At 36.2% G+C, this 72,089-nt stretch overlaps 4 protein-coding genes across 4 annotated transcripts in view; 3 read left to right on the top strand and 1 right to left on the bottom strand.

Moving 5' to 3' along the window:
- glmp (glycosylated lysosomal membrane protein) overlaps positions 1-156 on the bottom strand; it is a 14,567-nt gene extending 14,411 nt beyond the window's left edge. The window contains exon 1 of the mRNA XM_073822204.1: positions 1-156. This exon is cut by the window's left edge and continues 11 nt beyond it. Within this exon, the coding sequence (XP_073678305.1) occupies positions 1-88 (88 nt within the window). The 5' untranslated portion in view covers positions 89-156.
- Positions 157-26,651: 26,495 nt separating this feature from the next.
- LOC141289161 (uncharacterized) lies at positions 26,652-29,048 on the top strand. The gene is made up of 4 exons (XM_073821264.1): positions 26,652-26,737; positions 26,829-27,149; positions 27,500-27,568; positions 28,245-29,048. The coding sequence occupies exons 1-4, from the start codon at positions 26,677-26,679 to the stop codon at positions 28,409-28,411; spliced, it is 618 nt and encodes a 205-aa protein (XP_073677365.1). The 5' UTR covers positions 26,652-26,676; the 3' UTR covers positions 28,412-29,048.
- A 6,834-nt stretch (positions 29,049-35,882) lies between these two features.
- On the top strand, positions 35,883-52,837 carry LOC141290363 (uncharacterized). Its single transcript, XM_073822532.1, has 4 exons — positions 35,883-35,982; positions 46,434-46,474; positions 46,783-47,070; positions 47,171-52,837. Coding segments are annotated over exons 1-4 (621 nt in total). The 5' UTR covers positions 35,883-35,980; the 3' UTR covers positions 47,461-52,837.
- A 3,314-nt stretch (positions 52,838-56,151) lies between these two features.
- LOC141290324 (uncharacterized) lies at positions 56,152-60,466 on the top strand. The gene is made up of 4 exons (XM_073822500.1): positions 56,152-56,403; positions 58,988-59,028; positions 59,341-59,628; positions 59,729-60,466. Coding segments are annotated over exons 1-4 (621 nt in total). The 5' UTR covers positions 56,152-56,401; the 3' UTR covers positions 60,019-60,466.
- The last annotated feature ends 11,623 nt before the right edge of the window (positions 60,467-72,089 follow it).

The raw sequence follows: 72,089 nt of genomic DNA, 5'->3' as shown, positions 1-72,089 counted from the left end.
ATTTATCTCCATTTCCCAGGAATCCAAGCGCAGCACCAAACACAACAAACAGCACAGAAAATATAAAATTCACTTTAGACGTCGACATGTTTTAAACTATAAACATAAATGCGAAATGAAGAACTGACATTTCTATTGCTGTTGTTGTAGTTTCAGTTCAATCATGTGACCTGCGCTGAGATCAGTTCCGCGTCACGTGACGACAGAAAGTACCAGTTCATTCATTTTCATAGTCCGCTAGTAAATGTAAAATCACGTTTTATTTCGTGGTTGTACAAAATAGGTAATATTTAGGTTACAAAAGACGGTATGTGGATTTAATGCTCTTTTAGGAGTGAACAGCCATTTATTACAAGAAGAAGGGAAGGGAAGGCCGCTATCATGCCGTCACGTTTTGGTTTTAACCGGTAAGTAATTAAAAAAAAAAAAAAAAAAAAGCTCAAAAGCATGTTGTATGCTCCTTATTTTGGCAGTATGTATATTTCTTGTTAGGCATGTCAAAACACAAATATAATAAGTTAACTAACATAACTTACAGTTTAGGGATCTCATGATATGAACGACGCAATTGCGCAATGCATTCTGGGTAGTGCAGTTTTTCTAGCGTTAGTGCAAGAGCTCAAAGTTAAAAATGATTGACCTGGTTCAGTACTGAAAATGTGTTCGCCATACAACCGAAACGCATTATAAAAACAAGACATAGAAGTAAATAAAAAAATAAATAAAATAAGTAAATACATTAAAAAGCAAGTTTAAGTTGCTATATTAAATGACAGAAATTCAAGACATGCTTCCTTTTCATTTATTTGGGATACACATAGAAGCACACAGCAACAACAAACACGAATCCTGTTTTTTTTTTCTTTTTTTTCACAAATTCAAAATCCTGAGTTCACTCACACGTCCTGAGACCATGAGAGAGAAGATATTATATTAATTAGACTGACCACAGACAAACTTTTGAGTTGCAGAGATCTCAGATTCATTTCAGAGTAAGCTGTTGTGAAAAATATCAGCAATGTAAACTTATCTAGCTGACTAACATACATGAAGAATACACAAATCAGAAATGTTTTGGTCCATATGCTAATATGTCTTAAGCAGCACGGATGTATTTGTAGCAATAGCCCAAAAATAATCGATTTTGCTTATATGCCAAAAATCAATAGGATATTAAGTATTGAGGACGAAAAATGACTTAAGTATAAATAAATAAATGCGGAAATACATAAATAAATAAATTAATGAATAAATAAATGTAGAAATACAGAAATAAATATGAAAATAAATAAATGTAGAAATACAGAAATAAATGTAGTATGTAGTATTACAGTGTTGACAAAATTATTTATTTATGCATATCTGCATTTATTTATTTATTTCAGCATTTATTTATTTATTCATTCATGTATTTATTAATTAATTTATTTATGCATTTATGTATTTATTCACAGCAACAATGCATTTATTTATTTATGCATTTATGTATTTACACACAGCGACAACAAACACAAATCCTGTTTTTTCACAAATTCAAAATCCTAAATTTACTCACAGAATCGATTATATTTACATTGATGCATTTTGGGGTGAAAACACTGAAATATTTAGATATTTAAGTCTTTTAAGGTGAGACGGCAGAGCTGAATCGGGTAAATATATAATGTATAATGTAATATAGCAATTAACAATCAATTGACCGGGTAGTAGTTACGCAGGCTAAAAATGAAGCAACTCCAGTATTATTGAAACAATCAATAAAAAGTCTATTGTAAACCAGTTTTTGCATTCTTTCTCCTTGTGAAGACTGAACTGAGTTATGTTTGGAGTTCTGGATGTGTAACTCTGGAAAATTATTAACTTATTAATTAAATGATCATGTAGTGCATGCAGATCTACATAATCAGCCCTTTTTCTGTTCTCCTCAGGACCAAACCACTGATTTTCCTGTCATCCGTCATTGTCTGTGCAAGTGAGTATTTCATGTCTGCAGTGCTTTTGATGTCAGCTGTTTTGTGTTTTATAGAAAAAAAAATCTATTGTTTATATCCTCAGGTTGTACTCCTCTACAGGAGACGTCCAGCAATTGCAGGTGTTCTCTGTCTTGCGATGGAGCACCGGACCTAAAGAAACACAGGAGTGTAATAGTTTATATGACGCCTCCTTTACAAGAAGATCATGACAAAATATACAATGTGTCCAGTTTGTACGATGGAGGACACTGTGCAGTGCCAGGCTGTTTCCACATGGACACACCGTATGTGCTGAAAATGTACCCCAATAATGATGATCAAGTGCCTGAATTACTTGTTGACAAATCCAATTTAAAACCTGGTAAGGACACAAACCATCTAACCCATGCTTAAAGAACTAGTTCACTCACAACTGAATATTTTGTCAGTGTTTACCCATCCTCATTATGTTCTAATGTTTTATTTGTTCTGAGAAACAAGAAGGTGAATGAATCGTTTTAGTGAACTGTTCTTTAGGTTATTTTATAAATGTGATTCTATATAAGAGTTATTGATTGAGCCACTCTCTTACACTTTCCACAGTTTGTGCTTCAGAAGACGCAGCAGACAGGAAAAGTAAGTAAACCACCACTAAACACCTCATCATTTTGCATTAATTAAAGTTCAAAGAACCTGCAAACAAATCAAAGTACACAGTAATGCATCTACTGAAATGATAGCATTAAAGGGATCGTTCACCCAAAAATTAAAATCTGATGTTTATGTGCTTACCCCCAGGGCATCCAAGATGTAGGTCACTTTGTTTCTTCAGCAGAACGCAAAGATTTTGTACTAAAACCGGTGCAGTCCATCAGTCATAAAATGGACGTGGATGGGCACCAGACCTTTAAAAGTAAAAAAAAAAAAAAATGCACAGACAAATCTAAATTACACCCTGCGACTCGTAACGATACATTGATGTCCTAAGACACGAAACAATGTTTTTTTTTGTGAGAAACTGAACAGTATTTATAGATTTTTTTTCCCTTTGATACACAGCCACGTCCTTCTATCCTGAGCACGAGCTCATCATCCAGATCATCGCGGTCTCTGGTGTAGTATAGGGGAAATCGGTGAAAAGTCAACAGTCTTGGATGAGTTTGCGCAAGCAATCGTAATCTTTTAACTTTAAATCGGTTTGAACAATCAGGAAAAGCGCAAGTTATTACCATTTTGAATAGCCGCTACACCAGTGTTGTTTTCGTCAACAAATCATTTCGTTGACGCAACTTTTTTTCATGACGATAACGAGACGACGATGAGATAAAAATGGCTCGTTGATGACTAAAACATGACGAGACGTGTGTGAGGTTTCGTTGACGAGACGAGAATAGACGAAAATGTTAGTGGGTGGTCCGTCAGACGTTTAAAATGCACAACATTTCTGCTTATTGTGCATGCCAATTACAACCTAAAAAGTATCTGCCGCTATGGCAAGCCGTATTAGCATTAAATATTTGCCATACTAGTATGGCAAGCCGTTTTAGCATTCTATCCTTGTTTGGTTACCCTCAACACGTCACATTGTTGTCCCTCAGACAGACAGACGATTAACCATGATGGCGGCAGTTTGCACATTATTTCAAATATATGTCTTTTATGTCTAAAACCATTCCTTCTTTATTGTAATTATTGGTGAAAATAGTCGATCCGGAAGCTCACAATGTGTTGAACTATAGATCTGCTATTTTCAGAACTTATAAGTGACACTACCCAACAGCAAAATACTTACTGACCTACATTAATTTGTTAAAAGACTACTTTTCCCCCTTTTTTTTTGACTAAAACCTTTTTGACTTCGTCGACTAAAATTTGACTAAAACTAATAAGCATTTTAGTCCAAAAGACTAAGACTAAGACGAAATCTAAGATGGTTGTCAAAAACAACACTGCGCTACACCCACAATCTCTGTGCACTGTGGAAACAATGAGTGTCATTTACACACGACAGATGGCTTCCGGCGTTTGCGTATACTACGCCAGAGCGCGTTCACGTGTAACGAACCGGATGCTAAACTCGTGCTCAGGACAGATAGACGTGGCTGTGTATCAAAGGGAAAAAAATATATAAATACTGTTCAGTTTCTCACAAAAACAAATCGTTTCGTGTCTTAGGACATCAATGTATCGTCACGAGCCGCAGGGTGTAATTTGGATTTGTCTGTGCATGTTTTTTTTTTACTTTTAAAGGTCTGGTGCCCATCCACTGCCATTATATGACTGACAGACTGTTTTTAGTACAAAATCTTTGTTTGTGTTCTGCTGAAGAAACAAAGTCACCTACATCTTGGATGCCCTGGGGTTAAACAGATAAACAACAAATTTTTATTTTTGGGTGAACTATCCCTTTAATAGTGCACATAAATCCTAGCCAATGATAGAATTTAACTTGGTGCAGGAATTCATGCAAATTCTGGTTCTTTTCCAGGTCAAAGCGGTGCTGATAAACACACTGACAAGATCCTGATCTTGCTGGCCTTTTGCTTTTTGGCTCATCATCTTCCACCTTGAGGGACCAAGATAATGGCACATATAGACACGGCAGCTACTAGTGCCAAAGAAATACTCCTCTTTACCATCCATGAATTATCTCCATGCACACACAGCATTAACCCCTCAAACTACAATTCAGAACAATGGACTTTCTCAGACCAGCAGGCCTTTATGATCACAAATGCATTAAAGGGACCATTGTTCTTGATAGGAGAGTCTGCTGTAAAATGCATGTTTTTATGAATTCCGATTTTTATATCATTAATTAACCATTTGCAAGTTTATATGCTTCTCTCCTTTTTATGTCTTAAGATAATAAAGCTATAAAGGACGTTTTATACTTTATATATCGCTTTTGCATTTTAAAAAAATTATTCCACATTTGATCTGTGTTTTTATAAATATTTATAATAAATATTTATATATTTTAATATTGTCTTCACAGATTATTTTGTTCACTTGTTTTCTTAACAAAAAGAAAATGCAGAAGAAGCTGTACATTATACAGCAATAATGCAACACTTTTACCGGAAAATTATTAGAATTATAAATTAGTTTACAGTTCACTGTTATACAGATATTAACTGTATAATTTTTAATTATTGTTAAAAGGGTAATTATTATTATTTAATGGAAAATACATACATTTAGATTATATTTGTTCTGCCTGTTTTCAATTAAATAGTGTACAAACAGTCAGTATAAGATATGATCATTTTTCGGAAGTAACCAGTCATTGACAGGTGTGGCAAATATTAGTTTCAAAGCGTATGCACACATAAAGTTACCTTAAAGCACATGTAGAACACATCCAATTATACATACAAAAAATTATATTTTTAAATATAGCATTGCAAAGTGTAGCTTAATAAACCACAGCTGTAAGAAGCAAGGTAAGCTTTATTTAACAAAGGAAATGGAAACATTTTGTGGTTTAAGTGTCAGCGCTTTGCATTGAAACCTGTAGTTTGATGACAAACACCTTTACGAATGACAGACACAATGGAGAAGGTCATGTTCTTCTGTGTGTTTTCATGCAGGATGATTCAGATCACTTCCAGCGGTAAATTTATTCTACTTTATGATTAAACATTATTGACCTTTTTAACTTTATACATGCTTTTATCTAAACCATTTGCAATGATCAGTTTATGATTTTATTCCAGATGTTTCAGAACATGATGGGAGTATTTTACGAGTCCAGCTGAACGAAAACATCCGTCTGAACTGCAGCATGACCAACAAATATGAAATCTCCTGGTATCACCAGAATCTGGACAACTAAAGCTACTGATGTCTGCCACAGCCAGCAGTGTAGCGGGAAGAAAACTTCTAGTTACATACAATCAGAATAGGAGTCGACTCAAAGTTAATGCAGATGTGGGGATCAGCACAGTGACGCTAGCTATTTCTGGACTAACGGAGTCAGATTCAGGTCTTTATTTCTGTGGAACAAAATCTTCAGAAATGCACTTCGACAAACCCGTCAGACTACAGATCGCGGGTTAGTACTGCTGACCTTTCAATTTCTTTTAAATCTTCATAATGATGTCAATGTGAGGATTCTTTAGTAAAATATTTAACTCTTGCTCAATTTACTTTAATTATCACTAATATTACACTCATAAAAATGAAGGTCCCAAAATGTGTTTTCACTGTAATGCCATAAGAACCATTTTTGTTTCCCCAAAGAACCTTCTAGTGACCAGCTCTTAAAAGAACCATTGTTTTTTTAGTGTTAAAGGGGTCGGATGCAAAACTAACTTTTTCATGTTGTTTGAACATTAATGTGTGTTGGCAGTTTGTGTACACAACCACTCTACAATGATAAAATCCACCCAGTGGTATTTTTTTAAGCTTTAAAAGTAATATCCTCTTTTTAAAATCAGGTCATTCTCAGCTTCTTGTGGGTGTTAACGAAACACAGACAGAGGCCCCTCCCACGATAGTTGATTGACATGAGCGCTTTACCTTAGCCCCGCCCTCACCGAGCTGAAACAGTCCGACTCTGATTGCCATTGTGGAAAACAAGAATGTCTCCGATTGAGCGATTGAGGTCTGTTGTTGGATGTAATAATGAACATAGCAGTCATCATGTACTGAAGATGCAGAGGAAAACGTTACTTTTGTTTTTGAAAGGAAAGCGCCGATCAGATCTACAAATGCGTCTATGTTTGTGCGAATCGTTGCTGATGCAGCTTCACCCACAGCAGTAGTGAGTATATTTTTATTTTATGAAAATTTGTGAATGGCCTTTCTTAATAATGTGCATGTTGGCACGTTTCGAGGCTAAACGCCTCTTTAAAGGGGTCATCAGATGCCCATTTTCCACAAGTTCATATGATTCTTTAGGGTCTTAATGAAAAGTCTATAATACACTTTGATTAAAATTTCTCAGTAGTAGTGTTAAAAAACACCCTTTTACCTTTTCAAAATCAGCTCTGCAATATATCAACTCATTTTATTGCATGGGCCCTTTAAATGCAAATGAGCTCTGCTCGCCCCGCCTCTCGCCGCCTAGGATGATGAGCCGTAATGTTTACTTTAGCCGCATTTATCTACGTTTAGTGGCAAAGTTACCAACTAAAAACTTGGGTGAAACTGCATCAAGAATGATTAGCACGGACATAGACACATATGTAGATTAGGATCGGCGCTTTACTTTAAAAACTAAAGTAACGTTAATCCTCTGTGTCTTCAGCGGCTCAGATGTCGGTAGTAAATGACGACTGCTATGTTCATTATTACATCCAACAACAGAACACCTCAATCACTCAATTAGAGTCTTCCTCTGCACCTGAGTCACACAATGGCGATCAGAGTCGTACTGTTTCAGCTCAGTGAGGGCGGGGCTAAGGTAAAGCGCTCATGTCAATCAACTATTGTGGGAGGGGCCTCTGTCTGTGTGTCGTCACACCCACAAGAAGCTGAGAATGACCTGATTTTAAAAAGGAGATATTACTTTTAAAGATTAAAAAAAAAAAAACACTGAGTGGATTATTATCATTGTAGGGTGGTTGTGTGCACAAACTGCCAACACACATTAATGTTCAAACAACATATAAAAGTTAGTTTTGCATCCAATGACCCCTTTAAGAACAATTAAATCATCTATAAAAAATTTCCACTATCAAAAACCTTTTGTGGATTGGATTCTGTGGAATCAAAAGACAGTGTATTTGCATGAGATATGAATGATTCCTGAAAGCATGTGTGTTGTTGAGGAGAGGATTACTGTTATAATAATACTGAAATGTGTCTTTATGTCTGAACAAGTGATCATATACACTATTTAAAATATTTTCAGACACACTGACAGACAGAGAGGACAAAGTTCACTCCGTCACAGAGCCGCCAGAGGATGCTGAGATCACAGGTACTGTAAAAGCAGAAATCATTCTTGCTCCTACAGCTCTAATGCTGAAATTAGTGTATTAGCATTAGTGTATACATTCATTGGTCTGACTTTTTTGGTTTCCCAGTGAACAGTTTTTAATGGTGCTTTTACTAAAGCATAAAAGACACATAATGCATTTGCAGATATTTAAAGTTCACATAGCTTATTACTTTTTTCTCCATAAAGCAATGCTACAGCCAGTTTATCGTTGAAATATGTCTTTCTTGTCAGAATGTCTGTTTTTGTTTAGGTTTGTGTGACTCCACCCACTTACAGTTAATAATAATAATACTATTTCGACACACTAGGTTGCCAGTTCTGCAAGATTCTAAGTAACTAGAGACAAATGTATTTTATACTCAGTAACACACAATGCATATATTCTACTCTATTCTAAATGTACCATTCAGTGATTATTGTGTTTTTCAAGGTACTTTGTGACTTTCCTTACTTCATACATAAAAAAGCAAAACTTTTACAAAATGTGAGTTTTTAATGATTTTTTAATAGTGATTTTCAGTGTTGGGGGTAATGCATTGCAAGTAACGCAAGAAAAAAAAAGACTTTTTTCAACTAACACTGTAAAAAGTTTTCACCAGTTTCAACTTAAAACTTAAGTTTATGAGCTGCCTTATAATTTTAAGTTACATCAACTTAAGTCATTTAAACTCACAAATTATATCAACTCATTTTTATTGTAATAAGTTAAAATAACTTGTAGTTTTAAGCTGATTTAACTTAAAAATTTAAGGCAGCTGCTAAACTTTTTTGAGTGTGGTAAAGTAACGCATTACTTTTTAATTGACACTTGAGTTGAGTTGAGTTACTTTTTCAAATATACAGATATTCTTTATGCATTTAATCCTATTTTATTAACCAATGTCTTTGCTGCCGACCTTCGATGATCCAATTCATCCATACTAATAAGCAAAAATTATTCAAGATAATCTAACATTTGTTTTCCTTTTTTTATTGCTGAAGAGCTGACTTTTTTTTCTTCTTCTCGGGTCTACTGTACAGACGTCAATTTGCTTTTCTCTAAGCCTGAGGCTTTTTGTGTAAAAAGGTTTTTCCATTGGCCAAAAATAGAACTTTTTATATTAAAAACAAACAAGCAAGCCCTGCCCAGATTTAAAAAGTAACCCAAAAGTAACGTAACGCATTACTTTCCATAAAAAGTAACTAAGGCAATTAGTTATTATTTAGGGAGTAACTCAATATGGTAATGCATTACTTTTAAAAGTAACTTTCCGCAACACTGGTGATTTTATAAATGCAAAATATAAAGCAAAAAATGTGGAAACGAAAGACTAATAAGCCAATACGTTGGCAGAAAAACGTAGCATTTTGCATCCATGAAAGCGAGCAAACGAACTGGATCAGAAATCACATTTTCTACTGACTTAAAGTAGCTCTATGACCGTATTAAAATGTGACCAAAACTCAGCCCGTCACCTTCCATTGTCAATTGCACTCTTTTCTGTTTTGTGTTCTCAATCTGGCAACCCTTGTCAAGTCTAAGAAGGGCGGGGTGGAATTGAATTTGTTTTGAATTTGGACTGCCGTATTCAATATTACACACTGTGCCAAAGAACCCTTTCTGGAAATGGAAAGATTGCATGGATGTTGAAGTTTCTTCCACTAAACAACCCTATTTTGAAGAGTGTAGCCGTTTAGATTACAAAAAGTGCATCACATATTTTTTTACAATGGCTTCAAACTCAGTACAAATCAGAATTAATATCTCAATATCATTATTTTGAAAGTGTTGTTTAATTAGTTTATAAATAATTCTCTGTCTGTCTGTAGATGAGGTGACGCTGACGGAGCGTGTGCTGATGTTCGGTGGTGTTTGTCTGGCTGTGCTTGTGTTTTTTGTGGCTACAGTCCTTGCAGGAGGAATCATTCACTATCATGGTTGGCAGAAAGGATGGGCCACAGCCAAACGTGTATCTCTGATTCATCACAAATCAGTTAAATGACACATTTGTGTAGTTTACTTTATAATCTATCCCAGTAATAAGCATCTTTGTAGGTTACAGCCAATGTTGGTTCACCAATGTTGGCTTAATCTAACCTATTTTTAGAGGAGCATTAATATGTGACCCAGGACCACAAAACCAGTCATAAGGGTCAGATTTTTTAAATTGAAATGTATACATCATCTGAAAGCTGAATAAATAAGATTTCCATTGATGTATGGTTTGTGGATTGGACAATATTTGGCTGAGATGCAAGTATCTGAACATCTGGAATCTGAGGGTGCAGAAAAATCTAAATATTGAGAAAATCGCCAAATGAAGTTCTTAGCAATGCATATTACTAATCAAAAATTAAGTTTTGATATATTTATGGTAGGAAATTTACAAAAATATCTTCACTGAACATGATCTTAATATCCTAATCATTTTTTGGCATGAAAGGAAAATCGATAATTTTGACCCATACAATGTATTTCTGGCTATTGAAATATACCCATGCTACTTAAGACTGGTTTTGTGCTCCAGGGTCACTTAAGCTGAGTTCAAGAGAAAATATAAATGCTATCTGTTTTATGGCACGTGAAGCTTGTTTAAGTTATGTTTTAAATGCTAAATGTGTTTGTTGAAAATTGTGATTAAATAAACAGAAGTGAAACCAATAACTGATGTGTTTGTGCATTTTTTTTTTGTCATGCTAAACCTTTTCAAACACAACTGTGTACTGAAAAAAATGACTCATTGAATTTACTAAATTTTTTAAGGTAAGTGGCTGCAATCAATTTATTTTGGCTACATTTAAATTTAAAAAATGTAAAGAAATGCAACCACTTACCTTAAAAAATTAGTAAATTCAGTGAGTCATTTTATGCAGTGATGTCAGATCTGTTCCCACAGTTTAAGAAAAACAAAAATAGGCTTTCACATCAATGTCGCATATGACCCTCATCATATTCAAAGCATATTCTGTCTCTTTGCTAGCCTGGCGAGCCAGACTTACATCAAGATGTTTAGTCTGGAAACTCTCCATAGACGCGGCTTACTCCGAGGGGCGGGATAAACGGTTGTCTCTCAAAATCCCTATGCACGCAATAGGATAGCGCTTCAACCAATCAGAGCAACGAAGAAGGTGACGTAGTCACTTTTTCCGTATCCAGTCGGCAAAACTCCAAACACATCTTCCTTTTTTAAAAATGACTTAAGTGCCGTTCTTTGCTCGTTTCTTAAAGAAAAACTTAACTCCAAGTCCTCCAGAGTCGCGGCCAAAGCCGATTCGAAAGACCGCTGTTCGACAGCTATAGCCGCCATTCTTTGTTTTTCAAGTGGCAGCCGTCGCAACTCTGTCGTCATATGTTAAGCCCGCCCCGCCTACTCTATACGCGTTGTGATTGGCCTGACCCAATTTGGGTTTTTGCAGCTAGAAGGTCTATTGAGAGTGTCTAGACCCACCTGGCTGCAAAATAATTTTTGCTGCCGCTAGGGTGCGTCTAGATTTCTAGGCTATCTCTTTGCCTTTATCTTCAGACACATTCACATAAACACAGTCATGCACACTTTGAAACATGCTGGTGTTGAATATTCTTCTGTGTAGCCTACATATTTTTCTGGTTGTCTAATGTTGTGTTTTTAACATTAGACTGGCATCTACACTGTTAGCACTTTTATTAAAATATACAGTTTTACAGACTAGGATGTCAAATGTATAATCATACAGACAAGTTGAAATATTTATTAGTATTTGGAAAAATAATAATGCAGTGTAATGGAGGATTCTAAAAGGTTTTTTTATTGTAACGATGTGATGCTTTTCATCAAGTTTTGCAAGATTCAGAGACAGCTTTTTTTTTTTCTCCACTCAGTGTTTTGCATTAATTAGTGCTGTAATAATATTACACTACAATATTTATTTCCTAGTAATGCACAGTTGACAATAAAGCACAGAGCTTGAGTTGGACTGCATACAAGAAGTATTTTTATCAACAACATTAACGTGCAAAATCTACTTTATATTGTAAATTCATATATTCTACTCTATTCTAAATGCACCATTATTCTTCTAATACTGAACAGACCAACAACTTCAGTGATTTTGTTTTTCAAGGCACTTTGTGACTTACTTCATACACCAGAAAAAAAGAGCTAAAATTTGACAAAAGTTGATTTCTTGATTTATTATTATATTAGCGATTTGATTCATTCAAAAAGTGGAAATCCTCTGCTGCCATCTACTGGTTATAGTGGTATTTTGGTGTCTTTTATCATTTAAAATAAGCGTTTGTTCACCATAAGGTGTATTTTGGTTATTCTATTAAAATAACATTTAAATTGCATTATTTTTAGAGCTTTAAAGTGCTTTAAATAGTTGTCAATTGCTTGAAAGTCATCGAAAACCCTGAAATGAATAATGTCAAATGTCAAAGCAGCTTTACAGTAAAAAAAAAAAAAAAAAAACCCAGGAAAATAGTGTTTCAATAATGCAAAATGATTTCACATTTTTTGGATTTTTCACAATGGATTTTGAGCAGTTTGCTAAATTGTGTTATTGTTTTATTATACAAGTGTTTTGATACATTCAAAAAGTGGAAATGAATGTCTAATAAGCAAATAAGTGCTCCTCTGCTGTCATCTACTGGTTAAAGTGGTAACTTTTAAGCATTTGTTCACCATAAGGTATATTTTGGTTCTCTTTTTAAAAATAACAATTAAATTGCATATTTTTAGAGCTTTAAAGTGCTGGAAATAGCAGTGTGAAATGCTTGAAAGTCTTTGAAAACCATGAAATTAATGTCAAGTGTCAAAGCAGCTTTACAGTAAAAAAAAACCGAAAACAAAAACAAAAAACAAACAAACAGGAACAATAGTGAACAATAGTGAACACTCAATTCTCAATGGATTTCACTTTTTTGGGGGATTTTTCACAATGGATTTTGAGCAGTTTGCTGAATTGGGTTTTTGTGTTATTATATTAGTGATGCATTCAAAAAGTGGAAATAAAGGACTAATAAGCAAATAAGTGCTCCTCTGCTGTCATCTACTGGTTATAGTGGTCCTTTTGGTGTCTTTTATCGCTTAAAATAAGCGTTTGTTCACCTTAAGGTATATTTTGGTTATTCTATTAAAATAACATTTAAATTGCATTATCTTTAGAGCTTTAAAGTGCTGGAAATAGCTGTGTGATATGCTTGAAATTAATTGGAAACCCTAAAAATAATAAAGTCAAGTGTCAAAGCAAAAACAACAACAAACAAACAAACAAACAAACAAACAAACAAACAAACAAACAAACAAACAAACAAACAAACAAACAGGAAAATAGTGTTTATATAATGCAAAAGGACAATAGTGAACACTCAATTCTCAATGGATTTCTCAGATTTTTTTTCACAATGGATTTTGAGCATTTCGCTGAATTTTGTTATTGTTTTATTATATAAGTGATTTGATACATTCAAAAAGTGGAAATGAATGATTAGTAAGTAAATAAGTGCTCCTCTGCTGCCATCTACTGGTTATAGTGGTAACTGTGGTGTATTTTATCATTTAAAATAAGCGTTTGTTCACCATAAGGTATATTTTGGTTCTCCTATTAAAAATATAACATTTAAGTTGCATAATTTTTTTTAGAGATTTAAAGTGCTGGAAATAGTTGTGTGAAATGCTTGAAAGGCATCGAAAATCCTGAAGTTCATAATGTCAAGTGAAGTCACTTTTATTTATTTTATTTATATAGCGCTTTTAACAATACAGATCGTGTTAAAGAAGCTTTACTGTTAAAAAAAGAAAGAAAAATTGTGTTTCAATAATGCAAAAGGATGATAGTGAACACTCAATTCTCAGTGGATTTGACATTTCTTTGGGATTTTGAGCAGGTTGCTGAATTCTGTTATTGTTTTAATATATATTTGTGATTATATAAGTGATTTTGATACATTCGAAGTGGAAATGAATGACTAATAAGCAAATAAGTGCTCCTCTGCCTCCATCTACTGGTTATAGTGGTAACTTTGGTGTCTTTTATCATTTAAAATAAGCATTTGTTCACCCCAAGGTATATTTTGGTTATCCCATTAAAAATTTAAATTTAAATTACATCCTTTTAAAGCTTTAAAGTGCTGGAAATAGTTGTGTGAAATGCTTGAAAGTCATTGAAAACCCTGAAATTAATAATGTCAAGTGTCAAAGCAGCTTTACAGTAAAAAACAACAAAAAACAACAACAGGAAAATAGTGTTTCAATAATGCAAAAGGACAATAGTGAACACTCAATTCTCAATGGATTTAACATTTTTGGGGGATTTTTCCACAATGGATTTTGAGCAGTTTGCTAAATTGTGTTATTGTTTTATTATACAAGTGTTTTGATACATTCAAAAAGTGGAAATGAATGTCTAATAAGCAAATAAGTGCTCCTCTGCTGTCATCTACTGGTTAAAGTGGTAACTTTTAAGCATTTGTTCACCATAAGGTATATTTTGGTTCTCTTTTTAAAAATAACAATTAAATTGCATATTTTTAGAGCTTTAAAGTGCTGGAAATAGCAGTGTGAAATGCTTGAAAGTCTTTGAAAACCATGAAATTAATGTCAAGTGTCAAAGCAGCTTTACAGTAAAAAAAAACCGAAAACAAAAACAAAAAACAAACAAACAGGAACAATAGTGAACAATAGTGAACACTCAATTCTCAATGGATTTCACTTTTTTGGGGGATTTTTCACAATGGATTTTGAGCAGTTTGCTGAATTGGGTTTTTGTGTTATTATATTAGTGATGCATTCAAAAAGTGGAAATAAAGGACTAATAAGCAAATAAGTGCTCCTCTGCTGTCATCTACTGGTTATAGTGGTCCTTTTGGTGTCTTTTATCGCTTAAAATAAGCGTTTGTTCACCTTAAGGTATATTTTGGTTATTCTATTAAAATAACATTTAAATTGCATTATCTTTAGAGCTTTAAAGTGCTGGAAATAGCTGTGTGATATGCTTGAAATTAATTGGAAACCCTAAAAATAATAAAGTCAAGTGTCAAAGCAAAAACAACAACAAACAAACAAACAAACAAACAAACAAACAAACAAACAAACAAACAAACAAACAAACAAACAAACAAACAAACAGGAAAATAGTGTTTATATAATGCAAAAGGACAATAGTGAACACTCAATTCTCAATGGATTTCTCAGATTTTTTTTCACAATGGATTTTGAGCATTTCGCTGAATTTTGTTATTGTTTTATTATATAAGTGATTTGATACATTCAAAAAGTGGAAATGAATGATTAGTAAGTAAATAAGTGCTCCTCTGCTGCCATCTACTGGTTATAGTGGTAACTGTGGTGTATTTTATCATTTAAAATAAGCGTTTGTTCACCATAAGGTATATTTTGGTTCTCCTATTAAAAATATAACATTTAAGTTGCATAATTTTTTTTAGAGATTTAAAGTGCTGGAAATAGTTGTGTGAAATGCTTGAAAGGCATCGAAAATCCTGAAGTTCATAATGTCAAGTGAAGTCACTTTTATTTATTTTATTTATATAGCGCTTTTAACAATACAGATCGTGTTAAAGAAGCTTTACTGTTAAAAAAAGAAAGAAAAATTGTGTTTCAATAATGCAAAAGGATGATAGTGAACACTCAATTCTCAGTGGATTTGACATTTCTTTGGGATTTTGAGCAGGTTGCTGAATTCTGTTATTGTTTTAATATATATTTGTGATTATATAAGTGATTTTGATACATTCGAAGTGGAAATGAATGACTAATAAGCAAATAAGTGCTCCTCTGCCTCCATCTACTGGTTATAGTGGTAACTTTGGTGTCTTTTATCATTTAAAATAAGCATTTGTTCACCCCAAGGTATATTTTGGTTATCCCATTAAAAATTTAAATTTAAATTACATCCTTTTAAAGCTTTAAAGTGCTGGAAATAGTTGTGTGAAATGCTTGAAAGTCATTGAAAACCCTGAAATTAATAATGTCAAGTGTCAAAGCAGCTTTACAGTAAAAAACAACAAAAAACAACAACAGGAAAATAGTGTTTCAATAATGCAAAAGGACAATAGTGAACACTCAATTCTCAATGGATTTAACATTTTTGGGGGATTTTTCCACAATGGATTTTGAGCAGTTTGCTGAATTGTGTTATTGTTTTATTATATAAGTGATTTGATACATTCAGAAAATGGAAATAAATGACTAATAAGCAAATGCGTGCTCCTCTGCCTCCATCTACCGGTTATAGTGGTAAATTTGGTGTCTTTTGTCATTTAAAATAAGCATTTGTTCACCCCAAGGTATATTTTGGTTATCCCATTAAAAATAACATTTAAATCACATCCTTTTAGAGCTTTAAAGTGCTGGAAATAGTTGTGTGAACTGCTTGAAAGTCATTGAAAACCCTGAAAAATGAATAATGCCAAGTGTCAAAGCAGCTTTACATTAAAAAAACAACAAAACAACAACAACAACAGGAAAATAGTGTTTCAATAATGCAAAAGGGCAATAGTGAACACTCAATTCTCAATGGATTTCTCAGTTTTTTTTCTCAATGGATTTTGAGCAGTTTGCTGAATCGTGTTATTGTTTTATTATATTAGTGATTTGATACATTTAAAAAGTGGAAATGAATGACTAATAAGCAAATACGTGGTCCTCTGCTGCCATCTACTGGTTATAGTGGTCATTTTAGTGTCTTTTATAATTTTAAATAAGCATTTGTTCACCATAGTTATATATTTTGGTTCTCCTATTAAAAATAACATTTAAATTGCATTTTTTTTTTTTTTAGAGATTTAAAGTGCTGGAAATAGTTGTGTGAAATTAATAAAATCAAGTCAGGTCACTTTTATTTATTTTTATTTATATAGTGCTTTTAACAATATTGATAGTGCCAAAGCAGCTTTGCAGTAAAAAACAAGAAAATTGGGTTTCAATAATGCAAAAGGACAATAGTGAACACTCCATTCTCAATGGATTTAACATTTTTTAGAATTTTTCACAATAGATTTTAAGTAAGATAATGCTGTATTGTCAAATAACTTCTGTTTTTGCTTTTTGAATTAAATAGTGGTTTCAGTTTAATATGCTTCAGGCACATTTCTTCATAATAAATCATTTATAATAAATAATATCGATCATAATAAATGATCAAATAATATTAGTCTTGTTGCTTATTGCATTCTTTCTCCTTTTGAAAAGAGTTATGTTTTTGAGTCTGTGGTAAATGATCCATTTATTTAAAGTGAAACCACATAATCAGCCCTTTTCTGTTCTCCTCAAGGCCAAAACACAGATTTAAAATACAGAAGAACTAGTATTTTAGTCCTTTGTCTTTAATAACAAAAATAAAATAATGACAAGGACTTTTATCTTCACCCACTTTGGCCTATACACTCTTAAAAATGAAAGTGCGTCACGATGCCATAGAAGAACTTATTTTTGTCCTAATGGTTTTATAAAGAACCTTTAACATCTGAAGAACCTTTAGGTTTCACAGAAGGTTCTTTGTGGCGAAAGAAGGTTCTTCAGATTATAAAAAGGTAAGAAAGAGATGGTTCTTTAAAGAACCTCTGGCTGAATGTTTTCATTGTTTCACTGTGGAACCAAAAATGGTTCTTCTATGGCAACCTTTATTTTTAAGAGTGTAAATATCTGCCATTTTTTTATGCTTTAAGCTTTAAGAAAAGAAAGCATGTCAAATTAAGTAGAAGATGCACAAGCTTTCCTTAAGAAAGGAAGTGGAAACACATTGTGGTTGAGTGTCTCTGCACTGCATTGAAACCTGCAGCTTGATCAATGCTGTTACGAACGGAAGACAAATGGAGAAGGTCATGCTCTTTTGTGTTTTTTCGTACAGGATTGTTCAGATCACTTCTAGCGGTAAATTGATTCTCTCCTTTTTTATCCTTAAATATAATTAATGCTTTAATCATTTCAAATGATCAGTTTATGATTTTTTTCCAGATGTTTCAGAACATAATGTGACTCTGTTGAGAGTCCAGCAGAATGAAAGCATCCGTCTGAACTTGAGCATGTCCAGCGCAAACCCCTGGTCTGTGGATATAGCCTGGTATCATCAGAATCCTGATTCTGGACGACTGACGTTACTGGTATTTGCCAGAAACAGCGGAAAAATTATAGTTTTAAGCTTTGAAAACAGTCGCATTACATATGAAGCAGATTCAAGGTTCAAAACAGCCTCGCTAGTTATTCGTGGACTAAAGGAGTCAGATTCGGGGCTTTATTTCTGTGGAATTCAATACAATTATCATTCTGAAATGCACTTTGAAAACCCCATCAGACTACAGGTCGAGGGTTAGTACTGCCGACTTCTCAGTTTCTCTCAAATTGTTTTTAATGCTGAGAATTATTTGACTGTTTCTCAAATTATGTCAATCGTCATTCGTCACTACACTCTTAAAAACAAAGGTGCTTCACGATGCCATAGAAGAACCTTTTTTTTGGTCTAAATGGTTCCATAAAGAACCTTTAACATCTGAAGAACCTTTCTGTTTCTCAAAAGGTTCTTTGTGGTCAAAGAAGGTTCTTCAGATTACAAAATGTAAGAAAGAGGTGGCTCTTTAAGAACTTTTGACTGAATGGTTCTTTGTGGAGCCCAAAATGGTTCTTCTATGGCATCGCTGTGAAGAACCTTTTAAAGCACCTTTATTTTTAAGAGTGTAGTGATAACATTTCCGAAAGGTGGTTTTTACAGCAATGCCACAAAGAGAACCATGTTTGTTTCCACAAAGAACCTTCTAGTGATCGGTTCTTAAGGCGAGACACTGCAGGTGAATGGGGTAAAAAATTAACTAATAGTGATCACCTTACTTAGCCAGATGATAATTGCAAAATTTGTTTGTATTACATCTTTTCTGAAATGTAAGGTGAAAATATGCAAATGAGCCGTAATGAAATATGCGCTCATTTGCATACATTTCTAGAACAAACATCTAAACACTGGATGAAGTCAGTTTCAAAATGCTTTAAAAAAAATTTTTTAGACATTAGAGTCAAATGTTTTTGGTCAAATTTTTATCACTCCATAATTCAGAAAAAAACAGAGAGGGAACAATGAATTTCTGACCATTTGGGGGGAATTAAATGTTGTGTAAAAATCATGCAAATTAAAAATGGTAAAAAAAAACAAAAACAAACTTCAGGATATGGACAGGAATTAAAATGTAAAGTTTTGTGTGTTTAAGTGTTACTAAAGTGGAGATTTATGCTCAGTGTAGGAGAAAAAACTACCTTTAAAAATAAGGATTGTAATTGAAATCTATTGACACAAATAGATAAAGTGCTGTAAAAGAAACACTTAACAGAGTGTTTTCCTTCCACTATAGTCAGAAAAAACACTATAAAAAACAAAAAGCTCAAAAAAAAAAAAAAAAAAAACTGTCACATATCAACAATTAGAAATGCACTTTGAAAACCCCATCAGACTACAGGTCAAGGGTTAGTACCGCTGACTTTTCAGTTTCTCTTAAATTTTCATAATGTTTTTTAATGCCGTGAATAATTTGACTGTTTCTCAAATTATGTCAATCACAACCAGTACTACACTCTTAAAAATAACATTTCCAAAAAGGTGTTTTTGTACAGCAATGCCACAAAGAGAACCATTTTTGTTTCCACAAAGAACCTTCTAGAGATCAGTCCTTAAGGCGAGACACTGCAGGTGAATAGGGTAAAAAATGAACTAATAGTTAGGCTATTACCTTACTTAGCCAGATGATTTATTATTACATGTATTACATGTTTACTGAAATGTAAGGTTTAAAAATGCAAACGAGGCATTGTTTAATTAAATATGCATACATTTCTAGTACAAAAATCTAAACAGTGGATGAAGTCAATTTCAAAATTCCTGTCAATTTGTTTTTGACATATTAGAGTTGTTTTAGGTTTGTCATTTTGTCACTCCATAATTCAGAAAAAAAACAGACAGAAAATGTTATTTTTTTGTCAAATTTAGGGGGAATTAAATGTATAAAATCAAGCAAATTAAAAAGGTAAAACCTTCAGAACAGGATTTAATAACAATAATAATAAAATATAATAATATTTGGTGCATGTAAGTGCTACTGAAGTGCAGATTTATGGCTCAGTGTTGGAGAAAAAAGTCATTTTGAGAAAACGGCCTTAAAAAAATTGGGATTGTAGTTGAAATCTATTGACACAAATAGATAAAGTGCTATGAAAGAAATGCTTAACAGTGTATTTTGGGTGTCTTCTTTCTACCATAGTCACCTCATGAAACACCAAAAAGCCCAAAATCTCAAATCTTAAAGTTTTTGCCTGCAGTGTCTCCCCTTAAAATTAGACCATTTTAATCATCTGTAGAGCTATTTTCCACTCCAAAGAATTGTTTGTAATAGAAAGATTCTGTATATGTTAAATGTTCTTGTTCCTGAAATAATGTTTGTTGTTGAGGAGTGATCATATATCTAAAATAGTTTCAGACAAGGAGACTGACAGTGAGGACAAAACTCAATCTGAAGTTGAGATCACAGGTGAGAGCAAAAATCATTCTTGTTTGTGTCTCATTTTATTTCAGAAACTCTTCAGGTGCAATTTTATTCAAATTTTATTTCAAACCCAGCACAACCAATCAGAATTAGTGTCTGAACTATCTGTGTTACTTTATTCTGTTGTTTAAGTGGATTATGAATGTTTTTCTTTGTCTGTAGATGAGCTGACGCTGACAGAGCGTGTGTTAACATTCGGCGGTGTTGGACTGGCTGTGCTTGTGTGTTTTCTGGCCATAGCTGTTGCTGGAAGAAGCATCTACTATTGCAGTTGGCAGAAAGGATGGACCGCAGCTGAACATGCTGGTCTGACTGAACAAAAAACACCTAAATGACACATTTGCGTGCTTAATTTTTTATTACATTAAACCAGTGTTGGTGGTATTGCAATACAAGTAACGCAAGTTATGTAATAATATTACTTTTTCCAAGTAACTAGTAAAGTATGCATTACTTTTTAATTGACACTTTTCTTTTTCAAATAACGCCAGTTACTTTCCCCCTCAATTATGGATTAAAAGCTCTCTTGTCCACATGTTGAGAGAAATTGTAAGATGTTACTTTAGTTTTAGAATAAATGTGAACATGCATTAATTCATCTCACTCACTAAAAAACAGATACAGTTTTCCTCAAAATGAATAAAATCTGAGAAATTCAATGCAAACCTGCAATAATTAAATGTTAAATAATACAAATATCCTTTATGTATTTAAAGGTCCACTGAAGTGCCTTGAAACAAGTAGCGTTATTCTATGTGGTGACGTACTTTTAACTGAAACAAAAACATATCGCCCAGCCCCGCCCACTTCTTTTGAAAAGTTTTGAATGCCCATATCTTGTAAACCCGAATTTTGTCGTTGTTTTGAAGCACACTAGCTTATAGATAATCTTAAGGCTAATATATTCATACTAAAAGCCAAAAAACTTTAATTTTGATTTCAGGGGGACTTTAATCCCACTTTATTAACCGATGTCTTTGCTGCCGACCTTCGATGATCCAGTTCATCCATACTAATAAGCAAAAATTACTCAAGATAATCTAACATTTGTTTTTCTTTTTTTATTGCTGAAGAGTTGCAATTTTTTCTTCTGCGGTCTACTGTACAGACGTCAATTTACTTTTCTCTAAGCCTGAGGCTTTTTCTGTAAAAAGGCTTTTACATTTGACGAAAATAGAACTTTTTATATTAAAAACAAACAAGCAAGCCCTGCCCAGATTTAAAAAGTAACGCAAAAGTAACTTAACACATTACTTTCCATAAAAAGGATTACTTTTTATGCATTACTTTCCATAAAAAAGTAACTAAGAAACGTAATTAAGTACATTTTTAGGGAGTAACTCAATATTGTAATGCATTACTTTTAAAAGTAACTTCCCCCAACACGGCAATAAACATGATTGGCTCACCATTGTGATTCACGTTGTGGCAAAGGTCTAGAGGAGCATAATATGTACATACTGTATAAACTGAGTTAAAGAGAAAATATAAATCTGTTTTATGGCACACAACTTGTTCAAATAAAATGTCTTCAATACTAAATGTGTTGTTGAGAGTTCTGATCAAAGAAACAGCAGTAAAACTTAGAAATTAAAACTAAGAAACCTGGGCCTGTATTCACAAAATATATTTTTCAGGATTTAGGAAACAAATCTTTAAAATTAAAGCTGCAAGCAGCGATGAACGGGCCCTTGCACTCGGGCTCACCGCCGACCAGTGGAAAAATCTTTAAAATAATGGGCGTGTCAGACGTAAATTTAGGGCTTTAAGAGCATATTATTGTTAAAACTAGCTCCTAAATCAGTGAAACGTTAGGAGTAGTGAAGAGGACTCCTAAGTCACTAAGATCAAATCAAACTATCCTCCCTCCTGAAACAAACAAGCAATACAAACCATCACAGAACTTCTATAGTTTCCACTTTAGAGGCTGGTAGAAGTTATGAATGGACTGTAATTAAAAAATTTGAAGCCAAATTGGCTGGTGAGGGAAAAAGTTAATTTTAATCCCTGGTGGTAAGATAAAATGTTTTGTGAATATAAGCCCAGATCATTAGCAATTCTAAACCTCTTTAAACACCACTGTTTATATTCAATGACGTCAGATCTGTTCTCACAGTTCTCACAAGAAAAAAACACATCAGTGACGCACAATGAACAGTCATGATTTCCTGACTGACTGACTTCACAAAAATATGAGGTGACAATAAACCACTGATGATACACTGTAAAAAGTGAACAGTTGGTTCAACTTAAAATAATTATTTCAATTGGTAACACCTAAAAATGTTAAGTTATTTCAACTTAATTTATTACATAAAATGTAATAAATTAAGTTGAAATAACTTACAATTTTTAGGTGTTACCAATTGAAGTAATTATTTTAAGTTGAACCAACTGTTCACTTTTTAGAGTGTAGTGAGATCTGGAGGAACTTTACTATTTCACAAGGTGCATGAAAACACCTGTCCAAAAAAAAAAAAAAAAAAAAAAGAAAACCAGCACTACTTGCATGAAGGGGGCTTTTTAATACTTTTAAAGGGTATTTCTTACTTTCTTCAGGGTATTCAACAGATATTTAAAAACACATCTCCATATTGGGTTACTCATTCACAAATTAGAAACAGCTCAGGAGTAGAGCTGACAAATCTGAAATTGATCCTTACGAAACTGGAACAACAGATGCTTCCACATAATCTAACATAATCATCAGACATAAAACAGCATCAAAACCATATGAAAAACTGTGTAACATTATTGAATCAAATGTTGACCCGCATAAAGATGTAATAATGACAGTCAAGCTTTGGGGCGTTGATCGACTTCACATTTTGATGATCATAAATCCAATTCATAGTCTTTTTTTTTTTTTTTAAAGATTTTTATTTAAAATGTTGTTTATTTTCTTATTTCTTAATTTTTTTTTAGGAAACTTAACCACATTTAAGTGTTTATAAAAAAGAATTCATGAAGCTAGAATAAAATGTTTTTGTTTAAATGCAGATAGCCTGCTCTTTATTTTGATGTTTTGTCTGTTTAGATATTTAGGTTACGAAATATGACTACCTAAATAGGGACATAGTAGTATGATGTAAAGTTCACTTATAGTATAAAACTACTTTTTTACTGAGATTATACTTCAAAGTGTACTAAAAATGCATTAAGTAGTGTACTCAAAGTTTACTACTTTGATACTTAAAGGTCCACCGAAGTGCCTTAAAATAAGCAGCGTTATTTGGTGACGTAATTTTAACTGAAACAAAAACATTGTGTAGCTCCGCCCACTTCTTTTGAATAGCCAATAGCGTTCCATTTATATCTGCTTGGGCCAGAGCCGTTGAGCTCGGTAAAGCCGCATTTGTAGCTTATGACAGCCACAGTCTAATAAATCACCCCATATTCAATATAAATTTCTTGCTAAAACAAAATAGTGATCATAATTTAGTGATCAAGATTTAAATGCCCATATCTTGTAAAGACAAATTTTGTCATGGTTTTGAAGCACACTTATAGATAACCTCAAGGCTAATATATTCATACTAAAAGCCAAAAAAACTTTCATTTTTGTTTCATGGGGACTTTAAAGCATACTAAAAAGTGTACTTTTATAAACTAGAAAGTGGGCCGATTTAGTCCCAATGAGGATACTTAAAAGTTTACTACTAGTACACTGATATTTGTACACTTACTACATTAAGTATACTTAAAATACACTTGAACGTTACTTACGTAATAAAATAAACTTGAAATGTACTTCTTTTTTGTAAAAGGTGTCAATGGAGGCACAGAAACTGCTTGGATTCCATTTAATAAATTTTCATGTGTTCTGAAGATGAATGAAAGTCATAGGGGATTGAAACATGAGAGTTAAGTTATATTTATGGAGCACATTTAATTTCAGCTTAAGTGCTGTACGAAAATAATCATGAAGTACAATAAAATTATAAAATAAAGTACACTGTAAAAAATGACCGTGAATTTAACGGTAAAAAACTGTAAAAAGGCTACGGTAAAAACCTGTGATATGGTTAACGGTAAGTTCCCCTTCTATATACGGTGAAAAACTGTGTTGGACATTGCATGTAATTTTACGGCAGTATACCGTTTTTTGAAGTGAAAAAGAAGGTAAAATTTACAGTGAATAACCGTAAACTGACATTCCCAGAATTCCCTGTGTTTAATTTTTTTTATTTGATGTTTTTTGTGGAAATAACTTTTTCTTCTTAGATTTTTCTTGCCAGTTTTGTACATTAGGGTTATATGTTACATATAATGCTGTTAAATTAATGTTTTTTGCATTAAATCAGTTTTATGTGTGTTACCATGATGGTGTTTAGTGTTTGTGTGAATGACACTGTGCACCTTCTATATATGTTATTATTTAAAACCTCGTTGTGATGGGCTTTGGTTCATCATGTGATGTTGTCATCACCACCTGCTTTTGGTGGTTATCAGTGTATTGCAAAGGTACAAAACAGATTTCAGTACTTCAAAAGGTTGGTAAATCACCATTGTGTCAGTTAAAAAAAAAATCAGAAATTACAGTATTTACCTGTATAATTAAGTGAAAACCGTAAAACATTGCTACCGTATTTTTTACAGTAAAACTCTGGTAACCACAGCTGCCAGGGTTTTCCGTAAATTTTACGGCTTTTTTTTTACAGTGTACAATTAAAAAAGGTTGAGTAATTAACAGATTTGTGGACTTGAGTCACATGACTCGAGACTTTACTTTGACCCGAGTCCCAAATTTGATGACTTGTGACTTGACTTGACATAAAAGACGGCTTGTGACTCAACATAGACCTTGAGTCTAAAACTCGAGACTTGACTTGGACTTGAGCAAGTGCCAAGTTTTAGAGGGCCACTTTTGGCCACTTTCCCAGCATGGGAGACTACTCCCAGCTACTTTCAGCTTAAACCAGTTAAGACCAGCCAACCAGCCTAGACTGGTTTTAGCAGGGGACTCGCTAAGTAACTCTTGTATTGTTTGTATCCACATAATGTTTAGGATCTTACGCATAACCACTATAAACCACTTATAGTAAGAAGAAACAGCGATGCATGTTGAAACAGCAGTAGCCTAATAATTGACTTAATAACTTTCAAACATATTTTTACATTTTTTTCCACATCAAATACTTGTATGTTGCCAACATATAAAGTTCACTCCATTCTTACTGTTTACCAGCTAATAATAATAGACTATTATTGACTTTAAATGTACTGTATTAATAATGCAGACGAAATGAAACACCACTAATTATGATGTCTTTCATAAATATACCTACTATAGACTAATTTTGACTTTAAATGTACTGCAGTAATTAATACAGAGACACTAATGTGGGCAAACAGCACTAATGACTTGTTCAGGACTTGAAGCTTGAAGTCGAAGACTTGTAACTTGCCCATCTTGACTTGGGACTTGACTCAAGACTTGAATGCAAAGATTTGAGACTTACTTGTGACTTGCAAAACAATGACTTGGTCCCACCTCTGCACTGTAAAAAGTTTTCACCAGATTCAACTTAAAAAACCTAAGTTCAGCAGCTTAAGTCCTTTTTGTAGTAAAGATTTTAAACCTTACGTTTTTAAGTTAAATCAGCTTAAAACTGCAAGTCATTTTAACTTATTACAATAAAAATGAGTTGCGTTTTTAAGTTGAAACTGGTGAAAACTTTTTACGGTGCAGGTAATTAAATGACAGAACATTTTTGGCTGAACCGTCCCTTTAAACATTTCCTTGTTTGTACAGTCTTTACTTATTTGGTGTTTAAATGGAATATTGTTTGACTGTGCAGCCCACTGATTTATGAAAACATTTTGTAAACATTGTATTTCAATAAATACACATTGAAAGAATACCTTCCTTTTCTGTCATTATTGCTTTGGACCGATGTTAGTTTTTGCTTAGTCTTATGTAACTCAATTACTCTTGAGTTTGATTAACTTTTTAAGACATTCAGTTTCCCCAAATCGTTTACTCAGATTTTCCCCAAGACTCAGATTTGTAACCTGAATTCAAACTGACTAAAGTGGGTAAACTTATAATTGACTAAAAAACACTGTGTTCTATGAACTCAATTTATATGAGTTTACACTACTCATATTCATTGGTTTTAAAACTTCAATCAGCAGTTTCCTCAAACAGTTTAAGATAGCTTGTTGATTTTTGCAGCATTAAAACAGGAAATGAAAACACATTGTGGTTTAGTGTCTCTGCACTGCATTGAAATCTGCAGTTTGATCAGCGCCGTCACGAACGGAAGACAATGGAGAAGGTCGTGTTCTTTTGTGTTTTTTCGTACGGGATTATTCAGATCACCTCCAGCGGTGAGTTTCACATCATTGACCTTTTGATCCTTAAATATAACATATGTTTTTATCTAAATCATTTCAAATGATCAGTTTATGATTTTTCCAGAACATGATGTGACCCTGTTGAGATTCCAGCTGAATGAAAACATCCGTCTGAACTGCACCGTGTCTGACAAAATCAAAATAGCCTGGTATCACCAGAATCCTGATTCTGGACGACTAACATTGGTGATATCTATGCTATACTCAATGATCTTAGTAAACCATGAATACAGAAATCACGCAAGATTTGAAGGAAATAGGGTGAACAACACACTAGTTATTACTGGACTAAGAGAGTCCGATTCAGGTCTTTATTTCTGTGGAACATCAATGGACTTCAATTCAGTAATGCACTTCAACAAACCCATCAGACTAGTGATGGAGGGTTAGTACAGCTTTTCAATTTCTCTAAAATAAAAATAAATTCCAAGTTTTTTTTTTTTTTTTTACTGCAATGCCATAGAAGAACCATTTTTGTTTTCACACAAAACTTCTAATAAGAGAAACATTGTTTTCATAGTATAAAGAACATTTTAATAATCTAAAGAATCATTTTCCACTGTAAAGAACCTTTTGTGCAATGGAAAGATTCCAAGGATGTTATTTTTTATGCAGTGTTTGTGCTCCAGATATGAATGATTTATCAAATCATGTGTGTTGTTTAGCCATTTGCAGTTATTGTAAAATTGAAACGCTGTGTTTAAGTAAGTGATCGTATATTTCAAATATTTTCAGACGAGACGACAGACAAAGAGGGAAAAGTTCATTCCATCACAGAACCGCCAGAGAATGTTGAGATCACAGGTGAGAGCGGAAATCATTCTTCCTTGTATTTTTATTTTATTTCAGGAACTCATCGAGTGCATTAGTGAACCTTTTGGGTTCAAGTGGAAATATTACATGGATGTTATAGGGCAAGGTTCATCATGGATCCATCAAAACGAATTAAAAACTTTTTTAAGAGTATAACTGTCGATACACTGCAAAAAGTGCACTTTTCTTGTGTCTTGTTTCCAGCCAAAATATCAAAAAAATTCTTAAATCAAGAAGGAGTTTCTAAACGAGTAAAAATTATTGTCTTGTTTTCAGAAAAAAAAACAAGTCAAAATTAAGTGTGTTTTTACTTGAAAAGAAGAAAAATAATAAGAGTAATATTGTAAGAAAACTAATCTTGTTTTCTGTTTGAAATAAGATTTTTTTTCTTACCCCATTGGCAGATTATTTAGCTTGTTCTAAGCAAAAAAAATCACTTAATTTTGGCTGGTTTTTCCTGAAAACAAGAAAATAATTCTATCTTGATTTGAGAATTTTCAGATATTTTGGCTGGAAACAAGACAAAAAAAGAAAAAAGAAAAACATTTTTTGCAGTGTAGTTACTGAGCAACAAAACTAGTTGTCACATTATTGCAAAAATGTGATCACAGATGTAATTTCTGTGCACGTTTAATTGGTTTACGGATAATTCTCTGTCTGTCTGCAGCCTCTTCAGTCGGGATGATATTGACGGAGCGTGAGCTGATATTCAGTGGTGCTGGTCTGGCTGTGCTTGTGTTTTTTCTGGCTACAGTCATTGCAGGAGGAATCATTCACAGTTACGGTTGGCAGAAAGGATGGGCCGCAGCCAAACGTGCTGGTCTGACTGATTAAAAAAAAACCTTAATGACACCAAATGTGTTTATTTCAGCATTACTGTATAAGATGGTGGCTCAACAATGTGGTTTAGATCTCACGAGGACTACATTTTTATTCAATTTGAAAGGTTTATAATCTGGTTTACATGTATATAGTGTCAAAAAACATTTTCATTTCCATATATTATGCATTTAATTTTACCTCATTTCTCAGTGACTCTCAAACAGTTTGAAGATTCCTCTTTGGTCAGATATATGGAGATTGTAAACCATTGTATTGCTCCCTCCTTTCTCATTACTCCAGTAATGTTGAACAGAAGACATTCTATATTAATTGACACATTTCTAAACAATAGCAGGCCCACAGCTGATTAGCAGAACTATTACAAGAGTTGATAGTTGCACGCTTGACAGAACATTAAAACAGCCAGTTGGTCCAAACAACTGTGCACTGACCAAAATTTCAAGGACAACCGTTTTACAAATCACGTGTTGAATTCATAGAGATTAGAGAAGCAGTCGTCAGTGAAATGACAAGAACACAGTAAATAGTTGGGATTATACTGCTGTGGTTTTGTAGTAAAGATAAATGTCAACCACTGATTCTTCCCAGCCTTTGAGTGGGTTCAAGTTTCAAGTTTTAGTGTAATGTCTCCGCAGAACGTATGCATTATGCAAATATGTAAATTTTGTGGAAATGTGATTAGAATTACAAATTACTGTTTAAGCAGTTCAGAGTCAATTGTTGTGATACATTAACTTTACTGTACTCTTTCAGTTGCAAACTTTTGCAGACTGTTTACATTCACAAAAGGTATGATATGCATGAAAGGTAATTTTCAAAACTCAATAACAGTACATATAAGCTGAGATCAAGAGAAAATATAGATGCCATGGTGTATGAAGCTTGTTCAAATTCTCTGTTAAATGTGTTGAGAGTTCAGATCAAATAAACAGCAGTAAAACTAAGAAAAATCACACATATTGTGCACTGTCTGACAGAAAACCTGATCATTATGCTAAACCTCTTTAGACACAACTGTATATATTCAATGTTATCAGATCTATTCTTAAAAGCATTCGCACACTGAACAAAAAGTGCATTGCCACGTCTTTAAAATTTTAAAACATTATTTTTTTTATGAGTGTACACACACCAGTGGTGCTATTTGGCATCTGTCCATATCACCCAGTATTGTACTCGTTGTACTTATCGACTCTTTCTTTTGAGAGACATTAACTTGATTTATAAAATCTTTCTGTTGCAAACTTTGCAGACTGTTTACATTCACGAAAGATATGATATGCATAAAAGGTAATTTTCAAAAATCAATAATAGGGGCACTATGTAGCTGGTACGTATAAGCTGAGATCAAGAGAAAATATAAATTGTTGAGAGTTCTGATCAAATAAACAGCAGTAAAACTAAGAAAAATCACACGTATTGTGCATTTGCTGATAGAAAACCTGATCATTAGCAATGCTGAACCTCTTCAGACACAACTGTATACAATCTTGTCAGATCTGTTCTCACAGCCTAAAGGTGGTCGCACACTGAACAAGAAGTGCATCACCGCGTCTTTACAATTTAAAGCATGGTTTTCATGAGTGTACACACACCAGTGGTGCTATTTGGCATCTGTCCACAGCACCCAGTATTGTACTTGTTGTGTGAGTGGTTTCAAATGTTGCATGATGCTGCGGTTTTCATGGGGTGTACACCCGCCTCAAGAAAAACAAAAAATGGTTTCACATTCATTTTGACGTGTATATAGGAAGTTTGGGGAACCGAGTTAGAAGTTATGGATTTGTGTTTAGAGTTTAGCAAACAAGAGGCATAATTTCAAGAAACGTGTTTAAGCAATTGAGAAAAACTGTAATATCTGCAATACACAGGTGTGCATGTCAGGGCTCGACAACAAGGACTGCCCGATGGCCCGGGGCCAGCGTGCGAGACGCTTGGGACAGTAGACAGGATCGTCAGTGCTGCCTTATCACTAAAGTTTAATTTGCCTGCGACTGTTTGTCAAATTCGTGCAAATACAGTCTTAGAATCGAGAAACAGCTTGTGTTTTTAAGCCTTTAAATGCTACCTTCTCTGTGATGTCGTGAACACCATATTGCTTTTCGGTTCCTCTCATCTGATTGGATGTTGTAAGTACAGTTTTTTCAGTAACCTGGTAACAACCAGTACAGCAAAGAGACGGGAACATGGCGGCAACATCAAATTATAAAGCTAAAAGGAAAAAGTAGGGGCAGCCGTGGCCTAATGTTTAGAGAGTCGGACTTGTAACCCAAAGGTTGCAGGTTCGAGTCTCAGGTCCGGCAGGGATTGTAGGTGGGGGGAGTGAATAACCAGCAACCAGCAGTTGAGTAATGTATCACAGACATATCTCACGAATCCTTTCATAAACAAAGTGTAGAGAGAGTGTAAATAAGAGACTGATTGTGCAGTAAGTTATAGAGAGCGCCGTTGATTATAATAGAGCTTTGTGATATCGCAAACAAAGATGAGTGACAGCTTGTAAATGAGGTACTGATTTATTACAGCAGTTAAATAAACAAGAAGTTATAATTAAGTGACTTATATTGTCTGACTATAACACTATTGCCTGATTTAGCTCTATTTCGTCTTCAAAAGTAGTCTGAAACGAGGCACAACTGAGCCGCTGCGCATCTCCACTCAAACACAGCGGTGTTTCGTTTATAAATGAACGTGCGTTTTTAAACAAATCTAATGAAATGATTCAATTTCCCATTCATTAAGAGTCACTTGCTTTATTCCCGAATGAACCATCCGTTCGAACGAATCTAATGAACGATATGATTCAGTAATTAAATCAGTCTCTTGCCGCCACCTGCTGGCAGATCTCTGTATTCAAAATATTATATTAAAACATTAATCTCAACATGAATTTATGACTTTGATTGTAATCATGGCACATCTGAGCCTAATATAGTTATAGTTAAGGTAAAAACCAAGGTAAAAACAAAATTCATGGACGACCACCGTAAAAAAAATAAAACTTTTAACATAAATTCTGCTTAATAACACTCTGTTTACTAATATTGTTTAATGTTCTTCTTTGCAACAACATTCCTTTAATAGGAATCCTCCATTTATGTATAGTTAACTGGTGATCGGGGACCATCAACCTGGACATACTGTTGTGCATAAATTTCACAATCACAATTATAATTTTTTTTAATTGTCAGTTGTATTTAAGGAAAAGTGTATGTATACAGTTGTATTTGGCTTTTGACACATTATTTAAAATGTGGCTAAGAAAAAACTATTATTATTTTTTTTTTTTTGGTGGGGCGCAGTTAAAACTTTGGCAGGGCAAGTAAAAATCTGAACCACTTTAGAAAAAATCCTTAGCGCTGAACCCTGGCATGTGCAACCAAAACAAAACAAAAAAAATATTACAGACTGCTCATTTGCGTACCGACATGTTTGATAGCTGTTAATACACAATTACTATTTTAGATGTACAAATTATAAAGCGGTATAAAATTTCTATTCAAACTGAAAGCATAAATCTTAGCTATCGGCTGCCGTTTTCAAAGCACAATGCAAAACTGTGACATTTCATTCACTGGCAATACTAAACCCAGCAGCGCATAGGCCTACTTATGTTCTGGTACCTGCCAAAATACAAACTTGCTGATTTTAAAGGTGAAAATAATGAAAATTCATATAAAAAATGGAATTTTAGCATTTTATTACAATATTATAGTAGTATTATCTTCACACTTTATTATTACTGTTATTATTATTTTATTACAGTTTTTCTAAATTGCTGGATTAGGGTTAGGGTTAGATAGCACAGGACCTAGGACAGATCCTTGTGGCACTCCATACATTACTGGAGATAACTGAGATGAGTTATCTAAAAGAAGCTGGATGCTCACAGAGCGCAGTATGGAAGTATATTAAAAGAGTGTTTAGAGGAAGGGAAAAATGTGGCCAGAAATGGTGCACAAGTGACAGGGATGACCGTAGCCTTAAGACCATTGTCAAGCAAGGGCGGTTCAGAAATCTGGGATAAGATCTTCATAAGGAGTGGATTGAGGCTGGTGTCAGTAAATCAAGAACCACCACATACAGACGTCTGCACGACAGCGGCTACAGCTGGAGAACTCACTCCTGAACCAAAAACAATGTCAGAAGCGTCTGCGCTGGGCTAAGGAGAAAAAGGACTGGTCTGTTGCCCAGCGGTCCCAAGTCCTGTTTTCAGATGAAAGCAAATTTTGCATTTCATTTGGAAATCAAGGTCCCAGAGTCTGGAGGAAGACCGGAGAGGCACAAAAGTCAAGCTGCTTAAAGTCCAGTGTGAAGTTTCCACAGTCAGTGATGGTTTGGGGAGCATGTCATCTGCTGCTGTCGGTACATTGTCTTTTATCAAGTCCACAGTCAACGCAGCTGTCTACCAGGACATTTTAGAGCACTTCATGCTTCCTGCTGCTGACAAGCTTTTTGGAGATGATGATTTTATTTTCCAGCAGGATTTGGCACCTGCCCACAAAGTCAAAACTACCAGTACCTGGTTTAATAGTCATGGAATAACTTTATTTGAATAGCCGGCAAACTCGCCTGACTTAAACCCCATTGAAAATCTATGGGGTATTGTCAAAAGGAAGATGAGGGAACAGAGACCCCCAAATGCAGATGAGCTGAAGGCCAATATCAAAGCAACTTGGGCTCCATAACACCTCAACTGTGTCAAAGGCTGATCGCCTCCATGCCACGCCGCCTTGATGCTGGAATTAGTGCAAAAGGAGGCCCAACAAAGTACTGAGGACATAATACAGTACATTAACACACTTTTCAGAAGGCCAACATGTGTTTAAGATCCTTTTTTTATTGCTCACATGAAAAATTCAAATTTTGTGAAATACTGGATTTTTTTTTTGTCTTTAATCCATAATCATCCAAACTGAAACAAATAAAGGCTTGAAATATTGACTACACTTTGTGCGTAGTGAACTATTATAACATACAAGTTTCACTATTCGAAACATATTATTGAAATAAATGGACTTTCCCTCGATATTCTATTTTTTTTGGCACATACCTGTAAACAAACTGGTAGCAATCAGACAGGTAGGATCTTCTAAACCATCTTAAAGCCTGCCCTTGAACACCAGCATAGTTGTGCAGTCGATAAAAAACTAGATAATGAGGAGTTAATAATATTGAGAACCAGTTCTTTTACTACAGGTAACAACTCTTTCAGTAATTTAGTGAGTACAGGATCTACTAGGCATGTTGTTGTTTTAGACGCAGTGATAAGTTTATTTAGCTTTTCCTGTCTTATTGTTCTAAAGCACTTCAGTTTTTCTTTGGGTGTGGTGACAGAAGCTGACATATTAGACGCTGTGGAATCTACAGCTGTTATTGTATTTCTGATGTTGTCTATTTTATCAGTGAAGAATTTCAAAAAGTCATTACTATTAAACTGTAAGGGAATATTTAGATTGGGTGCTGTCTGGTTATTTGTTAATCTAGCCACTGTGCCAAATAAAAACCTTGGATTGTTTTGGTTATTTTCTATGGGTTTGTGGATATGCTCAGCCCTGGCAGCTTTTAGAGCCTGTCTATATCTGGATATACTGTTTTTCTACACAATTCTAAACACTTCTAAGTTGGTTGTTCTCCATTTGCGCTCAAAAGTACCAGTTTCTTTCTTGAGAGAATGCATCATAACGCATCATTTGTATTATCAATGTGCATGTTAAAGTCTCTGACAATTAGCGCTTTATCAAAATTAACCAATAGGTCTGAAAGGAAATCTGCAAATTCTTTTAGGAAATCTGTATAATGCCCTGGAGGTCTATACACAGTAGCCAGAGCAAGAGATAGGAGAGATTTCTTTTGCTTATCTGACAGAGTAACATTAAGCAAAAGTATTCTGTTGTTCTGCACAACATTGAAAGTATCACTATATTGTTGCAACGCCACTGCCAAGACCAATCTGACGGGGCTCATGCTTATAACAGTTGTTTGGTGGAGTAGACTCATTCAGACCAATATAATCATTTGGTTTTAGTCAGGTTTCAGTCAAGCAGAGTACATCAAAACTATTATCTGTGATCAATTCATTTTCAATAACTATTGTTTTACATTTTCCAGGTTTAATCATGATCAGATGTTTTCTAGATCCTGCATTAAATGTATGTCTTGACCTCCCTATTCAAGGAACAGACAAAGTCTTTATAGATTGGACAGTGCAAGTACTATCATTTATGTTTTTACAACAAAAGCCATCATAGCAGTTATTTGAGAATTGGCTTATTCGTCATATGGAGCGTTTTAATTTTGCTTTTTTTTTTTTTTTTTATAAAATACTTTATTTTGAAACGAAATAGTATTACCACACTTTATTATTTTGGTTATTTTTTTTTATTAAATTAATAATAAAAATAATAATAATATCCCCATTGTAATTTTTTTGTATAGTTATATTTTATGAGTATGTCCAGTGTGAGGACCAGATTGATTCTCCAAGTGCTCTTATGAGAACCAGGCTGTAAAACGTATGTGTACCCCTGCATATAATCACATATATACACTGTAAACAGAAATGCAAGGGGTTAAAATAATTTCCTTCTCAAAACACTGAGTTTTGTTTTATAAGTGAATTAATAATGTATAAGAGTTTTCACACATTCAGTATGTCATCAGTTAATGAGCGTGGCATTTAAATGGCAGTCAAGTCTTTATTATTTTTTAAATAAAGTGTGTAATGCAAAAATCTGTTTTACAATAGCAAACTGAATTTAAAGCATGTAATGTGCTTAAAAGCTTTCAGGACCTGTTTTAAAGATGCATATGAGTCAAAGATTTTAATTAATGGGTATCAAGTACTACTTTTGCTGTCTAAGCTGTAAAAAACTGTAATATTACAATTGTTAACCTAGAATAGAATGAGCCAAATCGACACATGACAAGTGTGAGCTTCTTTTATGAAAGTGAACATTTTTTATACGTCTCGTCCAGCCTGAAATACAGGTTTTGATTGGGGAACTGTCACACTGAATTTGAGCAATTTTTTGAGCAATTTTATCTGCCAACTTAGTTTTTTGCAATATTTTTTTGGGCACTTTCCCATTGAGAATGGATACATTTCTATCTGGGTAATTTAGATCAGTCGTGTGCCCTGTATCTCACATGTTTGCCCATTGACAGCAACATTTACCAAAGTTGCCAGGCAACATTGCTCAAAAAGTTGCCCAGTGTATCATTAGGCTAATAAGCACTCTTATAAAACAAGTCATTTAAATTTAACCCCTTAGTGCTCCAACATTCCACCCGCGAAACTTTCGCAATGAGTTAAGTGATAGGGATGCTAATAGGGTTAATTGTTCAAGTTAGACACAAATGATGAAACAGATAAAAATCATGCAAAGATATACTAATCTTCAGAGAGATGAGTCTGCTTTGAATTAATGCCTAGAGACAAAGAGTTAATAAGTCACACCTCTCCTGACATTAGTTAAGTCAAATGAACTCTGTGGACGCACTATACTTGTGTGTTTGCTGTTAAACGTTTGTCACCTGAACACCAGAACAAGTTTTACCATGTAAGTTATTATTTTTCAATTCATTTAACTTTGTTATTATACCAATAGTTTTGTTTTTGTGTAAAACTGTGAATGTGATTATAATGATGGCTTTATTTGTGGGTTATCTATTAGAGTTTTCTATATTGGCTAGGACACTTAGGTCACTTTTTCAAAACTCTTCACAAAGTCAGTCTATGTGGGCTAAACTGTGGGTCGATTATCATCTGTCAAATAACAATAATTATTTTATCACTTTGACACAAACACCACCACAGCTTATATACTAAAGATCCAATTTGCACGTTTGCATACTGTTTTCAAAACTTAAGTTCAAAAATTAGCACATCACAAAAATTAATAAGACAGAAATTTGTAATATTTCTACAGTCATATATATAGAAAAATATTCTGAATGTAAAAAAATCTAATACTATCAAAGCAGTTGCATGTAGCTTCAAAGTTTCACTTTTATTACCATCTATACAAAAGCGGAAAATTTTGAAATAATTTTGTACTTTAATGTAAACATGGACCATGTAACATACTGCAATGATTTATAAACAGTACACTCTTAAAAATAAAGGTGCTTTACGATGCCACAGATGAACCTTTTTTTCTAAATAGCTCCATAAAGAACCTTTAACATCTGTTTCACAAAAGGTTCTTCATGGAAAAAGCATGTTTTTCAGATTATAAAAAGGTAAGAAAGAGATGGTTCTTTAAAAAACCTTTGACCGAATGGTTCGTTGTGGAACCAAAAATGGTTCTTCTATGGCAAAAAAAAACAAACAAACAAACAAAAAAACTACTCTTTTAGATTTATTCTCTATTAATTTACTTGCTGCTTGTTTTCTTATTTAAAAATTACCTAACACTAGCTTCTCTGTTCTTGTTGTATTCGATATATATGAATTTACGAACTGCTTGTTTTGTTAAAAAAAAAAAGAAAAAAAAAAAAACTAACTAGCTTCTCTGTTCTTGTTGTATTCTATCAATTTTAGCACTTGCATGTTTTGTTGTTTTTGATTGCTTCCATTGTCCTCTTTTGTAAGTTGCTTTGGATAAAAGCATCTGCTAAATGTCTAAATGTAATGTAATGCATCGCTGTGAAGAACCTTTTAAAGCACCTTTATTTTTAAGAGTGTTTTGTAAAGACATTTTTCTAAAGAAATCATTGTATAATGCTACCTGTTGTTAGTGTTTTTTTAGCTTGATGTGTTCTGAGTGATAAAGTTCATTGGGTGAAAACCTTTTCTAGAGTTTGAGGCATTAATGAAGAGTTTTTGTAATTTTAATGCAGTTTGAATGTGAAATGAACTGCTGTGTCAAGTTGAAAGAAGAGTTTTGAAAAAGTTATTTCAGTGTCAGTGTTGGAGAAAGTTACTTTTAAAAGTAATGCATTACAATATTGTGTTACTCCCTAATTGTGTAACTTATTGTGCTTTTTATGGAAAGTAATGCGTTACAAAACTGTACATTATGTCCCTAATGTCGTTGATGAGAGGTGGCAAAACCTGTTGTTTGTGGGTTTGGGTTTGAATGAGCATTCGAGACAAAGGATTACACTGGAATAATTGAATAGTTAAAGTTATAACGGCACCTATGCCCCTTTTTACAAGATGAAATTTAGGTCTCAGGTGTCCCCAGAATGTGTCTGTAAAGTTTTAGCTCAAGATACCACACAGATAATTTATTATATCATTTTGAAAAGGCATCTTTAAATGCATGTTTCTTAAATGTACAGTGCCTTGCAAAAGTATTCATACCCCTTCATTTTTTCACGTTTTGTTGCAGCATTATGTTAATCTGCTTTAAATTACTATTTTTCCACATCAATCTACATCTCATACACCATAATGACAAAGCACGAAACAGGTTTGTAACAACTTTGTACATTTTTAGAAATAAAAAACTGGGACACTCGAAATGTAGCTCAGGAGCATTCATATTGCTTCTATGTTCCTACACTTGGAGTGGAGTTAAACTGTGGCAAATTCATTTGAATGAGTCTGATTTAGAAAGACACACGCCTCTCAGAAAAGGTCTAACAGCTGAAAATGCATATCAGAGCAAAAACCAAGTCCTGAGGTCAAGATATCTGCCTGTAGAGCTCAGTGACAGACTTGCGTTAAGGCAATGATCTAGGGAAGAGTTCAGAAACAAATCTGCTGCATTGAAGGTTGACAGAAGCATTCTCCATAATGGAAGACGATTGGAACAACTAGCAACTAGGACTCTAGAAAATGTCTGCCAGCCCCCATCCAAGCTGACAGAGCTTGAGAGGTGAAAAGGTGAGGCAAAGAATGGCAGATAATTGCCAAATGCAGATGTGCAAAGCTTGTCACATCAGACCCAAAAAGACTTGAGGCTGTAAAGCTGCTTCAACTGTGTACTGAGTTAAGGGTATGAATACATATGCAATGTACTTATTTCAGTGTTTTATTTTTAATAAATTTGTAAAATTTGCAAATCTGGTTTTTGCTTTGTTATTATTATGGTGTATGGAGTGTAAACTGATGTGGGGGAAAACTCATTTAAAGCAGTTTAACATAATGCTGCAACAAAGCAAAATGTGAATAAAATTAAAAGACACTGTAAATGAGATGTTGCTCCCTGCCTCCTTTTCCAGAACAGGGCTGTGCCTTTACAGTTTATAACTTAGAAACTCTGCCAAAAAAATCAGTTTGGTTTTAATTATCATGTCTATCATGCTCAAATTATGCATTTTAAAGCCATGTTAGTTTAAAGTTTTGAGTGCACCCATCCGTATGGATTGCACACAGAGCATGTGAGTACTTTCACACACAAATGTACGCTAAAACACAGTCAGTTATGTCTGTGAAGGTAAACAAACTGGAAAGAAATTGCATGTTTATATTAGATCTGTGTTTTAAGTGACATCAGCGTAATATACAGTACTTTAATATGACCCAAACAATTAAATAAAAGTTACAATTTAATCACTCACTGCTCTGACTAAATAAAGTCTATAGCTTTAATAAGACATTTCTTACATGACTGCTGCCTTGAAATGCTCTGGGGTGAAGATAAACGTCTATCAGTGGGTGAAACTGGTCAAACCTGTTGACTCTGTAATTAGTAAACTCTGAGACACTGCTTATTCATAATTAAAAAAAAGGAGTGTCAGGACTTGTATTATTACAGGGTGGTTGTGCACACATACTGCCAACAATTTATGTTCAAACAAGTACAATGCATAATAGGTGCTCTTTGAATTGGACATTTTTATCATGCAACATCAATGTTAAATAATCACGCAGGTGAGCTCGCAAACTCTCAAAACACACTGACAACGAACAATAAAAACAGCCAGAAGAAATAGACAGCCTAATCAAAAAGGTAAGACGAAGCAGGTGCGCTAAACAAGCAGCGCGCTGATTGCAGACGGCAATCAGCTGGCGCCGAAACAAAAATGGGAAAGCTCCAAAAGAAAAGAGGGAGAGAGGGAAACCCAAACGAATAAAGGATAAAAATTAGACGAAACGAATAAAATGAGTAGACAGAATAAAAATAGAAAAATCCCCCAGAAAACGGACAGATCATACCCGAGTCCTGACAGTACCCCCTCCCCCAGTAGTGCCCCCTGGCGCTCCAGAGGAGGAAGGGTCGCGTTGGAGGTACTCATTGATGAGCGAGCGGTCCAGGATGTCCCGGGCCGGAACCCAACATCTCACCTCCAGACCGTACCCTTCCCAGTCCACTAGGTACTGATGTCCCCGGCCACGACGTCTGGAGTCTAAGATTCTCCTGACCTTGAAGGCAGGAGAACCATCAACCATAATAGGAGGGGGGGGGGGACAACAGGGGGAGACACAGTAGGGGAATGGGGAGAACGCAAGACAGGTTTAATTTTAGACACATGAAAGACAGGGTGCACACGACGAAGGGAACTGGGCAACCGAAGACGGACCGTCACCGGGTTGACAACCTTGGTAATTTGATAAGGGCCGACAAATTTGGGAGCCAACTTTCGAGATGGGGCCCGGAGTGGCAAATCTTTTGTGGAGAGCCAAACCCGCTGACCACAGACATAAGGGGGAGTCAACCTGCGGTGACGGTCCGCGGCAGTTTTGGTACGTCCCCTCGTCCGGATAAGCGCCTCCCTGGCCCTCCTCCAGGTACGACGACATCGTTGAACAAAAGCCTGAACTGAGGGGACAGCTGCCTCGGCGCCCTGGGAAGGAAACAAAGGAGGTTGATAACCCAGACAGCACATGAACGGGGACATACCTGTCGACGACACCGGTAAGGAGTTGTGGGCATATTCTGCCCAAGTCAGTTGCTGACTCCAGGATGAGGGGTTGTGGGACGCCAGGCAGCGAAGCATCCGTCCAAGACCCTGGTTGGCGCGCTCGGTCTGGCCGTTGGTCTGAGGATGAAAACCTGATGACAGACTAGCAGAGGCACCAATCTGCCGACAGAATTCTCTCCAGAAGTGGGAAACGAACTGGGGCCCCCTGTCAGAGACCACATCCTCCGGAAGCCCGTGGATCCGGAAGACATGGTCAATGACCACCCGGGCCGTTTCTTTAGCCGAGGGAAGCTTGGTGAGGGGAATGAAGTGAACCGCTTTGGAAAAGCGATCCACCACGGTGAGGACCACAGTATTACCACTGGATGGAGGGAGTCCGACAACGAAATCCAGGGCAATATGGGACCAGGGACGGGAAGGGACTGGGAGTGGCATTAACAGACCAGCGGAAGGAGAATTAGAGGATTTGTTTTGAGCACAGACCGAGCAAGCCCCCACGAACCGGCGAATGTCCTCCACCATGGCGGGCCACCAAAATCGCTGGCGAATGGCAGCCAACGACCTCCTCACGCCTGGATGGCACATGACTCTGGACGAGTGACCCCACTGGAGAACGGCGGCGCGGACCGACTCGGGCACGAAGAGCAGACCCGCTGGACATCCTGTGGGCACCCCGACTCCCCGCTGCGCCTCCTTGACACGCTCCTCGATCCCCCAGGTAAGCCCCCCCACCACACACCCTGAAGGAATTATGGTGTCGGTGGGTGGTTCGCCTGGAGGAGCGAAAACCCGCGACAAGGCGTCTGGTTTGACGTCTTAGAGCCTGGTCGGTAAGACAGGGTGAAGTCGAAGCGCCCAAAGAACAAAGCCCAGCGAGCCTGCCTTGCATTGAGCCGGCGGGCAGACCGGATATATTCGAGATTCTTATGGTCAGTACACACCAGGAAAGTGACGCCACTCCCCCAAAGCCAGTCGAACAGCCAACAACTCCCGGTCACCGATGTCGTAGTTTCGTTCTGCGGGAGACAAACGGTGTGAATAGAAAGCACAAGGATGTAATTTGTTATCTTGAGGGGATACCTGGGAGAGCACGGCCCCAACGCCCACCTCTGACGCATCGACCTCCACCACAAATTGACGAGAGGGGTCAGGAGTTACTAAAATGGGGGCTGAAGTGAACCTGTGTTTAAGTTCATCAAACGCCGCTTGGGCGGCGGCTGACCAACAAAATTTGATCTTGGTGGAGGTCAATGCCGTCAAAGGGGCCGACACCTGTCCGAAGTTCCTGATGAACCGCCGATAAAAATTGGCGAAACCCAGGAACCGTTGTAAGGCTTTTCGGGAGTCAGGTGTCGGCCAGTCGAAGACGGCTCTCACCTTAGCAGGGTCCATGCGAATCCCCTCCACCGAAATAATGTGTCCCAAGAACGAAACAGACTTAACGTGGAACTCGCACTTCTCCGCCTTGACAAACAGCTGATTCTCTAGCAGCCGTTGAAGCACTTGCCGAACATGCTGGACATGATCCTGACGAGAGGGAGAAAAAATTAAAATATCATCTAAGTAGACAAAAACAAACCTATCGATCATGTCCCTCAGCACGTCGTTGACAAGTGCTTGGAAGACCGCTGGGGCATTGGAAAGGCCAAAGGGGAGAACACGATATTCAAAGTGCCCCCGGGGGGTGTTAAAAGCGGTCTTCCATTCGTCTCCTTCCCTTATCCGAACTAGATGGTAAGCGTTGCGAAGGTCCAACTTTGTGAAAAACTCTGCTCCCTGCAAGAGGTCGAAGGCCGAGGACATCAACGGCAGGGGGTACCGGTTCTTAACAGTGATGTCATTCAACCCTCGATAGTCAATACAGGGACGCAGAGAGCCATCTTTCTTTTTCACAAAGAAGAACCCCGCTCCAGCCGGAGAAGAGGAAGGACGAATAATACCGGCGGCCAGAGAATCATTTAAATACTTCTCCATAGCCTCCCGCTCAGGCGCGGAGAGGGAGTAAAGCCGACCGCGAGGCGGAGAAGTACCAGGAAGGAGGTCGATGGCACAGTCATACGGTCGATGGGGTGGGAGAGAGACGGCCCGGGACCTGCTAAACACCGCCCGCAGATCATGGTAACAGGAAGGAACTCGGGAGAGATCAGTCTCCTCCTCCTGTAGGGACACAGAAACAGAAACAGGAGAGGGAGCAGCCACAAGACAGTGTGTATGACAATATAAACTCCAAGAATTAATTGAACTGTCTGCCCAGTTAATGAACGGCCCATGGCGAATAAGCCAGGGGTGACCCAGAACTATAGGGGCAGACGGGGACCTGCACACTAAAAACCTGAGCTCCTCCCGATGATTCCCCGAGGTAAGGAAACTCTCCGAGTCCGTGATGTGTGAGAGCCTCATGAGAGGCCGACCGTCAAACCCATGAGCAACGATTGGTGAGGGAAGGGGTTGGAAGAGAATTCCCCGGACACGCGCCCACTCCTCATCTACGAAGTTGCCCTCTGCTCCCGAATCAATGAGAGCTGAAGCCTTAAAAGAACGTTTAGTGATTATGGACACAGGCAGCATGGTACGTGACACATGAGTGGAGGAAACGGCCGTACCACCCATATTAACCCTTTGTAGAGGACGAGACTGTTTAACAGGGCAGGACTGAACATGACCTTGAGCTCCGCAGTACAGGCAAAGACCCTCCAGCAGGCGGCGCTGTTTTCCTTGGCTGTTAGGCGCAAACGGTCAACCTGCATGGGTTCGCATTCTTCTGAGCTTGGGGCAAGAGGAGTAGAAGCGAGAGGCTCGGTGCGCATCCGAGCACGACGGCGCAGCTCTCTCCTGGCATCCAATCGAAGGGCAAGGCTAATTAAATCGTCTAGACGATCCGGGTCCTCGCGAGCGTACAGTTCATCTTTGAAGGTGTCATTAAGTCCTTCTAAAAAACGTGCAATCAGCGCCTCAGCATTCCAGCCACAAGTAGCGGCCAGGGTACGAAACTCCACTGAATAATCTGCCACAGATCGTCTGCCTTGTTGAATGGACGCCAACAGCCTGGATGCCTCCTTGCCAAAAACAGATTGATCAAAAGTCTTAATCATCTCCCCTTTAAAACTTTCAAAATCAAAACAGCACCTGTCCTGCGAGTCCCAAACAGCGGTGCCCCATTCGCGCGCTCTGCCAGAAAGCAAAGAAATGACGAACGCCACTCTTGAAGTCTCCGATGCGTAGGTTCGAGGCTGAAGAGAGAAAACAACCTCGCACTGAATGAGGAACGATTTACAACTTTTAGGCTCACCGGCATACGTGGGAGGATTATTCACTCGCGGCTCAGGTGACAGTGAAGGCGGGCAGACCGTCGAGGGCGCTGAGGCGAAACCAGTAAGCGCGAGTCGATCAAGGCGTTCCACCAACCCCACAAACTGAGCCGACAAGTTGTCCATTGAACGGCGAGTGGATGACAGTTCCTGTTCGTGACGGCCCAACATCGCTCCCTGAAGTTCCAGAGCAGACTGCAAAGACGAGTCCTCCGCTGGGTCCATTGTTGGTCAGTGTGTGGTGTCAGGACAGAAAAGGACCCAAGAGCAGATGAGGCAGAGAAACAAATTTATTAGCCGGTTCACTGGCAAAAGGCAAGAGCAAAAAATAACTAGTCCGAAGACAAAAACTCAGTTCCACAATGTCCAAAAAACCGAGGAGCGTCTCGCTGCAGCCTGCGGTGGACATCCAATCCCGCCCACATCCAAGTGTGACGCCAGACGCCACGCCCATGTTCAAACACGTCACACATCCAACATATTAAATAGTATTAACACATATTAAAATAGTGATAATATGATTAGCAATGTTCACATTTGTGGACATATCTTTAAAGAATTAGATGAAAATGAAAATATGCTAAGTGTTACTTTTACAATAACAAAACTTAATTGTCCGTCTAAATCTGATCTCGTCTATGTCAAAATCGATTATAATTAACGTGAATTTATGTCATTACACAAACAAATAGGGTAAGGTTTAAATGTTTTATTACCAATTACCATTTTTCTAACTTTAATCAACCAAAGCAAGCGTTTTACGGGCTGTTTGAATGTAATTAGTTCCATATGAAAGATGACCTAGGTTTAATTTGTATTATTTAATACAAACTGTTTTGTTTACATCCCCGATACAACATACTTCCGCCATTCTAGCACATGCGTACAACATCGGGATTCTTTTTTTTATTTTATTAAAGAATAATTGGACATTACAAAAAAATTGAAATAGAAATCCAGATACACAAAATACAAGCTTAATCTGTATACAGTAATATAATATGTAATAAGAGGGGGGAAAATAATAATAAAAAAAATAAAAAAAAACTAATACCATAGAGAGAAAAAATAAATAAACGTATAAATAAAAAGTAAATAAATAAACAAAAACTAAATTAAAACCTATAAACAACTAAACAATAGTTCAAATTTTCTTCCTTTTCCCTTACATATACAAAAATTATATTGTGGGAGCATAACCAGAAAAAAAGTTCTCCGTGAAATGTAACAACAAATGTATTCATTTGTTTTAAAGACTTTTTAAAAACTTCTATTTCTGATAAAAATAAATTACATTTTGATATGTATTTAGCAAATTTCTGTTTATGAATATAATATTTGCCTTGCAAAATGTAAAAGTTAACAACGTACTCAATCATTTTACTTTTATGAGAATAAGTACAGATAACATCTTTTAAAGAAAGCATATAATTAACATTTCTTTGCAGAAATAGAAAGCTGCTAACATCAGACCAAAAACTAAGAGACAATTCACAATTATAAAACAAATGACACAAGCCTTCCTCATGTGTGTTACAGAAACTGCAAGTATTATCAATGTCCATGAATTTAGAAAGAGCTACTTTACATGGATACATTTCGTGAAGTATTTTGAAATGCACCGCTTTAAGGCTACCACTGGGGAGGGGAGTCACACGATGACGCATTGACGTGGGCGTGGTGTCTGACGTCACACATGGATGTGGGCGGGGTTGGATGTCCACCGCAGGCTGCAGCGAGCCCTACTTGGAGGAACCCAAAACCACGTCCAGACAGAGCGCTCAGCCTCCGAGAGCGCCAGGCGAGAAGGGCAACGAATCCGAATCAGCAGGCAGGAGAATAGTCGAACGGAGAAGGGTCGAGAGAGGTGCAGACAGAGATGATAACGGTAGCCAGAAACAGCGTCGAATTCCAGAGCACGGGTCAGATCCACTGAGACAATCCGAGAAGAACGAGCACTGAAGATAAAGCAAACGTTACACCAACTGGGCAGAGGAAAATCTAGATAAACTTGAGACAAACGAAGGTGAGCTCGCAAACTCTCAAAACACACTGACAACGAACAATAAAAACAGCCAGAAGAAATAGACAGCCTAATCAAAAAGGTAAGACGAAGCAGGTGCGCTAAACAAGCAGCGCGCTGATTGCAGACGGCAATCAGCTGGCGCCGAAACAAAAATGGGAAAGCTCCAAAAGAAAAGAGAGGGAGAGAGGGAAACCCAAACGAATAATAAAGGATAAAAATGAGACAAAACGAATAAAATGCGTAGACAGAATAAAAATAGAAAAATCCCCCAGAAAACGGACAGATCATACCCGAGTCCTGACAGATACATTTTTTGGAGAATAAATTGTCATGATTTAGTTGAAATAATGTTACATTGTCATTCAGTGTAAGAATATTTATGCAAACATTCAAACAACATGCTTATTTGGACTTGTACATATTAACATATATAAAAGAATAAGGAAGCATATTCAATTTTATTGTGTTTTAAATGAGTACAAAAAACTTACGCGACAAATGGGCAAAACCAGTGGCAAATTTTTTAAATGTAGAGTTACAACTAATTAGTGTTCGGGGTTAATATGTCATGAATTGATTTTTGTTGTAAATATGCCAAGATTGTTACACTGAATGACTTTTCAGGGTGTCTTCTGTAAATGAGGGGAAAATGTATATTTATTTTTTTTGCTCAGAAAAACAAAAACAAAAAATGCAATTAAATTAAACAGAAAACTTTTTTTTTTTTTTTGAAAAACAACAATTTAAAGCAGTATTACACTTACTGTTTTATGCTTAAACCCTTTTTTGTCTTTGACCCATTTATTCTTACATGGACCTCTTTTGTGGATGACATAACCAGCTCTTCTGTTCTCATCTTCAGGTTGAAACTTCTGCTGCTGTTGTGCGTTTTCAAATACAGTGGTGAGTATATACAGTAATTTTTATAAACTGTAACAAATCTACATTTTCAGTTCCAGGTGGAGTCACTCCAATCTAGTTGATTGTTTTGTTATGACAAAATAACTATGAATTTGACAGATTATGCACTTGATAGAGTATTAATGCATATTGTGCATCAAAAGGGACACGACAATCATTCTGCGTGCGCATGTTTCTGTAAGCATGCTTCTCACACATGAGCACAGAGTTGGCCTTTTTGGGGTTAAATGGTCAAATACACACACAGCATTGACACTTTCATTGAATAACTAAACTGTCTGTATTTGCAGAATCCATCCCTACACATGTGATGGGAAAAAAGGGAGCCAGCATCATCCTGCCCTGTGAATTTGAGGCCAGAGAGATTTTTCATATTTGTTTAAACAGACGGTCAAAAAACATCCTTGTTTATCAAAATGAATACTGCCATAAACGAGTGTGTAAAAAAGGAGCGTGTGATGTCTTCATCAAGAATCTGAGACTGAGAGACGCTGGGAGATACATTTTAAATGTCTATCACTTTAATGCTACGTCAGTGCTGGAGCCACAAATCAGGACGTACCAGCTTCATATTTACGGTAAAGTCAAACTTTGAGACTTTGAATGGGACAAGCTTAATAAAAAAATGATTACAATAGCAATATAACAATGATTAATGTCTTTCCGTTTTCTCCTCAGATGATATTTTTGTGAAAATCGGTGAAAGGCTAAAGTTGCATGTTCTGTTGCCAGACGCTCATCACGTTATACACCAAAACAAAAGCAGCACTGAATGGAAGGAGGTGTGGAAGAGAGAACACAAGAAAAGAGTCAGTGTATCACACGATCGACTGAGCGCCAGTGATGGGGCCTTGACTATTGAAGCGTTTACGGATGATGATGCAGGAACATACAGAGTTCTGGACTTTGATGGAGAAATCATGATCACAGTGACCATCACAGATGAGAAAAGTTCAGTGGACATTTAGTAATATTATTTTTTAAGCACACAGCTGAGGTTTATTCATCATGATTTGAACAGAAATTTGATGCTACATTTTGTAACTAACCATTCAATATCCTCAGAATCGAAGGTAAAAACTGAACTAAACAGATGATGTCAAAACAGTAAGTTTAATAAAAGGCACTAACAGCTTCATGGGGGGGCCAAGATGGCGTCGTGGAGGATAGACGTGTGATTTTTAGTTCTGGCGGTGGTGGTAGTAATGTGATTAATCAGTTTATTTTGAATCTTTAAACCTTTTTTTGCTGTCTTCTGCGAATAGTTCCTGTATTGTTTGCATCGATTTTAGTAAATGGGAAGAAAGAGACGCGGTTTATCCAAAGTTATGGATGTCGAAGTTGGCGCCGAAGTTGAACTAGTCTCTGACGTTGGCCTAAGCAACAGCTTTGATGTGCTGGCTGACCATCCTGCATCGGCTCATGCAATGCATGATATGGATCTTTGTTTGGCGACATCCTTTCCAGCATCTCCTGCAAAAAGTCCTCCTTCCAAAAAACTAAAAAGAAAACCGGAACTACCGGAGAATTCACTGACGTTCTGCACGCCATTCAAGAATTGTCTACTAAACAAGATGCTACTTTCCAAAAACTCATCTCCATCGAGAATTCGACTGATGCTACAACGAAAGCCGTCGACAACCTGTCTTTGGTAGTGCAGAAGCTTGTCTCTGATGTTAATGAGCACTCGGAAAAGATGTGCAGAATTGCAAGAGACATTACAGAGCTCCAATCTTCAGACAAGGATGTCAGATCACGAATTGAGCAGCTTGAGCGGTACAGTCGGCGTTGGTGTTTAAAGGTGCACGGGGTTCCTGAAACTAAGAATGAAAATCCGCACCCGATTGTCTTGAATATTCTTGAAAATGTGGTACCTGACCACCGAGGCAAGCTCACCGATGCCCTTGACGTGATGCACCGTGTCGGGAGACGGAACCAGGACGGCGGTCATCGAAGCATCATCGTAAGATTCTCTACGCGATCACTCCGAGATGTCGTTTGGAGGGCTGCGAAGGACAACGCATACTCGAAAGAATCTCGCCAATGCATTTCCGAAGCATTGATTCCTGCAGATGCTGCTGCGCGTGCAAAGTTATGGCCAATTGTTAAAAAGGCAAGAGAGGAGGGCAAGAAGGCATCCTTCTCCGGGCCTTTTGCATTTATTGATGGTCAGAAAATCGAGGCCTTATAAACTTTAGACTGAACTTTTACTTTTGATAACGGTGTCCGCGAGGATTTAAGGAAACATTTGCGAAAATCCCTTGATTTCGGGAAAGCAATGTATTGTTTTATTTTTGGTGTCATGTAGAAGACATTACTGATTGATCACCTTCTACTACCCTGTTCAAAAAGTTCAAGTCAACTTTTCAGCCAAAGGACTTTTCGTTTACCAGCCGTTCAGCTGCGTTTTATTGCACTGCATATAGCGTTATTTGTTATTTTGTTATGCATTCTTTTGAGTTTTCTTCTTTTAGTTTAGCTTCTCTTAATGTTAGAGGTTTAAGAGATCATACGAAAAGGAAAGCCTTATTTTTGTATTGTAAACGTAGTAATGCAGATTTTATTTTTGTTCAAGAAAGCCATTCATGTGAATCAGACTCCAATTTTTGGAAAACGCAGTGGGGAAATTCGCTCTTTATGAGTCACGGATCTAACCGTTCTGCCGGTACTTTAATTTTGACGCATAAATTTAGGGGTGACGTTCTAGAATCCTTTTTGTCTGATGAGGGTAGATGGATCATTTTAGTATGTAAAACTGAAAATGTGGTATTCATTTTATGTAATGTTTACGGGCACAACTCAAGGAACGCTAATGTACGCATGTTCAAAGAATTGGGAGCTATGCTTATTAGTATACAAAGTCGCTTTACTAATGCTTATTTGATCATAGCCGGAGATTTTAATGAAACTCCAGATGACATGCAAGATAGATTTCCTTCAAGAACTACCCGCACATATGATAACATTATTTTATGGTTGTGTGAAAATCTTTCGGTTGTAGATGCCTGGCGTTTCTTTAACAGTGGTTGTAGTGGCTTTACTTGGTCCAACAAATCTGGATCTCTTAAGGCTAGAATTGATATTTTTCTTATTTCTCATGCTATTTTGAAAGATGTATTTTCTGTTAATCATCAGTTCGCCCCATTTACTGACCATATGTTAATTTATTTGGACCTTAAACAATATAGAAAGCCAAGTAGTACAAGAGGTTACTGGAAATTTAACAATTGTCTTTTGGAAGATGTTCCTTTTAATGAATACATTACTCATCTGGCTAAAACTATGTTTAGTAAAGTTGAAGGTGACCCTTGCTCTAGGTGGGAGTTCTTCAAATTTAAAGTAAGAGACTTTGCTGTTAACAGAAGTAAACAAATTAAAAGGGAAAAGAATATTTACATTTTTGGGACCTTTTAAAGCAGCCTTTATATTGTTTGTTTAAAGAATGTATTCACAAAGGAGAGATGACAGCCAGTATGAAGCAGGGACTTATTTCTTTAATCCCTAAATCGGATAAAGATACGCTTTTAATTGAAAACTGGAGACCAATATCATTATTGAATATTGATTATAAATTACTTGCTTTAATTTTTGCAACTCGCTTAAAATCTGGTCTTAATAGTATAATTGGCGAAACACAAAATGGGTTTATGAGGAATAGACATATCAGTTCCAACATAAGGCTCGTACTCGATCTCATTGACTATTCAGGGAATACTGACTCAGACTCTGTTATTATGTTCTTGGATTTTTATAAAGCCTTTGATTCATTAGAGCAGTGTTTCCCAAACTTTTTTTCTGGGGACCCACATTTTAAAGTCGATAAATCCTTGTGACCCAATAAACATTAGACCCATATAGTTCATATATCACGAAGAGAATTTATGCATTAACAAAATATGTATGACCATTTTTAAGGTCATGCTTCCACTTAACTATTTAAAAGAGATACAGATATTTGACAAAGCACATTTTTTTTATTTAAGTAAACTGCAGATTTGCAGAAAATGTTGTTTACCACAAACACAATATTTATCCGTTATTTTGATTTCAAATCAAAAAGTGCTTTTTCAGCATTGTGATCCTCTTTTATCACAGTACACTAATACAATAACAGACATATTCACGTTTAAACTCAATAAAAACAACGTATTATTCAATGCACTTGACTTCTAGATTTGTATATTAAGTTGCTCAAGCAAGTTGCAACACATTTAAACACAGCATAGGGAGGCTATAGCTTCCTTTTTTTAATTAAAAATTGGGCTATCAAAAAATATTTTAATTAAAACTTACCACAGACAGAAACAGTCGGCTCTCATGCTTTTCTTTCGCATTAAATCTTTATTAAAAACAATCCTTTTAAAGAACTTTTCTACCTGGACAAGTGCACGTATTATGTTCCCTTTTTCTTTAAAACTGCATTTTTGCTTATTTTAAACCTAGCCAAAAAGCCACGTGTTGACTGTGAAAAAGTGGATTTCATTTATATGCATTTATGGGACATTTTCGTGTCAATCCATGTTCATTTATACAGCGAACAATGCGCTGTCACTTTAATTCAGCGCTTGCAGCACAGCAAAAAAATAGACTCTGCCGAAATGATCGCTGCTCTGCTGCAAACGCACTGCTTCTGGGACGTAGCCTACTGCTGGACAGCAACCGCGTGCAGTGTGAACGCTCCAATAACATGGGTGCGAAAAAAAATACGCAACGCATACGCAATGCAGACGGAGTATGTGTGAAACAGGCGATGCAGAGCGCGGCTAAAGAACAACAACAAAAAAAGAAAGCAGAAGAAGAAGAAAACGACGAGCTCCCTCGTTCGGCAAATAGGTGAACTACACATATAAATTTTAATCAAGAGTATATAGCGCACTGAAAAAGAGTGCTCGACTTGGCGACCCATACAAAATCTCCCGCGACCCACTTGTGGGTCGGGACCCCGCCTTTGGGAATGACTGCATTAGAGCACCATTTTTTGTTTAAATCTCTAAGTGTTTTTGGGTTTGGAAATAAATGTATTAACATGGTGAGAATGCTTTATAATGATATTAACTCTTCAGTTTTGGTTAGCTTGCAAACTACTAAACGTTTTAATTGTTACAGAGGAGTGCGTCAAGGTTGCCCCATTTCCCCTTTTCTTTTTCTTTTTGCCGTTGAATTGTTATCACTTAATATTTTACAAAATCCTACTTTAAAAGGTATTTCTCTATTTGGTAAAGAATTTAAAATATCCCAACTTGCTGATGATACTACCATATTTCTCAAAGATCAAAGTCAAATTCCTTTATGTATTAATATTATTCAATTTTTCTCTGAAGCCTCAGGTTTATATTTAAATCTATCAAAATGTGAACTATTTTGTCTCTATGATACCCAACAATCATCAATCCACCATATACCTGTTAAAGACTGTGTCAAGTACCTGGGGATTTTCCTTACTAAAGATAGATTGTCTCGTCAACATCTTAATTTTTCTCCTAAAATAAGGAAAACTAGAACAATCTTTAATTCTTGGCTTCAACGAGATCTGTCCATTTATGGCAGAGTTTTTATTTCTAAAGCAGAGGGTTTGTCCCGTTGTGTTTACCCTGCTTTATCTTTATTTGTTAGTGACAAAATTGCTGATGGCATAAATAAAATGTTACTGAATTTTATTTGGAAGAATAAGTCCCATAAAATTAGGAAATCTGTTTTGTCTAATGGACTGGAAGTTTTGGATTTCAAAGAATTAGTTAGTTCATTTAGAATTAGTTGGTTAAAAAAATGTCTCTGTAGTAATGATTCAATTTGGTACTATATCCCCAAAACTATATTTCATAGATTAGGTGGTTTAGATTTTCTTTTAAAATGCAATTTCATCCCTTCTAAATTGCCGATTTCTCTCTCTAATTTTTACCAACAAGCTCTACTTGCTTGGAAACTGTGTTATGTGCACAACTTTTCTCCCCACAAAGAAATTCTGTGGAATAATTCATGTATTTTAATCCGTGGAAAATCTTTACTTATTGACAAATGGTATGACAGAGGTATTGTTTTTGTTTTGGATTTATTTAAAGATGATGGCACTATTCTGGAATATGAAGAATTTATGATTTTGTACAATCTTCCTCTGCCAGCAAGATCTTTCAATTCTGTCATCAAAAGTTTGTCTCCAAGTTATGTGCATCTATTTAAAACATACCTTTGTTTTAGTGAGAGAAAAACAACTATGCCCAAACTTTTATTGGATGGAGTTTGTCTTCTTGATAAAAAATGTAACAGTAAGTTTATAAAGCGAATGTTACACTATTCAGTATATACTTCCCCTAGATGTAAATTTTTCTGGACTAATTTTGTTGACTGTATATATTGGAAGAAAGCATGGTTACTTCCTGAAAAATTTTGCATTTCTAATAAAATCAGAGAAATACATTTTAAGATTTTGCATAATGTTTACCCAACAAACTCCCAAATTGCTTCTTTTTTTGATATTTCTAATTTATGTGTATTCTGTAAAGTTGAGGAAGAAACTTTACTTCATTTATTCTATCATTGCGATCAGGTTAAATTTCTTTGGGAGAACTTAAGATGTTATCTATCTTCTTTTGTAAAATTTAATTTAAAATTTACGCTAAAAGAAATATTTCTATATTTTTCTAGTAGTGACCATGCTACTGAACTTGTTGTAAATTTTTTTGTTTTGCATTGTAAATTTTTTATTCATAAATCCAAATTTCTTAATATGTTACCTAGATTTGATGTCTTTCTCGCAGAGATTTTGCTCATTGTTCATTCTCTTAAACTTATTGATGATAACAAGAATAACAAGTTTCTTAAGGCATATGACGATCTTTTTCTTACTGATTGAGGTGCTGTTTTTATTTATTTTCTTTTTCTTTCCTTCTTTTTTGTTATTGTATTTCTATGCAGTGCTGTTTATTGTTGTTTTTTTTTTTAATAAAATTTTTATATTAAAAAAAAAAAAACTAACAGCTTCATCATGATTTGAGAAGAAATTTGATGCAAAATTTTGTAACTAACTTTTCAATATCCTCAGAATCAGAATCAAAGGTAAAAACTGAACTACACGGATGATGACAAAAACATAGTAAGTTTAATAAGAGACACTGACTGCTTACGCAATCTTTCATTAATGTTTTGCGTGTGAATAAAATGTTAATTATGCGAGACTGAATTACTGCTCGTAAACAAACGTTTCTTTCCCACCACACAAGTGAGCAGGTAAATAATATGAAACCACACCCATGTGATTATGTGACTATGTTAACAGAATATTTTGAACATCTAAACGCACACTTTGGCTCCTAGGAAGGGCATTTAATTTGATAATATTGAAACTGTATTCACTAATTATCATGTACATTTATACCCTTTTATTCAAATGAAGCTCTATGAACAGTTTCTGGGAGAGGCTTTTGATTAAAGAAAAATCTTTACCAAGTCACAAATTCCACATAAATTCAAATCATGCCGTTTGCATGCTCGTTTACATGTCATAACAAAATAAAAGCAAAAAGAGTGCATGAAACTTTCACTTTACAGAGCATATTGAGTCTAACATTAAACCAGAATCCAGAGTCAGCTTGTCATACATTGTTGGACAGGAATTTGGTGGTTTAAAGTTAACTTGTTTTCATTTCATCTCAACGGCTGTTTATGAGCACTGTTTATTCATATTAAACATATAAGCTAAATGTTTTCAAACTTACGGCGTACACTACACTAGCCTCCAAAGGCAAAGAGCAGTAACTACGCCAACACTGAAACTGAGAAAAATGCCTTTAAATTTTTTACACCAGCTAGTCAAACATGTTGACACTCTCATCTCTCATCTCTGAAATGGGACACAATTTAACCAGGAGACTTTGCCACAAGACAAAACAGTCACAAAGTCCATTTTAAGCCTTAACTCAATTTTAACCAAATGTGTAGTTACTGCGCTTTGCCTTTGGAGGGCAGTACAGTCTCCGTGCTCAGTGTCCCAAACACAAATCATTTTTATATTAATTTTTTTATATGTATATTTTCATTGTCTGGCGATCTGGGATTTTGGTATGCAGTTAAAGGGGAGGATTAAAACGTTTTCGGTAGTATTATATCACATTGTAAGTGTATATTAGCACCATTTGTTGTTTTCTCGTGGCGTTTGGACACGGAGGTGGACGTCAAACTTAACAACCGAACAGTTTTGAATGGAGAAATTGCATTATACATTTTTTTAATTTTTAATGACCAAATTTCATATTCATAAATGTACATTTTCAGTTAAAATCCATGTTTTGTTGCATTTAATAATGAAGTGAAACATTATATGGAGTCCATATTGCCCTCAAAGAAACGATGAACAGAAGCTGACACACAAAGTTTTTGAAGAAATGTTTTGCTATTTTTAGAGCTGAACACTGGTATATATCATAGTATCTATTTTGTAAAAATAGACTTTGATTCGCGAACTTACGCTTACGAACTTACGCCTGTCACCAGAAAAACTTTTACCCTGCAAGCGCCAATCCGGAAGCAAGAAACACGGAAGTCTGAAAAAGGCTAAACCCAATGGCTGTTTATGAGCACTGTTTATTCATATTAAACATTTAAGTATAAAGCTACCTGTTGTTAGTGTTTTTAGCTTGTTGTGTTCTGAGTGATAAGGTTGGTTTGGTGAAAACCTTTGCTAGAGTTTGAGGCATTAATGAAGTGTTTTGGCCGTTTAAGTGCATTTTGAATGTGAAATGAACTGCTGTGTCAAGTTGAAAGATGGTTAGGAGAACTGTGTGAAGAGTTTGGAAAAAGTGACTTCAGTATCAGTGTTGGGGAAAGTCACTTTTAAAAGTAAAGCATTACAATATTGCAGATACTCCCTAAAAAAGAAACTAATGACGCTTTTTATGGAAAGTAATGCATTACAAAACTGTACATTATGTCACTAATGTCGTTGAAGAGAGGTGGCAAAACCTGTTGTTTGTGAGTTTGGGTTTGAATGAGCATTCGAGACAAAGGAGTATACTGGAATAATTGAATAGTTAAAAGGGCACCTATCATGCCTGTACAAGATGGAATTTAATGCTGCGCTCCAGGCAGGTTTTTGAGCTGGTAAATCACGACTTCAAATCATGACTCACGACTTTGTAGTGTTCCAGGCAAGTCAACCCCAACTTCCTGAGCGCAATTATTATTATTACATTTTTATTCATTTTTTTGAAACGTTATATTGTCCTAAAGTCCATTTTTCACTGTGTACCACTTGCATAAACACCGCACCCGTAGGTGCAGATATAGTGGTTATGTCACGTCAGAACTCGGAATTGGGAGTTCTGGGAATCAGTTCACAAGTGGGAAGTCACGGGTTTGACTGCCGTTCGGGTGCACTTCCGTGGGTAGAAGGTTGGAAAAACATGAGTAACAGGTTGCCTTGAACATGGCATAAGTCTCAGGTTTCCCCAGAATGGGTCTGAGAAGTTTCAGCTCAAGACACCCCACAGATCATTTATTATATCCTTTTGAAAAGGCCCCTTTAAATGCATGTTTCTTTAAATGCAAATGAGATGTTGCTCCCTGCCCCCTTTTCCAGAACAGGGCTGTGCCTTTACAGCTTGTAACTTAGAAACTGCTTATAAAACATCTGTTTGGTCTTATTGTTGTAAGGCATTGCAGTTTTTCTTTGCATGTGATGGAAGAAGCTGACATATTAGATGCTGTAGAATCTACAGTTGTTAGTGTATTTCTGATGTTATCTATTTAATCAGTGAGGAAATTCATTACTATTAGTCATTACTAGTAACCTATACAGGGAACATTTAGATCGAATACCGTCTTATTTGTTAATCTAGCCACTGTGCTAAATAAAAACGTATATACTTGTGTTTCCTGTTGAACATTTGTCACCTGAACACCTGAACGAGTTTTACCATGTAAGTTCTTATTTTTTAATACAGATCAATTCATTTCATTTTGTTATTATACCAATAGTTTTGTTTTTGTGTAAAACCGTCTGCTAATGCAACGAGTGAATGATTATGATGATGGTTTTATTTGTGGATTATCTATTACAGTTTTCTATAATCGACACATTTCTTAATACTTAGGTTGCCTTTTCAAAATGTGCACTGTAACAAGATTACTGTGAAATTTACAGTAACTTACTGGCAGCAATTGGCAAGTAAGTTGCTGTAATATATTCCACAGTATGCTGACTGTAAGTTTCATCACAGTAACTTACTGTACTACTGTAATTTTTATACAGGGAATATCACAGTACCATAATTGCATTCAGATTAATAGAATGCTCTTTTTGAATGAATGAATCATGAATAAATTAATTTTTAACAAAAAGTAATTAGTATACTGTACTATAATGAACATTACTGCTTTAATTGTGTGTAGTCTAAAAAACATTGTTTTATTTTGCATAAACCTAAAAATGTATAGATTCTAACTATAAAATCTTTAGCTCCAGTACAGGGTATACATCAAACATTATATGACAAACCAGGAAATAGTTTTAATTACTGCCACTTGTCAGAGAAAGTATTAACAGCATCATAAAATAACAGCAATATCAATTGATTTAATTTTTTGTTAATAAGTTAACTTAGCAAAGTGTTTTCAATATATTTTTTTTATATCAGTGAAAATAAACAATTAACAAACAATTAACATTTATACAGTGGTGGCCAAAATTATTAGAACACTGGTATTTTCACCAGCTGAAATCTCACAGAAATTCCACTGGATTATCATTATTTCCTACTTACACTACAGCAAAAGATAGAAATAACTGACTTAAACCCATGTTAAGCTGGTAAAAAACACTGGTGTTCTAATAATTTTGGCCACCACTATATAGTCAATGTGGGCTAAACTGATCAATTATCATCTGATCAAAAACTTATCAAAACCTGTTGTTTGTGGGTTTGGGTTTGAATGAGCATTCGAGACAAAGGATTACACTAGAATAATTAAATAGTCATAGTTTAAAGCAAACATCTGTTTGGTTTTGATTATCATGTCTATCATGCTCAAATAATGCATTTTAAAGCCATTTTAGTTTAAACTTGAGGCGAGTACTTTCACACACAAATGTACGCTAAAACACAGTCAGTTATGTCTGTGAAGGTAAACAAGCTGGAAAGAAATTGCATGTTTATATTAGATCTGTGTTTTAAGTGACATCAGCGTAATATACAGTACCTTAACATGACCCAAACAATTAAATAAAAGTTACAATTTAATCACTCACTGCTCTGACTAAATAAAGTCTATAGCTTTAATAAGACATTTCTTACATGACTGCTGCCTTGAAATGCTCTGGGGTGAAGATAAACGTCTATCAGTGGGTGAAACTGGTCAAACCTGTTGACTCTGTAATTAGTAAACTCTGAGACACTGCTTATTCATAATTAAAAAAAAGGAGTGTCAGGATTTTTATTATTACTGGGTGGTTGTGCACACATACTGCCAACAATTTATGTTCAAACAAGTACAATGCATAATAGGTGCCCTTTGAAGTGGACATTTTTATCATGCAACATCAATGTTAAATATTCATGCAAAATGAAAATGAAATTTATATTTTATTATCTGAGGAACGCATTTGAGTTAAAGACGTTAAGATGCCCACATCAAAAGAAATTTACAGAAGTGATTTTATGTCCATACACTCTTTGCTTGCCATAGAAGAACCATTTTTGGTTCCACAAAGAACCATTCAGCCAAAGGTTCTTTAAAGAACCATCTCTTTCTTACCATTTTATAATCTGAAGAACCTTCTTTCGTTACAAAGAACCTTTTGTGAAGTAGAAAGGTTCTTCAGATGTTAAATGTTCTTTACGGAACCATTTAAACAAAAAGGGTTCTTCTGCATCGTGAAGCACCTTTATTTACTTTTTAAGAGTGAAGGAAGCACATTAAATGTAAGTAACATGTCTACTATTAAGATACATTTTTTGGAGAATAAATTGTCATGATTTAGTTGAAATAATGTTACATTGTCATTCAGTGTGAGAATATTTATGCAAACATTCAAACATGCTTATTTGGACTTGTACATATTAACATATATAAAAGAATAAGGAAGCATATTCAATTTTATTGTGTTTTAAATGAGTACAAAAAACTTACGCGACAAATGGGCAAAACCAGTGGCAAATTTTTTAAATGTAGAGTTACAACTAATTAGTGTTCGGGGTTAATATGTCATGAATTGATTTTTGTTGTAAATATGCCAAGATTGTTACACTGAATGACTTTTCAGTGGGTGTCTTCTGTAAATGAGGGGAAAATGTATATTTATTTTTTTGCTCAGAAAAAACAAAACAAAAAATGCAATTAAATTAAACAGAAAACTTTTTTTTTTTTTTTTTGAAAAACAACAATTTAAAGCAGTATTACACTTACTGTTTTTATGCTTAAACCCTTTTTTGTCTTTGACCCATTTATTCTTACATGGACCTCTTTTGTGGATGACATAACCAGCTCTTCTGTTCTCATCTTCAGGTTGAAACTTCTGCTGCTGTTGTGCGTTTTCAAATACAGTGGTGAGTATATACAGTAATTTTTTTTAATAAACTGTAACAAATCTACATTTTCAGTTCCAGGTGGAGTCACTCCAATCTAGTTGATTGTTTTGTTATGACAAAATAACTATGAATTTGACAGATTATGCACTTGATAGAGTATTAATGCATATTGTGCATCAAAAGGGACACGACAATCATTCTGTGTGCGCATGTTTCTGTAAGCATGCTTCTCACACATGAGCACAGAGTTGGCCTTTTTGGGGTTAAATGGTCAAATACACACACAGCATTGACACTTTCATTGAATAACTAAACTGTCTGTATTTGCAGAATCCATCCCTACACATGTGATGGGAAAAAAGGGAGCCAGCATCATCCTGCCCTGTGAATTTGAGGCCAGAGAGATTTTTCATATTGGTTTAAACAGACGGTCAAAAAACATCCTTGTTTATCAAAATGAATACTGCCATAAACGAGTGTGTAAAAAAGGAGCGTGTGATGTCTTCATCAAGAATCTGAGACTGAGAGACGCTGGGAGATACATTTTAAATGTCTATCACTTTAATGCTACGTCAGTGCTGGAGCCACAAATCAGGACGTACCAGCTTCATATTTACGGTAAAGTCAAACTTTGAGACTTTGAATGGGACAAGCTTAATAAAAAAATGATTACAATAGCAATATAACAATGATTAATGTCTTTCCGTTTTCTCCTCAGATGATATTTTTGTGAAAATCGGTGAAAGGCTAAAGTTGCATGTTCTGTTGCCAGACGCTCATCACGTTATGCACCAAAACAAAAGCAGCACTGAATGGAAGGAGGTGTGGAAGAGAGAACACAAGAAAAGAGTCAGTGTATCACACGATCGACTGAGCGCCAGTGATGGGGCCTTGACTATTGAAGCATTTACGGATGATGATGCAGGAACATACAGAGTTCTGGACTTTGATGGAGAAATCATGATCACAGTGACCATCACAGATGAGAAAAGTTCAGTGGACATTTAGTAATATTATTTTTTAAGCACACAGCTGAGGTTTATTCATCATGATTTGAACAGAAATTTGATGCTACATTTTGTAACTAACCTTCCAATAATAAGAATCAGAATCAAAGGTAAAAACTGAACTACACGGATGATGACAAAAACAGTAAGTTTAATAAGAGGCACTGACACCTTACACAATCTTTCATTAATGTTTTGCGTGTGAATAAAATGTAAAATATGCGAGACTGAATTACTGCTCGTAAACAAACTTTTCTTTCCCACCACACAAGTGAGCAGGTAAATAATATGAAACCACACCCATGTGATTTATGTGACGATGTTAACAGAATATTCTTAACATCTGAACACACACTTTGGCTCCTAGGAAGAGCATTATTTGAAACTGTATTCACTACTTATCATGTAAACTTATTTTATTTTATTCAAATAAAGCTCTATGAACAGTTTCTGGAAGATGCTTTTGACTAAAGAAAAATCTTTACCATGTTATAAATTCCACATAAATTCAAATCATGCCGTTTGCATGTCATAACAAAATAAAAGCAAAAAGAGTGCATGAAACTTTCACTTTACAGAGCATATTGAGTCTAACATTAAACTAGAATCCAGAGTCAGCTTGTCATACATTGCTGACAGGAATTATGTGGTTTAAAGTTAACTTGTTTTCATTTCATCTCAACAGATGTTTATGAGCACTGTTTATTCATATTAAACATTTAAGCTAAATGTTCTCTGATATCTACATAGAAGGTATATGGCATAGAAAAGGGCAAAAAATCTCCAGAAATGGTTTTACAGGTCCATTTACAACCCTAGGATTTGTCCCTAGAATGAAGTGCTCTGTTTTTGCCTTATTTGGAAACTTCATGAATATTAATGAGCTCTGCTCTGATTGGCGGTTTCACAGAGCTGCTCATCTCTATAGCTCGCACATAGATAAAAATATATATTTAATTAGGAGCTCTAGCCGCTTTTAATGTGCGGTTTGTTGAATCTGCCGTTTTGAATCACCGACATTTTAGTCTGATTACTGTGATGCATGTGCTCTGTGTAATGTTACAATGCAGAGACACAAGTACTTACCACACACGTTCAGCTGCTCGTCAGTGATTCTCAAGATCTGTAAATCATTCGCCATCATCAGCGCAGTTATCTCTCTGTTTATGTGGTAAGTGAAATCCTATGTATTGCAATATAACAGCTAACCATGTCCCTTCAGTGGCTTGCCTTATTTTACTGATGTACTGAAGTTAATGATGATGGGGCGATGCACACAAGTGAGCAGGTAAATAATATGAAATCACACCCATGTGATTTATGTGACTATGTTAACAGAATATTCTTAACATCTGAACACACACTTTGGCTCCTAGGAAGAGCATTATTTGAAACTGTATTCACTACTTATCATGTTAACTTTATCATGATACCAAGATGGCGGCGCGTACACATCGCGAGGCTCAGTGTCTCTCCAGTTTCTGCAAATTTGCAGTATTTTACCTGCTCATTTCGGGTCTGTTCGTGCAGAACAGTAGTGCCTTTACATTGTACACCCGACGGGAGCATTTGGATATTGGTTTGGACATCCCTGCTGAAAAAACCAGCATATGCTGGTTAGGTATGTTTTGGTGCTGGGATGCTGGTTTTAGCTGGTTTATGCTGGTCCTTTGCTGGTTTATGCTGGTCCCTTGCTGGTTTATGCTGGTCCTTAGCTGGTTAATGCTGGTCCTTTAAACCAGCAAAGGACCAGCATTAACCAGCAACATGACCAGCATAAACCAGCAAAAACCAGCAAGGGACCAGCATAAACCAGCAAAGGACCAGCATAAACCAGCAAAGGACCAGCATAAACCAGCTAAAACCAGCATCCCAGCACCAAAACATACCTAACCAGCATATGCTGGTTTTTTCAGCAGGGATTCCCGACGGTTTTATCATCAATCTTCGACTCGTCCTTGAAATCGCAAGATCACCCGTGGCTGCGCACTCTACTCGGCCGGGCGGAAGTGCTCGTAGGCGGCGACGCGACCATAAACAAAGATGGGGGAAGCGTGGAGGACTAAGAGCTAAGCTAAAGCTAACACCACACCGGCTCTCTTTACCCAGCATTTTCCTCGCTAATGTACGGTCGCTAGTGAACAAAATGGACGAGATTCGACTCCGCATCAACCACAGCAAGAGACTTTGGAACTGTAATGTCATGATCTTCACTGAAACATGGCTAAACAGCGATATATCGGACAGTGTTATTGCTCTAACTGATCACCACACATTCCGGGCAGACAGAACGGCAGATGACTCTGGTAAGACCAGAGGCGGAGGATTGTGCATTTATGTTAACAAAGCTTGGTGCACGAACTCTGTTATTATTGGGAGACATTGCTCAGCTAACCTAGAGTTTCTCATGGTTAAGTGTAGACCGTTTTATCTGCCGCGGGAATTCACCTCCACCATAATAACTGCTGCTTACATTCCTCCTGACGCTGATGCCAAGCTTGCTATGAACGAACTTCATGCAGCCATCAGCAAACAACAAACTGCTCCCCCGGAGGCTGCATTTATTGTTGCGGGGGATTTTAATCACTCAAACTTAAAGACAGTACTCCCAAAATTTCACCAAAACATTTTCTGTCACACCAGAGGAAACAAAACTTTAGATCATGTATACACAAACATGGCTGAAGCTTATACTGTGACCCCCCTCCCCCACTTGGGACAATCAGACCACCTTTCTTTGTTCCTCACCCCCAAATACTCACCCCTCATCAACCGTGTGAAGCCATCAGTGAAGACCATCAAAGTGTGGCCATTGGGGGCAGACTTCACACTTCAGGACAGGTTTCTACACACTGACTGGAGTATGTTTGCTTCTCAGGCCACCTGTGGCTCTCACACGGACATTGACAGATACACTTCTTCTGTTCTGGATTATATCAACATTACCATAGACAGTGTTACAACCCAGAAACAGATCACCACATACCCAAATCAGAAGCCATGGACGAACAAGGAGGTGCGTCTCCTGCTGAAAGCACGCAACACTGCCTTCAGATCAGGTGATGCACAGGCCTACAGCACTTCCAGGGCAAATCTGAAGAGGGGCATCAAAAAGACCAAGCACTGCTGCAAACTTAAGCTAGAGGAGCACTTCTCTAACTCTGACCCTCGACGCATGTGGCAAGGCATTCAGGCCATCAGCGATTACAGACCCAGCCACTCCACCCCCATAGCCACTAATGTCTTCTTCCTAGATGAGCTTAATGACTTTTATGCTCGCTTTGAGAGAGACAATACAGACACTGCCACCAAGATCGTTCCCTCAAATGACCACTCACCCATCACACTAACCTCCTCTGACGTACACACTGCACTGAGCCGGATCAACGCGCACAAGGCTGCTGGACCAGACGGTATTCCTGGCCGCGTACTGAGGGCATGTGCAGAGCAGCTCGCTGGGGTATTCACAGACATTTTTAACATGTCCCTTGCCCAAGCAATTGTTCCCACATGTTTTAAATCCACCTCCATTGTGCCAGTGCCAAAACACTCCAACCCAACATGCCTGAACGACTACCGCCCTGTAACACTCACACCCATCATTATGAAGTGCTTCGAGCGGCTGGTCCTCTCACACCTCAAGAACTCTCTCCAATCCACACGGGACCCACACCAGTTTGCCTACCGTGGCAATAGGAGCACAGATGATGCAGTCTCCATAGCGCTGCACTCTGTACTCACACACCTGGACAACACAAACACTTACTGTATGCACGAATGCTGTTTGTTGATTTCAGCTCAGCATTCAACACTGTCAGACCATCTAAGTTAATCACCAAACTTAGAGACCTGGACATTAACACCTCACTGTGTAACTGGATTATGGACTTTCTGACCAACAGACCTCAGCATGTTAGGTCAGGCCACATCTCCTCCACTACTGTTACACTCAACACTGGTGTGCCACAGGGCTGTGTGCTGAGCCCCTTCCTCCACTCCCTCTTCACCCACGACTGCAGGCCTGTTTATGGATCTAACTCCATCATCAAGTTCGCAGACGACACTACAGTGATCGGTCTCATCAGCAACAACGATGAGACTGCCTACAGGGAGGAGATTCAGCACCTGGCCACAAGGTGCACAGACAATAATCTGCTCCTTAACACTACCAAGACCAAGGAGCTCATTGTGGACTTCAGGAAGGGAAGAAGAGGTTCACACGAACCCATCCACATCAATGGGATGGCTGTTGAGCCTGTTTCTTCCTTCAAGTTCCTGGGGACCCACATTTCAGAGGACCTATCCTGGACCACCAACACCTCCAGCCTGGTCAAGAAGGCCTCAGCTATCTTGGTGAACTTCTATCGCTGCACGATAGAAAGCATCCTTACAAACTGTGTCACAGTCTGGTACGGAAGCTGCTCTGTTGCGGAGCGTAAGGCACTGCAGCGGGTGGTGAAAACTGCCCAACGCATCATAGGGAGTCCACTACCAACCGTTGAGGACATTCATAAGAAACACTGTCTGCGTCGAGCACGCAGTATTCTTAAGGATTCCTCTCACCCCGCCCACAAACTGTTTTCTCTCCTGCCTTCCGGCAGGCGCTTCAGATGCCACAGGACTAGAACCAGCAGACAGAGGAACAGCTTCTTTCCCAGAGCTGTCTCCTTATTGAACTCTGCCCCCCACTGACACCCGCCCCTCTCACCCACCCCACACTCTCCCCACTACCATTGCACTATTTAATATTCTTTGCACTACACTGTACATACCCATTTGTAAATGCACATTTCCATTGCACATATACATATTGTAAATCTGTGATAAATCTATACATGTCTATTTGTAAATTCCTGCTTCAGTATACAGCAACCTGTATATTATGTTCATATCTACCTGCAATTTACATTATAGTTAATAGCAACCTGTATATTATGTTCATCTAATTGTAAATTCTAATTGTAGTTAATTATCATCTGTAAATTATGCTCACAGTACTTCATCTGTAAATATTATCCATATCCTCTCCCTGTACATATCTCCTATAAGTGCACTTATAACTTATAAATTATACCTATATCCTGCACTTGCTGCTTATTGCACTCCTGGTTAGACCTAACTGCATTTCGTTGCCTTGTACTTGTACATGTGTAATGACAATAAAGTTGAATCTAATCTAATCTAATCTAATCTAATCTAATCTAATCTAATCTAGGAGGCATAACTATTAACGATCCCAGGAAAGTTTTGTAACAGACCTGTTATGTTGGAATTGACCTATTTTTCGGTGGTCTTTTGCAAACACTAGATTTCTATAAGAAGGAGGAAACGATGGTGTTTGAGACTCATGGTATGTCATGTCCATGTACTGAACTGTTATTATAAGTAACTATAAGGTAAACACAGTTTTCCATTCTATGGCACCTTTAACTATGCCAAGGTAAACACAGTTTTTTATTCTATGGCACCTTTAAAGTTTTTACACCAGCTAGTCAAACATGCTGAAACTCTCATCTCTCATCTCTGAAACAGGACATAAATTAATCAGGAGACTTTGCCACAAGACAAAACAGTCACAAAGTCCATTTTAATACTGCGCTTTGCCTTTGGAGGACAGTACAGTCTCCATGCTCACAGTGTCCCAAACACAAAAACATTTTTATATTTATTTATTTTTATGTATATTTTCATTGTCTGGCGATCTGGGATTTTGGTATGGAGTTAAAGGGGAGGATTAAAACATTTTTGGTAGTATTATATCACATTGTAAGTGTATATTAGCACCATTTGTTGTTTTCTCGTGGCGTTTGGACACGGAGGTGGAGGTCAGACTTAACAACCGAACAGTTTTGAATGGAGGAATTGCATTATAAATTTCTTTATTTTAATGACCAAATTTCATATTCATAAATGTACATTTTCAGTTAAAATCCATTAAATTTAAAGCATTAAATTGAGTCCATTGCCCTCAAAGAAACAAAAAGCTATGTGAATTGTGCAAGCCTGTACATACTTTAATGTATTCCTATGATATTGTTTATATCTACCCCTAGCTTTTGAAATTTCCTTTGCATTTCTTGGAATTGACTTGTACTGAATGTTTTGACATTGTTCTTTAATAAAAAAAAATAATAATAAAAATAAAAAGAATAGGGAAAATGCAAGGCTCATTATGGACGTGAAGCTCCGCCTTCTTAATGAAAGAGCCAATCGTTGATTAGTAAAGTCAGCATCATTGCAGCTGCAGTTAGAAGTCCCGGTTGCTATAGAAACAATCGGCGCTCTAAGACCTGAGCTCAGAATTGCGCATGCGCACTGGCTCATTTAGCTGGAAAAATAAGCGTTTTTTAACGCTATTGGAGCACTAGTAACCATATTTATGTGGCAGTTCTTGTCAGATTTCATTGGTGATTTTAAATATAATCGTAAGCTTGGTGAACAGTTTTGGAGAATTTGATGTTTCCCCATTCAAAGAGATAGGAGCTGCATTTGCCTGCCCGAGAGGCGTTTCAAAGATGGCCGCCGAGTGATATGACTTGCCTTAAAGGGACTTTGTTATAACTTTTAGTCAACTATTTAGTGTGCACGCAACGTCCCTGGAACAGAGCGGCGAGGCACAAAAACAGGTTACAACACTGTGGCTTTAAAGTAAAAGAGTGCAGTGAAGACTCCTTTTGAAAATGTGCATTATAAAGCAGAAAATGTCATTTAAAAAGGTAATTTATAAAGCAATAAGAAAGAAATTTTAACTTCAACAATTAGTGTCCTTAGTTTCAAAACACTTCGTCAAAAGCAAAGTATCACACTCAACAGATATTACAAAAAACAATAAAGTTGTCACTTTGAACATTGAAAATACTGTAATTCAATGCTTCAACAAAGACTATGTGATGCCTTTAAAAGCAACAGGTGAACTAATGATGAACATTCACTTAAATAGCAGCTTGTTTAGTCACAGTATGTCAAAGCACACAGCCAGACTCACCTGAGCAGCAGATAAACAAAGATGCTTTGCACAAGTACTGAAAACACGGAATGGAGTTTCATTGAACCAAGTGTAATAAATTTGAGGAAGCAGCAGGTCAAGGCTGTCACTAAAAGTTTCATTTATTAGGTCAATAATTTCCTAGTGGGTTCAATATCATTGGCCTTAAAAAGTGTGTGGGTCTTGTCCCATCCACATACAATGGTTCAAACAGCCATGTCTAAATAGGACTTATAGGCCTAATATTCTAGAAAAATTACACAAAATGTGTCGAAGTGACAGTTCACCCAAACATGAACATCACCCCATGAGTCAGGACATTTTTTAAATATAACTCTGAAAGCATGCTCATGCAGTAATTCATGCAGTAATTTTCCTTTTTAAATTCTTGTATTCTATGTGCAATGTTTTTTTTTTTTTTTTTTTTTTTTTTTACTTTATATTTAGACTGCATCCCATGCCACTTGATAACTGTATCAGCTTTTAGTTAAAGATGCAAAGATTACAATCATAATTCATGAACTAAGAATGATTTTTGTTAATAAAGCCATCAACTATTATTACTATTATAAAAAAAATAGTAATGAATTCACAGTATAATCTCTGAGCTTGTATAAATGGCAAACTGTGGAAGACTGTGTATTTTATGCTGGTTGTGGCCTACAAGCTTGCATTGACACTTGACTAACAAAACAGCATTTGATTTGTGAGTTTATGATCATAAATACTCCATGTTTTATTCAAATTAAACTCTATGAACAGCTGGGGGATTCTTTACATTAAAGTAAAAGGAGTGAATATAACTTTACACAGATCACTTTATCATGTCAGTCTCATAAACTTTCAGAATTGTTTTTTTGAAAGAGGAAATTAATTTTTTAAGGTATTTGCATTTATTTAAGCAACAGTGATATAAAACCATTTTTGGCTTTTAACACAATCTGTGATACAAGGAAACCTTCTCAAAACTTTTAAAGCAGTAAAAGTTAATTATTAAATTACACATTTAAATATATAGACAAGAGAATGTAACAACTGTATAGTTTACGTAAAATATTAAATTAATTTCCCCTCCTACACAAATGCTATAGTGCTTAATTTGCAATATTCTTTCAATACAGTCACAAAAAACACAATATCTGACCTCGTCACACAGCATAATTGCTAACATTCACAACATATCTGATTATCAGAAGCTTCACAGTCACAGTAAGGCAATTAAAAGATATTGCATAGATATTGTTTTTTTTTTTCCTAAATGTGCAATACATCATTTGGTATATATATAACATTGCACTGGTTACAAATGTAAGTAAAATAACACAAACAAGTAAACAAAACTACAATAGTACTAAATTCCATTTTAAAAAACCATCTTCAAAAAAAAAAAAAAAAAAAAAAAAATCACGGTAATAATAATAATAATAATAATAATAATAATTGGTTATGACATTTATTAAGCAGCTAGTTCTTTTAAAAAAAGTTACAGTGTTCTCAGTAAATATGGCAAAGATAGGGAATGCACTATATGTATTGGCACAATGGCGCCCCCTTCTGTGCAGAGCCATTGAGCCAAAATCATTCTTTGAAAATTTTCTTTGTTGATGTCATAAATAATCAAAAGATTTCACTTATATTTTGTTTACATTTTTTTTTAATTAGCTCAGATTGTTTATTTGATGATATCTGCACTGTATAAAGTTATCCTTCTATATTATATTTTACTTTAAAGCCACTCTTCCACATGTTCAAACAAGCTTTAGGTAAAGGGATTCAAGAGATGTAGGAAGAGATGGAGAAACAGCTTTCTTACTGACTGTCAAAAATGAGAAAATTGTATAAATCAGAATTTAGGAAAAATATTTCAAAGGAATTTGAGCAATAAGTGCTGTTTGGCTGAACAAAATAATAATAATAATAATTCCATTTTTGTATTTGTGCAAATAAATGTGGCAGTATTTTTGAAGCAGGCAAAAAAAAAAAAAAAAAAAAGTGGCATTGATCCAATTTTGTATATATGTTAAGCAACATATTGTATTGTTGCCTGAGAAGGTAAAGTGCACCTATAAGAACAACAGGCCCAGTTTACACTTGTATTAAGAAACTTTCTGTCAGTCCAATCACAAATGGACAGGTGTAAACACAGTCTAAACATTTTGAGCTTGTCCAGTTTTGGCCACTTCCATAGTTGAATATATATATATGGATATGTACGGAGAAATATGTTGACAGAATCCTGTGAAAATTACAAGTAACATCTGTCATGCAGACATCAGATCATCCCAGCAACCATAATTACAAACTGAACTACTGTAATCACTAGATATGCAAGAAAAATTGAAGTCACACAACCAAAAAGAAATTTGTCTACCCAACTCCAATGTTCTTGAGCAAAATGGGTGGAAGCTGGAGAGAAAGCAAAATTTTTAGATTTTTAAACTCACTGGTCATTTTTTAACAGCCTTTGACAGACTCTTGCTGTTCTTCTGTCTTACCTTTGTTTTCTCCCACTGAGCCTGATAGAGCTGACAGAATACAAACAAGATATAAAAATTAGTTATACAGATTCAGTTTAAAAGAAAAAAACAATAACATTCTAAACATTTATTAATCTTCCCTCACCTGTGACTGTCACTGTGATTAAGACTTCTCCCTCAGAGTCCAGAACCCTGTATGTTCCTGCATCACTGTCCATAAACTCATTAATAATCAGGTTTTCATCAGCATCAGTCAGTCGATCACTCTGAACCCTGTGGCCTCTCCTCCAAACCTCCTTCCACTCTCCTCTTGAGTTAGTCTCCACTTTATCAGCCCTGGCCAACAGGACAGGCAACTTCAGCTGGTCACCTGTTTTCACTGAAATCTCATCTAGGAAGAAACAGAAAGACATTAATTGTTGTTATAGCCTAATGATGTCAAACAATCAAGACTATAGGGCTGTCCCCGACTATGAATTTTCATAGTCGAATCAGAATTTTCGAATCTTTCTATAGTCGACCGATAGTCGAATCATCTAGGCTTATGTGCGTGTGTGAATGGGTTGGGAGGGGCACGACACTATAGTCAGCAGGAGGGTAAAACTATTTTTATTTTATTTTATAAGCGACCAAAACTGCCTGCCAACTGACAGACAAACTTATTTAGGTTTAAATAAAAACACAGAACGCCTCTTTTAGTTCTAAAAACGCGAGGCGCACAGCACTGCCTTTTTTGGTGACTTTTAATGAAAGAGCAGTGTGCTGCGGTTTTTTTATGTTGCTAAGCAACGACCAAAACAGCTGTCCTGTCAGTCAATTCAAAGGATTATAGCGCGAGCGCTCTAAAATCTTAGTTTTTTGCTGTTAAGTAAACTGTCATATTAGCAGAAACCCTAAATAATACAGCTCCGGGTTACCCACGATAGACACCAAAGGTTTCTCCTCCATTTCTTGGAGTCTCCGGACTTTTTAAGCAACGGTAAACTTTCGCCATCACAACAGAAGGCCCGCTTCTCCATTCATTCGATTGGACAATGGAAAAGAACGCGAATGACGTTGGGCGTTTTTCCGCTCAGAGTTGTTTTTTTTTTCAACTTCAGGCGCTCAGAGCGCTCCTGCAAAACGCGAGGCGCAGCAGGCGGCGAAAACGCGAGGCGCCGGGGGCGCATAAACAGCGTGCAGAACGCTCACTGCCAACAGAAAACCATTAAAAAGAGGCGCCTCCAACTGCAAAAACGCGTTCGGTGTGATCGCCGCCATCCCTGCCGTCAAGATGGTCCTCATCTCGTCATGCATCAGGGAAAGTGAAAATTAAATTAGTCACAGGGGTGGTTGGATTTATTCACAAACACGTTAAAAATATTTATTGAACGCTTCTTTCTTTTCACTTTTGTTTTTACTGCATTATCATAATCAAAGGCTGTATATAACTTAATATAACCGTACAAAACCAGTAGTTCTGTGTGCAATTAGACATTGAGCACCCCCGTATTGGCAAAATGGTATGATGCTCGTTTCACCCGCGAAGATTCGACTGTGAGATCGGTGGTCGAATCAGGCTCCGCATATCGATGCATCGAATCTTCGACTATTCGGGGACAGCCCTACAAGACTATAAGAAAATATTTAGTCTAAAGGCGAACAAATGTAATCATTTTAAAGTAAATATAAATTATATTTGCTGGCTAAAGCAGTCCAGCATGCAATTACATTGTTAACATTATTAGGAGGTCCAAAAGCACAATGTTAATGGTTTGATCAGTTTTAACTTTACCCTGAATATGAAGATACTTCATTTGGCTCTCCAGCTGATCATCATTGTAATAGACATTCAGAACGTATTTCCCAGCATCACTCAGTCTCAGATCCTTGATAACAATGTCACATGCTCCTTCTTTAAATACTCGGCTATTCTCACTCTCACATCCTTTACTCCCACAAACAAGTATCTTTTTTGACCCCCTTCTTAAAACAATAACAGAAATCTGTCTGGCCTCAAATTCACATGGTAGGGTGACATTGCCTCCCTTTTTTCCTGTCACAATTAAAGAGGGGTTACCTGCAAATACAGACAGTAAAAAATTAATTCAATATAAAATATTGATACTGAAAAATTCAAGAGGTGTCTCAGTTTCTAGAACTGAATGTGAAGATTAAGTTTCTTGATTCAAGCCATGATCACAAACATTCATTCATTTACAATAAAAAAATAAAATAAATAATAACTTGTCGCCTTCCTGACTGTTAAGATATAAACTGTTCAGCTTCGTTATTACTAATACTCCGAATGAATTGCACATGTCAGTGATTTCAAATCTGAAATCTAAAAGTCACTTAAAAGAGAAACAACTGACTAGACCTAACTCTACCTAACAGTGAAAATCAAGAATTGTTATAACTTACAAACAAAATGACTGACAAAGCAAAGCAGCAGCAGCAGAAGACCTGAAAACCTGATAAGACAGAAGGGCTGGTCTCATACATAATCACAAACACATTTATACATGGATAAAAAACATTACTAACCTATCACTTTCATTTTGTCTAAATGTGTAAAACGTATGCATCTTCCATAAAACATCAAACTAAACGAAATAACTGGATTTATGC

The sequence above is a fragment of the Garra rufa genome, chromosome 17, assembly GCF_049309525.1.
Source record: "Garra rufa chromosome 17, GarRuf1.0, whole genome shotgun sequence".
Classification (NCBI taxonomy): domain Eukaryota; kingdom Metazoa; phylum Chordata; class Actinopteri; order Cypriniformes; family Cyprinidae; genus Garra; species Garra rufa.
The sequence above is the reverse complement of the archived record's forward strand: the minus strand, read 5'-3'. Positions and strand labels throughout refer to the sequence as shown.

Coding starts and splice junctions, on each gene's coding strand:
- LOC141289161 (XM_073821264.1), top strand. CDS start 26,677: ATGGAGAAGGTCGTGTTCTTTTGTGTTTTTTCGTACGGGATTATTCAG. Junction 26,738..26,828: donor TATTCAGATCACCTCCAGCG/GTGAGTTTCACA, acceptor TGATTTTTCCAG/AACATGATGTGACCCTGTTG. Junction 27,569..28,244: donor AGAGAATGTTGAGATCACAG/GTGAGAGCGGAA, acceptor GTCTGTCTGCAG/CCTCTTCAGTCGGGATGATA.
- LOC141290363 (XM_073822532.1), top strand. Junction 46,475..46,782: donor GTGCGTTTTCAAATACAGTG/GTGAGTATATAC, acceptor CTGTATTTGCAG/AATCCATCCCTACACATGTG. Junction 47,071..47,170: donor GTACCAGCTTCATATTTACG/GTAAAGTCAAAC, acceptor TTTTCTCCTCAG/ATGATATTTTTGTGAAAATC.
- LOC141290324 (XM_073822500.1), top strand. Junction 59,029..59,340: donor GTGCGTTTTCAAATACAGTG/GTGAGTATATAC, acceptor CTGTATTTGCAG/AATCCATCCCTACACATGTG. Junction 59,629..59,728: donor GTACCAGCTTCATATTTACG/GTAAAGTCAAAC, acceptor TTTTCTCCTCAG/ATGATATTTTTGTGAAAATC.